A 54,098-nucleotide genomic window follows, 5' to 3' on the forward strand; every position below is an offset into this window, starting at 1 on the left:
ACGAAGAACGCACGAACAGGAACAGACTAAACAAACGAAACAGTCCCGTGTGGTACATACACAGACACGGAAGACAATCACCCACAAACAAACGGTGAACAGCCTACCTTAATATGGTTCTCAATCAGAGGAAACGTAAAACACCTGCCCCTGATTGAGAACCATATCAGGCAAATACAATTAACCCAACATAGAAACACATAACATAGAATGCCCACCCAGCTCACGTCCTGACCACTTAAACACATACTAAACAAAGGAAATAAGGTCAGGAACGTGACAGTACCCCCCCTCAAGATGCGGACTCCGGCCGCAAAACCTGAACCTATAGGGGAGGGTTTGGGTGGGCATCTGTCCACGGTGGCGGCTCTGGCTCTGGACGTTGTCCCCACCCCACCATAGTCAATCCCCGCTTCCGTAGCCTCCTCCCAATGGCCACCCTCCAAATTAACCCACCTGGATTAAGGAACAGCACCGGACTAAGGGGCAACACCGGGATGAGGGGCAGCACCGGACTGAGGGGCAGCACCGGACTGAGGGGCAGCACCGGACTGAGGGGCAGCTCCGGACTGAGGGGCAGCTCCGGACTGAGGGGCAGCTCCGGACTGAGGGGCAGCTCCGGGCTGGCTGACGGCACTGGCTGGTCATGGCTGGCTGACGGCACTGGCTGGTCATGGCTGGCTGACGGCTCTGGCTGGTCATGGCTGGCTGACGGCTCTGGCTGGTCATGGCTGGATGACGGCTCTGGCTGGTCATGGCTGGATGACGGCTCTGGCTGGTCATGGCTGGATGACGGCTCTGGCTGGTCATGGCTGGATGACGGCTCTGGCTGGTCATGGCTGGATGACGGCTCTGGCTGGTCATGGCTGGCTGACGGCTCTGGCTGGTCATGGCTGGCGGGCGGCTCTGGCTGGTCATGGCTGGCTGACGGCTCTGGCTGGTCATGGCTGGCGGGCGGCTCTGGCTGGTCATGGCTGGCGGGCGGCTCTGGCTGGTCATGGCTGACGGGCGGCTCTGGGCAGACGGGCAGTGCAGGCGGCTCTGGGCAGACGGGCAGTGCAGGCGGCACCGGGCAGACGGCAGACTCTGGCCGGCTGAGGCGCACAGTAGGCCTGGTGCGTGGTGCCGGAACTGGAGGTACCGGGCTAAGGACACGCACCTTAAGGCTAGTGCGGGGAGCAGCAACAGGGTGCACAGGACTCTGGAGACGCACAGGAGGCTTGGTGCGTGGTGCCGGAACTGGTGGTACTGGGCTGGAGACACGCACCATAGGGCTAGTGCGTGGAGGAGGAACAGGGCTCTGGAGACGCACAGGAAGCCTGGTGCGTGGTGTAGGCACTGGTGGTACTGGGCTGGGGCGGGGAGGTGGCGACGGATATACCGGACCGTGCAGGCGTACTGGCTCCCTTGAGCACCGAGCCTGCCCAACCTTACCTGGTTGTATGCTCCCCGTAGCCCGACCAGTGCGGGGAGGTGGAATAACCCGCACTGGGCTGTGTTGGCGAACCGGGGACACCATGCGTAAGGCTGGTGCCATGTATGCCGGCCCGAGGAGACGCACTGGAGACCAGACGCGTTGAGCCGGCTTTATGGCACCTGGCTCAATGCCCAATCTAGCCCTGCCAGTGCGGGGAGGTGGAATAACCCGCACCGGGCTATGAACACGTACAGGAGACACCGTGCGCTCTACCGCATAACACGGTGTCTGCCCGTACTCTCGCTCTCCACGGTAAGATCGGGAAGTTGGCGCAGGTCTCCTACCTGACTTCGCCACACTACCCTTTATCCCCCCCCCCCCAAGACATTTTTGGGCTTGACTTACAGGCTTCCTACCGCGTCGTCGTGCTGCCTCCATTCGCCGGTATCCCTCCTCACACTGCGCCAGAGAATCCCAGGCGGGCTCCGGCCTTCTCCCTGGGTCGATCGCCCACCTGTCGATCTCCTCCCACGTAGTGTAGACCCGATTTTGCTCCTGCTTCCGTGCTGCCTCCTCATACCGCCGCCTCTCGGCTTTAGCTGCCTCCAGCTCTTCACGAGGGCGGCGATATTCTCCAGGTTGTGCCCATGGTCCTTTACCGTCCAGTATTTCCTCCCATGTCCAGAAATCCTGCGATCGCTGCTGCTGCTTTTTCCCACGCTGCTTGATCCTTGGTTGGTGGGTGATTCTGTAACGATTGTTCTCCTCCTCGTCTGAGGAGGAGCATGGATCGGACCAAAACGCAGCGAGGTATGAAGACATAATGACTGTGGGAAGAGGGCCCTGGAAACTGAACTGCTACCTTTTAGAAGATGATAGAGTAGTTAGTCAGTACAGGGAGCAGTTCAGCCAGTGGCAGATGCTACAGGACTTCTTTGACACACGAGCACAGTGGTGGGAAATGGTGAAGGGTAGGACGAGGACCTTCTTTAGAGAGATAGGAAAGAAGAAAAGTAAAGAAAAAGATAGAACCATGGTGGGACTGCAGAGGCGACTGGAAAGGTATTTTAATCTAGGTCAACAGGGCTTTGATTTTAACCATGAAATTAAAGTAAAAAAGGAAATGGCATTTTAGCAGAACAGAAAAGTAAGGGGGTTATTTTAAGAAGTAAGGACAGGGAATTAGAAGAAGGGGAGAAGTGCACAAGGTACTTGTAACGATTGTTCTCCTAGTCTGAGGAGGAGCATGGATCGGACCAAAACACAGCGAGGTATGAAGACATAATGATTTTAATAATAATGACGAAGACGAAAATACACTTGAACAAACTACAAAACAATAAACGACGTCAACAGACCTGGACATGAGAACTTACATAACACGAAGAACGCACGAACAGGAACAGACTAAACAAACGAAACAGTCCCGTGTGGTACATACACAGACACGGAAGACAATCACCCACAAACAAACGGTGTGAACAGCCTACCTTAATATGGTTCTCAATCAGAGGAAACGTAAAACACCTGCCCCTGATTGAGAACCATATCAGGCAAATACAATTAACCCAACATAGAAACACATAACATAGAATGCCCACCCAGCTCACGTCCTGACCACTTAAACACATACTAAACAAAGGAAATAAGGTCAGGAACGTGACAGTACTTTTTAAAAGAAAATAGTAAGGGTAGGACAATGACCGGTTTAAAAAACATAGATATTGTTTTAAAAACATATACAGAAGGAATAAAATAAGTTGTCGATGATTTTTATGGGGAACTGTTTGGAGTAAAAGATGTGTGTGAGGAAACCATGGGGGATGTTTTAACATATATTGACAGGACCTTACCCAACACAGACGACCTAACAAAAGACCTGACGATGACAGAAATTGACAAAGGACTGAGACATTTTAAGAGGTGTAAGTCACTGGGGGAAAACTCCCTTGGGAGGTATCGTGACACTTTTATATAAGAAAAACGACAAGATGGACCTTAGAAACAGGAGACCGATTACCCTTTTATTTTTTGATTGTAAACTTTTTACTAAGGTTTTAACACTCAGAATGTCTTCTGTTTTAGGGGAAGTGATCCACCCGGACCAAACCTGTGCCATTCCCGGAAGGAAGATCACAGACAGCCTGGCACTGATGAGAGATGCCATCTGTTATGCAAGAGACAGAAACATGTGGCTTGTAGTCCTAAATTTAGATTTCGAAAAAGCTTTTGATCGGGTCTCGCACCAGTACCTCTTCAAGGTACTGCAAAAATGGGCTTCCAGGACAGGTTCTTAGCTTGGGTGAGACTGCTGTATGGGGATATCACCAGCAAAATTCTTGTAAATGGGCATTTGTCAAAAGCAGTGGGAGTACACTGTGGCGTCCATCAGGGCTGTCCGTTATCTCCTCTTCTGTTTATGGCCTGCATCAAACCACTAGTACAGGTCTTGCAAAGGGACCAACGGATCAGTGGGGTGGGTATCCCGGGGAGTGGGGGGATGACCACCTAGTGCATTTTTTACATGGACGACGTCAACATTTTATGCACCGACCTTTTATCTGTCGACAGGACCCTGAACAGGACTGACTGGTACGGACGAGACAAGACAGAAGCCCAATTTTTCGGACCATGGGCAGACCCAGACTTGACCAGACTACCAATGACAGTTAAAATGACTGACATAACTGGGGGTAAAGTTTGACCAGAAGGGAGGAGGAAGCGGCAACTGGAGTGGGATCCTGGGGACTGTACGACAGAGACTGGGTTTTTGTGAACTTCGACAGCTGACTTATGAGGGCAAGGGTTTAATCATTAAAGCTGTGATTTTACCTGTGCTTTTATTAATCAGTTCCGTTTTTATACCCCCACAAACAACTCTTTTAGTTCTGGAGCAGATGCTTTTTTACTTCCTGTGGGGAAGCAAGTGGGAGAGGCTGAGGAGGGAGGTGGTCAAGAGGCCCAGGTCCAAGGGGGGGAAGGCTTGCCTGACCTCTACTTGTTCCTGGGCAGCCGCTACACAGCGCTACATCTCACTCTTGCCACCTCCCCGATCAACAACAAGACCCAGGACCTTGCGCGGTTCTGGCTGGGATCTTACCTCAGGACTTCGAGGCTGATCCCAGTCGACCTGCGAGACCTAGTCTCTTTCCTGCTCTCCACACACTACTTCCAGCTCTAGAAGTTTTTAAGACATTTTAAACTGGAAAAAGAGGCAGTTACGGTTTTAACTAAACACCGCTCTCTTCTCTCTCTTGTGCAGGAGCAGGAACCAGTGTGTCCAGTGCGCAGGCTTGCTATAGGTGAGCCCACAATGGTTTGGCGCAACGTGGCCCATCCTGCTCTGCTGAATCGGCACCGGGACCTGTCCTAGATGGCCGCCCACGAGATCCTCCCGGTCAGGGCCGTTATGCACTCCCGGGGCATGGCGAGGACATCCGCGTGCCCCCGACCAGGCTGCGGCCAAGATGAGTCGGTGAGGCACTTGATCTGGGAGTGCAGAGCCACCAGGAACCTGTGGAAGGAGGCAGGCCACCTGATCTCTCCGTGTCTGCCAGCAGGGGAGGACCTAACGCCCCAGCTCGTGCTGTATGGGGTGGGCCGAAGGCCTATTCCACCAAAGGCCTTCACTAAGCTCTGGCCCACCCTCACATGTCTGAAGGATGCACTGTGGTCCTCCCACAACCTGCTGGTAGCAGAACGAGTAGAGACCACCCCCCAGGCATTGGACATGGTAGCCATGGAAGCCCTGGGGTGGTACGGAAGAAGGGGGGCCTCGACCCCAGGTAAAACGTCCCCCACTACACCCAAGGTCCCGGCGGCCACGGCTTGAAAGCACTGCGGCGCCTAGGGGAGGGATCCCCTCTGGGCCCCGAAGGACAGGACTGTTATTGATTCAGAAGAGCAGGAGGAGGAGTCACCCCATTCCTGTACATTCCTGTACAAAGTCACTTTGTCTTCGGACAGCTTTTTAACAAAGTGACTTTTTAACATGTTTTCATGTCTTAAAAATGTTTTACTTTTGTTAAATCATCTGTACACATTTTAAATGGCTTTTACAGATTGGATGTTTACAAGAAAAAGTATGTTTATTCATAGTTGTTTCTACTGTTTTTAAATAAGCAACATGTACTTTTTAACTAATTTAAATGTAATATTCAAATGCTGTTTTTATGCTTTTATGCTGTTTTTATGTGTATAAATGTACAAATATAAATGAGCTGTTTTTAAAGGAAATGTAATAATAAAACTTTTCCAAAATAAAAAAAATGAAGGAAGTTAGATGTAGTCGGCAGAGCCAATGCTAAGTAGCGTTAGCGCAATGACTGGAAGTCTATGGGTATCTACTAGCATGCTAGCAGATACTCATAGACCTCCAGTCATTGCGTAGATACCCATAGACTTCCAGTTATTGCGCTAACACTAGTTAGCATTGGCTCGTGAAACTACCTCTAACTTCCTTCATACTGGACACAGAGACATAAAAATGGTATCCACGAGTTCATCTGACTCTAGGGAAGTAGTTTAAGGGGCCTCATTGTCAAAATCCTAAAGTAACCCATTAAATAAATGCATGTGACATGAGAAACTTAAGGTGTCTCTGTTAATAATATATATATACACTACCGTTCAAAAGTTTGGGGTCACTTAGAAATGTCATTGTTTTTGAAAGAAAAGCAAATTTTTTGTCCATTAAAATAATATCAAATTGATCAGAAATACAGTGTAGACATTGATAATGTTGTAAATCACTATTGTAGCTGGAAACGGCAGATTTTTGATGGAATATCTACATAAGCGTACAGAGGCCCATTATCAGCAACCATCACTCCTATGTTCCAATGGCATGTTGTGTTAGCTAATCCAAGTTTATAATTTTAATTATGTTAGCAGAGCTGAAAACTGTTGTGCTGATTTACAGAAGCAATAAAACTGCCCTTTAGACTAGTTGAGTATCTGGAGCATCAGCATTTGTGGGTTCGATTACAGGCTCAAAATGGCCAGAAACAAACGACTTTCTTCTGAAACTCGTCAGTCTATTCTTGTTTTGAGAAATGAAGGCTATTCCATGCGAGAAATTGCCAAGAAACTGAAGATTGCGTACAACGCTGTGTACTACTCCCTTCACAGAACAGCGCAAACTGGCACTAACCAGAATAGAAAGAGGAGTGGGAGGCCCCGGTGCACAACTGAGCAATAAGGCAAGTATGTTAGTGTCTAGTTTGAGAAACAGACACCTCACAAGTCTTCAACTGGCAGCTTCATTAAATAGTACCCGCAAAACACCAGTCTCAACGTCAACAATGAATCAGTGACCCCGGGATGCTGGCCTTCTAGGCAGAGTTGTAAAGAAAAAGCCATGTCTCAGACTGGCCAATAAAAAGAAAAGATTGGCAAAAGAACCCAGACACTGGACAGAGGAACTCTGCCTAGAAGGCCAGCATCCCGGAGTCGCCTCCTCACTGTTAACGTTGAGACTGGTGTTTTGCGGGTACTATTTAATGAAGCTGTCAGTTGAGGACTTGTGAGGCATCTCGCAACACACCTCCAGTCTGTGTAAGGGCTATTTGACCAAGAAGGAAAGTGATGGAGTGCTTCATCAGATGACCTGGCCACCACAATCAACCGACCTCAACCCAATTGAGATGGTTTGGGATGAGTTGGACCGCAGCGTGAAGGAAAAGCAAGTGCTCAGCATATGTGGGAACTCTTTCAAGCTTGTTGGAAAAGCATTCCAGATGAAGCTGGGAGTGTGCAAAGCTGTCATCAAGGCAAAGGGTGGCTACTTTGAAGAATCTAAAATATTTGTTTAACACGTTTTTGGTTACTACATGATTCCATAAATGTTTTTTCATAGTTTTGATGTCTTCACTATTATTCTACAATGTAGAAAATTGTAAAAATAAAGAAAACCCTTGAATGAGTAGGTGTGTCTAAACTTTTGACTGGTACCGTATATATATACTACATGGTCAGAAGTATTTGGATACCTGCTCGTCAAACATCTCATTCCAAAATCATGTGCATTAATATGGAGTTGGTCCCCTCTTTGCTGCTATAACAGCCTACACTATTTTGGGAACGCTTTCCACTAGATGTTGGAACATTGCTGAGGGGACTTGCTTCCATTCAGCCACAAGAGCATTAGTGAGGTCGGGCAGTCGGCCTTCCAATTCAGTCGGCCTGCCAGTCAAGTCCTTCCACACCGATCACAACAAACCATTGTTGTATGGATCATTGTCATGAAGAAACAGGAAGCGTTAAGATTTCCCTTCACTGGAACTAAGCCCGAACCATGAAAAACAGCCCCAGACCATTATTCCTCCTCCACCAAACTTTACAGTTGGCACTATGCATTCGAGCAGGTGGCGTTCTCCTTGAATCTGCCAAACCCAGATTCGTTTGTCTGACTGTCAGATAGTGATGCGTGGTTCATCACGCCAGAGAACGTGTTTTCACTGCTCTAGAGTCCAATGGCGACAAACTTTACACCACTCAAGCCGACGCTTGGCATTGTGCATAGTGATCTTAGGCTTGTGTGCGGCTGTTCGGCCATGGAAACCCATTTCCCGAAGCTTCTGACGAACAGTTATTGTGCTGATATTGCTTCCAGTGGCAGTTTGTTGCAACTGAGGACAGACGAATTTTACGCGCTACGCGCTTCAATGCTCATCAGTTCCGTTCTGTGAGCTTGTGTGGCCTACCACTTCCCAGCTGAGCCGTTGTTGCTCCTAGCTGTTTCCACTTCACAATAACAGCACTTACAGTTGATCAGGGCAGCTCTAGCAGGGCAGAAATGTGACGAACAGACTTGTTGGAAAGGTGGCATCCTATGACAGTGTCATGTTGAAAGTCACTGAGCTCTTCATTACGGGCCATTCTAGTGCCAATGTTTGTCTATGGAGATTGCATGGCTGTGTGCTCAATTTTATACACCTGTCAGCAATGGGTGTGGCTGAAATAGTCGAATCCACTAATTTGAAGGGGTGTCCACATACTTTTGTAAATATATTCTATATACCCATTGATTCTTGAAGAACATAGTGGAGCTTAGTTCAACTGTTGTAACCCATGAGAACCCAAAATATATGCTTATTTTACTCCAATGTTTGCAAACAAAGTAAATGGAAACAAACAATATCGTCTTAAAACATGTTTACAACTATGCATTATAGCTCTTTCTATTAATTTGAGAGTTGAAACATGTCCCATCCCTCAGCTTTTTTCGCCAAAACAGTGGTGGGGAACACACTGTTATTGTTTCAACTGCTCATTTTTTATTTTTTTTACCTTTATTTAACTAGGCAAGTCAGTTAAGAACACATTCTTATTTACAATGACGGCCTAGGAACAGTGGGTTAACTGCCTTGTTCAGGGTCAGAACAACAGATTTTTACCTTGTCAGCTCGAGGATTCAATCTAGGAACCTTTCAGTTACTGGTCCAACGCTCTAATCTAACCACCCGATTGCTGCTTTAAGGAGGCCAAATGACAGTACAAGGACAGACTGGAGCAACAATTCTCCACTAGAGATTGCTCATCTGTCTGGAGAGGGCTTCAAAAGTTCACCAATTACAAACACAAAGCCCCCATATAGCAGGCGACTCCCTACTGCCGAAAAAACTGAACCAGTTCTATTGCAGTTTCGAATCACAAAAGACCCTCAACATTCAGGTCACTACCCCCCCCCTCCTCCAATCTACTAGCAACCCTGCACACCTCTCCTTCCCCCATTTCTCTCCAGGCTCCTTTCTACTGTGCCATCCCAGACAACGTATAGAGACAGAAACAGACAGAGGAATTTACACAAAGTTTATATACATTATAACCAAAAATTATAAGTGAACATAGAGAGCTGTGTAAATTCCTCTCTGTTTCTGTCTCTATATGTTGTATACTGCTAGCAGCACCATATCACCAATAAAAATTCTGGGTATGTGTAAATGTATTAACCGAATAAAGGTGATTCTGATCTGGAATAAGAACATAGTCATACTGATTTTGAGTGATTTTAATGCTTCCTTCTTTCCAACTTTTCTTTATTTTTGTCTGCGTTGTCATTTTGAAAGACGTGGCTCTCTCTGACTTTATTATTGGTTCCTGTATATGTAGTCCATAGTATTTTAGCTCAAAGGTACTTTGAGACAAAACATGTTAGAAACGCCAACAATTCCCATCATCCTCAGCGGCCATAACGCAGACCAGGAAGAACCAAGGATGTGACGTTATTTCTTACATGGTACACAGTGGTTGTATTTTACAATATCATAGCTGGGATTTTGGCTATAATTCTAACCGTATATTCGAAACAAAAACGAAGGTAAGATACTATTTTAGCGTGTGTAGTTAGCTACAAAGACAGCTTGTTCGCGAGTCGAGGTTAGCTAATGCTAGCTATAATTGAAAATATTGACAGGTCGTTTGCTATTAATATTTCATCGCGGGCCAAAATGCGATAAATACATCTATAAGGCAATTGAAGCGTTGATCTTAATTTGGTTTGACAAGTTAGATTTTATGTTGTTTAACAAGTGTGAAAGCATCTTTGTTTGTTTTATTATTGAATTGTAATGTGAGCTGACATACTAGCTAATACGTTGGGCGCGTTCGACATTGCAGCCGACTTTAAGTCAGGTCGAGACTGACTCTGATCTACACATCACCTTGCATCCTAAATAACTACTCAATATTATTTGTAGATCAGTCATTCAGTCACTATTTACCCATCATACATCACGGTTTTGATGCTCTCGAACACGGCCAATATGTAGAATTAGCTAGTTAGCAAGCAAGGCGGCGCTCTCTGCTCATTTGAGGGATTTTATGTTTCCATACACGGGTTTACATTTTTCTAGCGATTAGGGAGTGACCGTTATTTATAATAAGGGTTGCATGGAGAAAATCGGACCTCTCAGAAATTAAAATGGATGGCCCTCCCTATATTTTACCTAAACCCTCCCTGGATGCTTGAAAGTGACCTTCCCCTATATACCCAAAATAATAATTAAAACAAATGGGATAGCAGAAAACATGTTCACCATCAGGTCTTGGACAGACCAGATCCTTAGATATGCATCTTTAGAAACTGTTGCTGTAAGCATTACATGGATTTTGATGGTACACAGGGCTGCGGGCCAGCAGGTTGTGGGTTCGCAGACCACAGTATGGGTGGAAACATACCCTTCATAGTAAAAGCATTGCATGAATCTATCATCGTATTTGCAGGTCCGAGAAAAAATGTCCTATTGTAGATTAGAACAGTGTTGCGGCGTCATTACAGCCTGGGGTTCGATCCCAGACTGTGTCATGACTGGGAGTCCCATAGGGCGGCGCACAATTGGCCCAGCGTCGTCCAGGTTAGGGGAGGGTTTGGCCGGGGGGGGACTTTACTTGGTTCACTGAGCTCTAGGGACTTCTTGTGGCGGGCCTGGCGCCTGCAGGCTGACTTCGGTCGTCAGTTGAACAATGTTTCCTCCGACACATTGATGGAGCTGGCTTCCTGGTTAAGCAAACAGTTATTAAGAAGCGCGGTTTGGCGGGTCACGTTTCGGAGGACCCATGACTCGACCTTCGCCTCTCCCGAGCCCGTTGGGGTTGCAGCGAGGAGATAAGATCGTAATCACGAAAAGGGGGTAAAAATAAAAATCTGAGACATCATTAGGATCTGAGCCTGGTACTTTCAAAAGTTAGGTCTACCAACGCAGAAAAATGTAAGCTTTATCTGCAGGCTACTCTTCTTCTGTTGCTTAACGAGGTCACAAGTGTTTCGCTAAAAGCTGGCTGGGTTTAAACATTTTCTAATGTACAGAAATTGAATAGCTTAATCAATTGATAGTGACTGAATTAGATTACTCCCCAAGCAAATTAAAAATTGACTTTTCTGTTAAATAAGGTTGTAGTTCAGCCTCTCAATGTTAAAGAAATGAAAAAAATGACATCACCATATGCATCGGAGTCACTTCTTTCCCGGGTATTTTACAGCTTGTTTCTAGCATAAAGCATCGCGGACCAAAGCGCTGTTATGGATTACTTTATTAAAACGGATCCGTTTTATTTTCTTCTAAATCTTAAGCTAACAAGGGGTAGGCCTATGCCTTTTGCCATTTTGCATACTTTCTCAAGTCGAGTCTTGGTTTTAACTTAATAGCCCTGATATGGAGGTAGGGCATTTAAAGAGTGCATGGTGGTTGGAGGAACTGACCGACAAATCTATGGATATAGCAGCCTTTAGTCTAATATAGTCTGTCAAACAGGTAGGCCTACCTCATAATAGAAAGATGTAGTCTCCAACACAAAGCTCTTTTGTTGTTAGCAAAGTCTAATTAAAATTAAGACAGTTTAAATTAGAGGTCGACCGATTATGATTTTTCAATATTGCACTTTTACTTTCTTCTCCAACACTTTATTTTTTATCTTTATGTTTCATTATTTATTTGAGACTAAATTGATTTTATTTATGTATTATATTAAGTTAAAATAAGTGTTCATTCAGCATTGTTGTAATTGTCATTATTACAAATGTATATATATAAAAAAAATTGCAGATTAATCGGTATCTGCTTCTTTTTTTTTGGTCCTCTAATAATCTGTATCGGCATTGAAAAATCATAATCAGTCGACCTCTACTCTCAGACCATGAGAAACAATATTTTCTGGTCTGATGAAACCAAGATTGAACTCTTTGGCCTGAATGCAAAGCATCACGTTTGGAGGAAACATGGCTCCATCTCTACGTACAAGCATGGTGGTGGCAGCATCATGCTGTGGGGATGTTTTTCAGCGATAGGGACTGGGAGACTAGTCAGGACCGAGGGAAAGATGAGAATGGCCTTATTTCTATTACAGCATATTAGATGACTCTCATTCATTTTCCAATCACCCAGTTCAATATTACAGCGATGGGTTTAGGCTACTATATATCACATTTTCCCAATATCAAATCAAAATGTATTGGTCACATACATGGTTAGCAGATGTTAATGTGAGTGTAGCAAAATGCTTGTGCTTCTAGTTCCGACATTGCAGTAATATCTAAAAAGTAATCTAACAATTCCCCAATAACTACCTAATACACACAAATCTAAAGGGGTGAATGAGAATATGTACATTATAAGTATATGGATGAGCGATGGCCGAGCGGCATAGGCAAGGTGCAATAGATGGTATTAAATACAGTTGACGTCGGAAGTTTACATACACCTTAGCTAAATACATTTAAACTAATGTTTTCACAATTCCTGACTTTTAATCCTAGTAAAAATTCCCTGTCGTAGGTCAGTTAGGATCACCACTTTATTTTAAGAATGTGAAATGTCAGAATAATAGTAGAGTGATTTATTTCAGCTTTTATTTCTTTCATCACATTCCCAGTGGGTCAGAAGTTTACATACACTCAATTAGTATTTGGTAGCATTGCCTTTAAATTGTTTAACTTGGGTCAAACTTTAAAGGTAGCTTCCCACAATAAGTTGGGTGAATTTTGGCCCATTCCTCCTGACAGAGCTGGTGTAACTGAGTCAGGTTTGTAGGCCTCCTTGCTCGCACATGCTTTTTCAGTTCTGCCCACAAATTTTCTATGGGATTGAGGTCAGGGCTTTGTGATGGCCACTCCGATACCTTGACTTTGTTGTCCTTAAGCCATTTTGCCACAACTTTGGAAGTATGCTTGGGGTCATTGTCCATTTGGAAGACCCATTTGCGACCAAGCTTTAACTTCCTGACTGATGTCTTGAGATGTTGCTTCAATATATCCACAATATCTTCCTCCCTCATGATGCCATCTATTTTGTGAAGTGCACCAGTCCCTCCTGCAGCAAAGAACCCCCACAACATGATGCTGCCACCCCTGTGCTTCACGGTTGGGATGGTGTTCGGCTTACAAGCCTCCCACTTTTTCCTCCAAAAATAACAATGGTCATTATGGCCAAACAGTTCTATTTTTGTTTCATCAGACCAGAGGACATTTCTCAAAAAAGTACGATCTTTGTCCCCATGTGCAGTTGCAAACCGTAGTCTGTCTTTTTAATGGTGGTTTTGGAGCAGTGGCTTCTTCCTTGCTGAGCGGCCTTTAATGTTATGTCGATACAGGATTAGTTTTTACTGTGGATATAGATACTTTTGTACCTGTTTCCTCCAGCATCTTCACAAGGTCCTAATTTGCACTTTTCGCACCAAAGTACGTTCATCTCTAGGAGACTGAACATGTCTCCTTCTCCTGCTGTTTCCTGAAGTCCACGATCATCTCCTTTGTTTTGTTGACGTTGAGTGAGAGTTTGTTTTCCTGACACCACACTCCGAGTGCCCTCACCTCGTCCCTGTAGGCTGTGTTGTTGTTGTTGGTAATCATGCCCACTACTGTTGTGTTGTCTGCAAACTTGATGATTGAGTTGGAGGCGTGCATGGCCATGCAGTCGTGGGTGAACAGGGACTACAGGAGAGGGCTGAGCACTCACCCATGTGGGGCCCCAGTGTTGAGGGTCAGCGAACTGGAGATGTTGTTTCCTACCTTCACCACCTGGGGGCGGCCCCTCAAAGTCCAGGACCCAATTGCACAGGGTAGGGTTGAGACCCAGGGCCTCCAGCTTGATGATGAGCTTGTCAATGTTAGCGAGCCGCGACGGTGGCACTATTATCCTCAAAGCGGGCAATGAAGGTGTTTAGTTTGTCTGGAATTGTGACGTCGGTGTCCATGACGTGGCTGTTTTTGTAGTCCGTGATTTCCTGTAGCCCTTGCCACATACGTCTCGTGTCTGAGTCGTTGAATTGCGACTCCACCTTGTCCCTGTACCGGCATTTCTCTTGTTTGATTGCCTTGCGGAGGGAATAACTACACTGTTTATATGCAGCCGTATTTCCAGACCTCTTTCCGTGGTTAAATGCGGTGGATCGCGCTTTCAGTTTTGCACGAATGCCGCCATCCATCCACGGTTTCTGGTTAGGGTAGGTTTAAATAGTCACAATGGGTACAACATATCCAATGCACTTCTTTATAAACTCACTCAGAGTCAGCGTATAGGTCTATGTTGCTCTCTGAGGCTGACCGAAACATATTCCAGTCCGCGTGATCAAAACAATCTTGAAGCGTGGCTTCCGATTGTTCAGACCAGCATTGAATGGTTCTCGTCACTGGTACATTCTGTTTGAGTTTCTGCCTATAAGACGGTACGAGCAAGATGACGTCGTGGTCGGATTTGCCGAAGGAAGGGTGGGGGAGGGCTTTGTATGCATTGCAGAAGTTAGAGTAGCAGTGGTCGAGTATTACCCCTGCGCGTCGTGCAATTAATATGCTGATAGAATTTAGGTAGCCTTGTTCTCAAATTTGCTTTGTTAAAATCCCCAGCTACGATAAATGCAGCCTCCGGATATATAGTTTCCAGTTTACATAGAGTCAATCAATCAATCAAATGTATGTATAAAGCCCGTTTTACATCAGCTGATGTCACAAAGTGCTGTACAGAAACCCAGCCTAAAACCCCAAACAGCAAGCAATGCAGGTGTAGAAGCACGGTGGCTAGGAAAATCTCCCTAGAAAGGCCAGAACCTAGGAAGAAACCTAGAGAGGAACCAGGCTATGAGGGGTGGCCAGTCCTCTTCTGGCTGTGCCGGGCGGAGATTATAACAGATGGCCAAGATGTTCAAATGTTCATAGATGACCAGCAGGGTCAAATAATAATCATCACAGTGGTTGTTGAGGGTGCTACAGGTCAGCACCTCAGGAGTAAATGTCAGTTGCCGATCATTCAGAGTATCTCTACCGCTCCTGCTGTCTCTAGAGAGTTGAAAACAGCAGGTCTGGGACAGGTAGCACGTCCGGTGAACAGGTCAGGGTTCCATAGCTGCAGGCAGAACAGCTGAAACTGGACCAAATCGGAAAGATTGGTAGGAGCAAGCCCATGTAATGCTTTGTAGGTTAGCAGTAAAACCTTGAATTCAGCCCTTGCCTTAACAGGAAGCCAGTGTAGAGAGGCTAGCACTGGAGTAATTAGAGTCCAGTGAAGTTCCGTGGGGGGTGTCTTGGTGTTTGAGGGGGAATGTACACAGCTGTGACAATATATAGCCATCATAAGGTTGCTAAAACCCAGCCTATGAATGAAAGTTTACAACGTAGGTGCACACAGGTCGAGAGACAAATTTGAGGCGACAGACAGTGACATTAAATACTGCCTTGCAAACTTGCCTGCATCTAGCTGATATAGGGTGTAATCATTAGTCCAACCGTTGCAAACGAGAGTTTCTATTGGACACATTCAGGTATGTTTATCCCCGTTTGCTTCAGTTTAATATTTTTTTGAAAGTGAACTGAGTTCACTTTCATAGCAACCACGTAGTATTCATTTTATGCGCTCTCCTCCTCTCACCTTGTCCCTTCGCTTGTGGACTTCAATGCACAACACATCAGCTGTATGTGACCAGGCGAAAAAACCTTTCCAAGCCAAACCTCTACACACAGCCTACATCGTTGTCACCATATTAGCTAAAGTAACGTCATAGACAGCATAGCTAATGAAACTAACATGTTAGTAAACCTGCTGCAATCATGCAGTAACATTAGTGTACAGTCAGTAAGCAGTTATACCGGCGGGCCCCGGTGGCAATAAATTAGTCATACCAAAAGCTTACCTTGACTTGGAAGAGTTCCAGTGTTGTGTTGGATAGTCATAGCCAACTAGCTAATATAGCATTGCTCTGTTTGAGCAGGGTGTTGCAGTAGGCTAAACTAGCTAGCTGTATTTGCTAGCTAAGTGAAACTGAAAGTGAAAAAAATGACAATCTCTCTATATTTCTCTCTTGCTTCTCCTTCATTGAGGAATAAATACTATTACTAAGAAAACTATTGTCTTTCTCACTCTGAGTCAACTACTCACCACATTTTATACACTGCAGTGCTAGCTGTAGCATATGCTTTCAGTACTAGATTATTTCTCTAAAACTTTGATTGGGTGGACAACATGTCAGTTCATGCTGCAAGAGCTCTGATAGGTTGGAGGAGGTCCTCCGGAAGTTGTCATAATTACTGTGTATGTCTATGGGAGGGGTGAGAACCATGAGCCTCCTATGTTTTGTATTGAGGTCAATGTACCCAGAGTAGGACGGAAGCTAGCTGTCCTCCGGCTACACCGTGGTGCTACCCTACAGAGTGCTGTTGAGTTTACTGTAGACCTTCTTTGCAAAATAGTGTGTTTCAACCAATTGTTTGGTGATGCGATTATATTCAGTATAGTTTTATCTGAAATAATTACTTTTTAAACGTTTTACCATCTTTACAATTTCCTCCTCTGAGGAGCCGCCACTGTCGCACAGTGCTCCCAAAATAATACTCCTGCTCGCACAGCAAAATATTTGGTCGCATATGCAACCACATTGGTCGCGCTTTAGAGGCCTATGCTCCATTCAGTTTAGGAGTCTCAAAACCCCAAACCCTGCTCTCCTCAGAACGCTGCAATCAATACCTGTGCTTCTTCCAAAGCAAAATTGAAAACCTCAACACCATCCTGTCCTCTCCAGCCCCTTAGTTGATCTACGCTTCCTGAGTCAAGGTTCTCCACCTCCACCACAGTCACTACTGCTGATGTAACCAAGCTGGTTAGGACAATGAGGCCAGGAGGCCCACCACTTATTCACTTGACACTATTGCCCACCTCCCTGGTCAAGACCTGCTTACCTGCTCTGGAGCCTTCCCTCACAGAAATCATCAAGTCCCTTATCACTGGATGTGTCCCTCCTCAGCTCAAACTCGCCTCAGTCAAACCAGTACTTAAAAAGGCTGGAGCTTTATTTTTTTCTTAAGATCCCCATTTTATTTGGATCTGACCCTGACAACATCCAGAACTACAGGCCTATCTCCAACCAGCCCTTCCTGAGTACGCTCCTCGACACCATCTGGCCACTCACAACCTATTTGAGCCCTTCCAGTCGGCTTTAAGAGCTCACCTCCCCCATCTTCCAAGCAAAACAATTTAGTGGCCCCCCTCTTGACAACAGAGAGAAGTTTTAGAGTTCATTTCCTGCAATTCTACACATTTTGCCTTGGGGCGGAGAGAAGATTTCGCAATTTTATAACTCCGTTCATGCAATTCTACTCATTTTGCCATAGGGTGGAGAGAAATGTTTGCTAAGAAAATCAATGGGGGCCCCCCGGTTGGTAATTCCACCTTGATTACTACAAGTTTAATTATCTGGCCGCTAGCCTAACTTACCAATCTAAAACATGTTAGCCCACATGGGCTAGTTGAGTTACTGTCAGTGACTGACAAGAGAGAAAATCTGTACCCAAGAATCTGTCTGTCCTCATTCTACCCTCTTGCCCCACACACACCTTCACTCCTCCAGGTCTATCTCCCTTCAGCAGCCCCACAGCAGACTAAAAACTATGGGTGACACGGCTGTGGAACAGACTTATAGTCACTGTCAGGGCTGCAGAGTCTCTGGCCTCTGCATTTAAGGCTCAGCTCAAGACTGAGCTGTTCAGAAAAGCTTTCAAGGACCTCTGTTAATTCTGTTCTACTGTCCACTGGACCTGACAACACCTGTATATAGCTTTGATTGACGTCTGCTTACTATGTCCTGTGTTTTGGATTGTTTTTATTATTAGAATTTTATTTTTGATTAATTTCTTCAGAGCCTTGGGTGTAAGAAAAGCCAGCGTTCTCTCCAAAGGAATGTTAGAGAGGCGCTGCGCCACCTTGTGGACTGGTAACATATGTTATCATATAAGGCAATTGTTTGCTCTAGATTGCAGGAAATGGTGGTTACAGTTCCCCCCCGGCTGTACGCAGCAGCACCATCTCATTAAAAGAATCCGCGGAAGAACCCTGAAAGCAAATTTTAAATTAATTATTATTTTATTAGGTAGTGAATATGGCATTTCTCTTTCACAGCCTCTAGTCTATATAACTTCTAGGGATTGATTCTAAAACTTTGTCTCTTTTCAGTGACTGTTTTGCCGTTGAGAGAGCGGTAAGAGAGGCAGGATGAGTGGGGCTGCGCTGGGCATTGAGATAGTGGTGGTGTTCTTCCTGGCTCTGTTCCTGCTGCATCGTTATGCAGACTTCCGTAAGCAGCAGAGGATGGTGCTGTTTGGCACCTTGCTGGCCTGGTACCTGTGTTTCCTCATCGTCTTCATTCTTCCTCTGGACATCAGCACGGTTAGTACTATTACTGAACACATTCACCACACACTGAAGCCCCATCTTATCCATTCCCTTTGACAAAAAAATTGGATCAAAATGGTGACCATTAACTTTGTGGTGTCTGTGTGTTTGCATACCTCTCTGATGTCTTCCTGTGTGTTTGACCTTTCAGACAATCTACAAGCAGTGTAAGATTGATCATGAAGAACATCCCGCCGTACTCCCTGTGACCCCACTGCTATCCAATCAAACAGCAGGAAACTCAACTATGGCCACTGCCACTAAAAGGTTAGAGTGCCTAGGGTGTCATCAAATGTTCATGTGTAATAGGATTTGGTTCAGCATTCAGGGTAATGACATGATAGGTCAGGATTTGGTTGAACAAAACGCCAGCATACCCTGGTTAAGACCAGGGACGAGGGGCCCAGCCAAAAAGCAGTAACCACTGCTGTAATTTCAAACATGACACTGTGTTTCAGCTGTCTTCTCAAACCAGAGAGGTTTTGCAGAGGCTCGTCTAAATCAGATTACAAGGCAGGTTTTGTATATCTGTTGTCACACACACTTATTTGCAACAGCTAGACGTAATCTAATTTCACTTATAAGTCCAGCCTCTTCCTACCATGAAAAGTTGAGTACTTCGGGTCCTTTTTAGTTTTGCTCATTGTTATGTAAAGTGTTTTTTTCCCAGTCTGACATGTTACCCTAATAGTTTATACAAGGCAAACATTGGAGTTCCATGGTTTTAAATATGAAGATCAATGTTCGTGTACTTTGCTCCAGTTTCAATGTTTTGATTCATCTTAAATAGGTCACCAGCACACTAGCACAGTATACACTGAGTGTACAAAAACATTATATAATTAACTCCGGGCGTACTCAGTGTATAATCAGTATAGCGTAAGCGTTATTTCCCCAAGTTTGCTTACATATTAACACTTTGTGTTTCCCTTGACAGTGTTCTCAAGGTGTGTTACAAGCCATGGAGCTACATTCCAGATGGAATCATGCCTGTGTTCTGGAGAGTTGTTTACTGGACCTCTCAGTGTCTCACCTGGTGAGGTTTAGAGCAGAATTTGCATGGTGTTGTATGTACTGGAAACACTAGACTGACAAGGACTTGGGACAGGAATTGTCTGCCCGAGTTAATATAGTTTGACTGACCAGTCTTTCTTCACTAAGCCAATCACCCACATCTGTCCCTATAGAGATGTTCTCTTACTTCACATATTCTAGTACACCTACCTTACTCCAGATGTTTATGTTCTTGTAGGCTGCTGCTGCCCTTCATGCAGTCCTATGCACGCTCAGGGGGCTTTTCCATCACTGGGAAAATAAAGACTGCACTGATAGAGAACGCCATTTATTACGGAACATACCTGCTCATCTTCGGCTCGCTGCTTATCTACGTGGCCGTTCACCCTCAGTGGCACCTCTCCTGGTGAGTGCACAGCAACATGGACAAATTAGTGGTTTGGAAAGTGTAGCTGTTGACTACAAAAACAACGTTTAACATTCCGTATTTCACCTCATTTGTATTCTACACAACTCCGTGCAAACATGGAAGGGTAATTAGGAGGAACCATGTTTGTCTTCGTCTCGCGTAAATCTGGTTTGGTATGTCTCCCTGCTTCTCTCAGGTATGAGCTGCAGACAATAGGCATCACTGCAGCCAACACCTGGGGTCTGTTCCTGCTGGTGCTGTTGCTGGGTTACGGCCTGGTGGAGATTCCGCGCTCCTATTGGAACGCCTCGCGGCGGGGACACCTGCTCATCAAGACCTACTTCAAGGCAGCCAAGCTGATGACGGAGAAGGCTGATGCACAGGAGAACCTAGAGGATGTCATGGAGGTAGGGAAAACTTCCTGCTCTCACTATGAAATGGAAACTTTAGTGTGCTCTGTTTCTTAGAAACTGAGTTAAATTGTGTTTAACACTAGAAAAGCCTGGCCTCGTTAGACCCCCCCCCCTTCGGGCCACATTCTAACAGTCTAATAAGACATTTTATATACAGTATGCTATCTCAAAAAATATCATTTGGTTGTGTTTATAACATTATAATACGAAAGAACATTTATTATCAAAGAACACAATAGCATTTTCAACTGTAGACCTTACAACGGTAAAACCACAAAAACGCCACAATTTGTGTTAAAAACCATTTAAATAAACATCGTCACAAATATCATTAATTCATTACAGGCAGGTCTTAAGGAACATTTTGATTTTTTTTTTTTAAACATTGAAGAAGAACAGAATAGCATTTTGAATTTAAATATATTACTGTGAGTTTTGCGAGTTTACGTGGGGAGCGCATAGAATCTTGGTAATTCTGTCAAAAAGTTATATATTTTTTTTATAGAGCTCAAGGGTTGTTTTGGCAATGATAGGTGATTTGGGAACTGCAGAATATGCTCTTTTTGATACTATGTAGACATTTGAAAAAGTCACTTTTTGGCGCTCTGTTTACCTGCCTGTGTCAATTCCAAGCCCCGCTGTGAATCAATCAATCAAATGTATTTATATAGCCCTTTTTACATCAGCCGATGTCACAAAGTGCTGTACAGAAACCCAGCCTAAAACCCCAAACAGCAAGCAATGCAGGTGTAGAAGCACGGTGGCTAGGAAAAACTCTCTAGAAAGGCAGGAACCTAGGAAGAAACCTGGAGAGGAACCAGGCTCTGAGGGGTGGCCAGTCCTCTTCTGGCTGTGCCGGGTGGAGATTATAACAGAACATGGCCATGATGTTCAAATGTTCATAGATGACCAGCAGGGTCAAATAATAATAATAATCACAGTGGTTGTAGAGCAGGGGTGTCAAAGTCAAATGGACGGAGGGCCAAATAAAAAATTTAGCTACAAGCCGAGGGCCGGACTGTTCGAATGTTCATTGAAAAATTTTTAAATGACGCATATAGTCTAGTGAACCTAATTGAACCTACTGAAAACCTAACAAATATATTCCAATATGATCAGATAAATAAAGCAATATTTTCTTATGGCTCTGTCAGTAATCTTTAATTTTCAACAGACACAAAAGACAAATTTCCTTTATATAAAAATCCCCATAACATGAACATTAAATGAAAGAAACCGGTATTCAAGGCACCATCAGTAGCCTATATTTTCTATTTTAGCAAAAGTGGGCTAAATTTACTTCAAAGAAAAAAACAATAATAGCAATTTTCTATCATCCACTCAACTGAAATATTTTTAAAATATAATTGGATTGAAATACAATAAAATAAAGTGCAAAAATCTATTAATCAAAAACAACACTTTGTTTAAGGAGAAGTAACATGCAGTGAAAACAAATATTAAACTTTAACTTTTAAACTTGAACTGAGTAAAAACTCTAAATATGTGATTGCACAGTAATGTTCACTTGTTTGAGGTTGAGGGTGATACTTGGTGGTGTCCCATCTTTTCCACAAGTTCATCAATGTTCGGGGTAAGGCTCTGAGCTGAGGAAATCCTCAGAATTGAGTGGAGGTGTTCAGCAGTAAGTCGACTTCTGTGTGATGTTTTGTTCAGGTTCATCAAAGAAAACAGTTGTTCACACAGGTATGTGCTGCCAAACATAGACAACGTTTGAGCAGCCTGGATGCGCAGCTGGGGCATTGTGTCGGGGAGGAAACGGGCGAACTCCGCAGCACCCACTGCCGCATATTTTGCCCTCAGTGCATCATTGCATTGGAGGTCAATCAACTCCATTTGGAGGTTTGGTGGTGAGCTTTCCACGTCAACAGCAAATGGGTTACCGAGCAGTTCCAACCTGCTTTTTTGTGCTTCAAAGTCAGCAAATCGGCGTCGAAAGTCAGCGGCAAGCATACCTATTTTATCAGCCAACTGTGCGCTCGGGAACGCACTGGTAGAGAGCTTCTCTTTCATGGTCTGGCAGCTGGGAAAGTGGCTCAAATTTTCTTTCCGCATCTGCGTCTCCCACAGAGTCAGTTTGGTTTTAAATGCCTTCACTGTACTGTACATATCAGAGATGACATGATCCCGACCCTGCAGCTGCAAGTTCATTGCATTCAGATGACTCGTAATGTCACACAGAAAAGCCATTTCACACAGAAACATTTCGTCTCGGAGTTGTGTTGTGTCTTTCCCTTTGCTGTCCAAGAACAGACAAATCTCCTCACGAAGCTCGAAACATCTTTGAAGCACCTTTCCCTGGCTTAGCCATCGCACCTCTGTGTGATAAGGCAAATCACCATGCTCCGTTTCTAACTCCGTCAGAAATGCCTTGAACTGGCGGTGATTCAAACCTTTGGCTCTGATAAAGTTAACTGTGCGCGTGATGATGCTCATTACATGCTCCATTTTCAAGGCTTTACCGCACAACGCTTCCTGGTGTATGATACAATGATAAGCTGTCAGCTCACCTGTCGCGTTTTCCTCTTGCATCTTTTCCCGTATCTTCGCCACCAGTCCGCTCCTGTGTCCACACATCGCAGGTGCTCCGTCGGTTGTCAAACCCACGAGTTTTTCCCAAGGCAGCTCCATCTCATTTACACAGCAGCCTACTGCTCGGTGCGTCACCGTTGCATTGTGGGAAATGTAGTATTGGTGCGTGTAAAAGATCTGCGGGCTGCCGGCTTGCTGCGGTCTGCGGGCCGGTTCTAATAATAAATCAAGATCATCCCAGGGGCCGTAAAAAACCTTCTCGCGGGCCGGATGTGGCCCGCGGGCCTTGACTCTGACATATATGTTGTAGAGGGTGCAAAAGGTCAGCACCTCAGGAGTAAATGTCAGTTGGCTTTTCATAGCTGATCATTCAGAGTTAGAGACAGCAGGTGCGGTAGAGAGAGAGTCGAAAACAGCAGGTTCGGGACAAGGTAGCACATCCGGTGAACAGGTCAGGGTTTCATAGCCGCAGGCAGAACAGTTGAAATATATTGCAACAGATTCTTCATATACAATTCATAATATTCTCACCCATCAGTCTATTGTCAATTTAATCTCCTCTTTAGGCTAACTCTCTTATTCTATGTGTGAATTTATTTTTCAGGTGTAGTTAGGTGTAGTTTCGATGGGCCATCAGCTACGCAGGCTGACTGCCAGTGAATGACTTGCGGTGAATAAGGGGCAGGGGGGAAAAATGTCATGTCCTCTTGAAATGGCTTATAACTCAATATGTTTGATTTTATAGACTTATTTAGGAAAGTCAAGGACAGGTGGGGACATGGCACGACTTAAAAAATGGCAGAGTAATTAAAAAAGTGCATTTTGTTTTGAGTCAACATGACGCTCTCGGCTCCCCTAGAGTTAATTGATGTCCTTTTTTTTTTTTTTGTCCACATTTGTTGTGCGTCTTATTTAGGAAGTGCGAAAGGTCCAAGAATCCATCAAGTACAACCACCCACTGAGGAAGTACATCGATACTGTTCTTAGAAAGGTAAGATTAAAGGAGCTTCACGAGGAAAGAAACAATTTGCACGTTCTTAGTGAAGAATAGATGGAGCCCCACCACAATCTCTGCTCCGTGTGCTTAAAGTGAGGATTAAACAAGTGAGGAATGTGACGTGGCCTGAGAGAGACGGGCGCCTTTTGTTAATCCTAACACGAGTTTTCTCCCTTAGTGCCCTGTGGACTACCAGGAGAAGATGGGCAGAAACATGGATGACTATGAGGACTTTGATGACAAACAGAACACCTATCCCAGTGAGAAGAGCCTGGTGAAGCTTCACAAACAAGTAAAATGAAGAAATATATTAGAAGGCTTTTCACTTAAGTATTTAATTGTGTTTACTTTATTTTACTGATATATCCAGTAGCTATATTAGATTCAATTGTGGTTAAATCAGACTAATGTGGTTATTTTGTGAATGGTCAGGTAATTTACGCAGTGCAGAGGCACAACAGGACCCGTGTCCAGTGGCTGATCCTCCTGCAGCAGGCTATGCACCTGGAGGATGTGGCAAAGAATGAGACCAGCTCAGCCCACCAGTTTGTCCGCAGCTTCCCCTCCACAGAACCAACTAGCTGGCTCAGCCGATACTTTTACACTCCTACCGTAGGTGGGTCACATCAAATCAAATCAAGTCACATACACGTGTTTAGCAGATGTTATTGCGGATGTAGCGAAATGCTTGTGTTTCTAGCTGTAACAGTGCAGTAATATCTAACAAGTAATATCCAACAATTTCATAACAACACACTCAAATCTGAAGTAAAGGAATGGAACCAAGAATATACAAATATTTGGGCGAGCAATGTCAGAGCAGCTCCGACCAAGATACAGCAGGAAAGGAACATGAACAGGAAAGATCACAGCATACACATATGAGATGAGCAATGCAAAATATGTAAACATCATCAGAGTGATTAGTGTTCTACTATTAAGGCGGCCAGCGATTTTAAAGTCTATGTATATAGAGCAGCAGCCTCCAATGTGCCAGCGATGGCTATTCAACAGTCCGATGGCCCCTGTCCCTCAGTCTCTCGGTCCTAGCTTCAATGCACCTTTACTGACCCCGCCCTCCGGACGACAGCAGGGTGAACAGGCAGTGGCCCGGGTAGCTGCCGTCCCCGATGATCCCCTTGGCCATCCTGTGACATCGGCGCTGCAGGTGTCCTGGAGAGCAGGCAGCCCGCCCCCGGTGATGCGCTGGGCAGACAGCACCAACCTCTGGAGAGCCCCGCGGACGGTGCAGCCACCGTATCAGGCGGCGACACAGCCCGACAGGACGCCTGGTGTGCATCTGCAAAAGTTTGTGAGGGTTTTAGGCGCCAAGCCAAATCCCCTCAGCCACCTGAGGTTGAAGAGGCGCTGCTGCGCACCCTTAACCACACTGTCCACACGGGTGGACCACCTCAGTGTCAATGATGTTTACGCCGAGGAACTTGAAGCCCTCCACCTTCTCCACTGCGGTCCCGTCGATGCGGACAGGGGGGCACCCCCTCCGCTGCTTCCTGAAGTCCACGATCAGCACCTTTGTTTTGTTGACGTTGGGTGAGAGGCCATCTTGCCGGCACCACACCCCCAGGTATCCCACTTCCCCCCTGCAGGCCGCCCGGCACTGTTGGCAATCAGGCCCACCACTGCCGTGTCGGCCGCAAACTTGATGACCGAGCGGCCACGCAATCATGGGATTACAGGAGGGGGCCGAGCACGCATCCCCGCTGGGCCCCAGTGCAGAGGACAAAAGAAGTGGAGGTGCCCTTCACCACCTGGAGGTGGCCCGTCAGGAAGGCCAGGACCCAGTTGCACAAGGTGGGGTTCTGACCCAGGGCCTCAAGCTTAATGATGAGCTTGGAGGGTATTATGGTGTTGAATGCTGAGCTATAGTCAATGAACAGCATTCTTACATAGGTATTCCTCTTGCCCAGATGGGATTGGGCAGTGCAGTGTGATGGCGATTGTATCGTCTGTGGATCTATTGAGGCGATAAGCAAATTGAAGTGGGTCTAGGGTGGCAGGTAAGGTAGAGGTGATATGATCCTTGACTAGTCTCTCAAAGCACTTCATGATAACAGAAGTGAGTGCTACAGGGCCATTTAGTTCAGTTACCTTTTGCTTTCTTGGGAACAGGAACAGTGGTGGACATCTTGAAGCATGTGGGGACAGCAGACTGGGATAGGGAGAGATTGAATATGTCCTGGATCAACTTTACAACTGACTGATTGTTCACTCACCTACAGTATGCTCTTCGCAGTGTTGGGTGCAGGGCTGTCTAGTCTTCCATTCCGCTTCTCATTTGGGATGTTTCTGAACGTCTAAGATCCTTGTGTGTTTGTATGTTGTTCTTCTCCAGAGTGGTACTGGGAGTGCCTGCTGAGACATTGGTTCTACCGGCTGCTGGCTGTGGTGCTGTCTCTGTTTTCTGTGGCCGTGGTGTGGTCTGAGTGCACCTTCTTCAGCACCCGACCCGTCCTCTCACTCTTCGCTGTCTTCATCCAGCTCGCTGAGAGAGACTACAACTACTTGTACATTGAGGTGAGATGCCAACGGAAAGCAGTTCCTGGTGTACTACTGTACTAATTGGTGTATCTGATAATATCAACATCCTGTTGTGTATTCATAATTCAGTTGGAGCTTGTCGGTCTCTCACATGGTTATTGTTTTGTCCACTAGATGGCGTGCTTCATCACCATCTTCTTCCTGTGCACCTGTGTTTACTCCACTGTGTTCCGGATCAGAGTGTTCAACTACTACTATCTGGCCTCACACCACCAGACTGACGCCTACAGCCTGCAGTTCAGTGGCATGTAAGTGACTAGATGGTAGAGAGCAGTGAGAGGATGAATTTGGGTCTGATTGGATAGCTAAGTATCAAAGAGGGAGAACATCTCTGGAAATCATAGACAGTATAAGGTAGAAATGGACGAAATTGACATTCAGAAAGTGGTGTGTGTTTCTGGTTTTGGTGCATGTGTGCACAGAGCTATACTGTATGAGGACAGCTACACTGGAAATGACCATATCATCCCTTACTTTTCACCTGGTATATGTTTATGTAACATGATTTAATGTTAAATGTCTAATGTAGTCTTGTTGCTCTTTAGGCTGTTCTGCCGTCTGACCCCTCCTCTGTGTCTGAACTTCCTGGGTCTGATCCACATGGACTCTGCCATCTCCCACCAACTGAAGGAGCAGACGGCCTACACCTCTGTAAGACACAGCACGTCCTTCTGACAGTGATCCAACGTATTCCTTGACGTGTTCTTTTCCTCATGTTGATGATATGTCACTCCTCTGCAGATCATGGGTTCTATGAGGGTCCTATCGTTCATAGCTAATGGCTTCTACATCTATTACCCCATGCTCATATTACTGCTCTGCATCGCTACCTACTTCAGGTGAGTCCAGTCTGCTGTTTAGATTTTGGAATTCAATCGCATTTGTAGATCAATAATATTAGGATACATGATGATATCAACTTACTGTTCTACAAGGAGTACTCCTCCAATGACCCAAAAGGACTATCAGCGCACATACATACTGTGCAAGAACAAGTATTGATTTATGATAGACCATCACTGTTTCTGTATGAACCCTTTAGCCTGGGCACCCGCTGTCTGAACCTCCTGGGCTTTCAGCAGTTTGTGGGAGACAATGAAATGACCTCTGACCTGATCGATGAGGGCAAGGAGCTCATTCGGCGAGGTTTGGCACCACTTGAATTGAAATCTTTTGACGGGGGAAAAAAGCTTTGGTTTTCTGTTTGTGTGTGGTTGTCGACTAAAACAACGGTACTTAGTGATTTCTCTGTTTCTAACAGAGAAAAGAAAGCTCCAAAGGATTGAGGATGGAGAGAACCGACGAAGGGTGAGTGCCTAGTTTTCATTTCCCATGCCCCTTTATTGTGTGCGTTGGTAGTTATTTTTTGCAAAGAAACAGATCCAGATGATAACGTCAGGCCTGTGTTGTAGGAGTGGAAAGAGCGCTATGGTAACACGCGGGAAGACACCGCCAGGAACAGGATTAGAAATGAAGCAGCAGAAATGACAGAGACCAACTACTCCGATACTGTCCCTAACACTAGACGTGAGTGAATGGTCGCAAAGCCTGCTTACATTACGTTGTACTTGTTTTTCTACCGTTTGGCTAGATTTTACTCATTGCTTTGTTAAACAATTAATCACTGGTTTGTTTCCTAATGTAGTCATGGCTCATCATAATGCCACTAAGGATATCAACACCACATCTTCTTTATAAATCCCTTCTAACATGTATCGGAATTGAGCTGCGGAAGGCAGTGAAATGGTTTTGATTGTTGTCTTTTCTCCAACAGAGGCCAAGTACTCTCGGACTGGCAGAGGAACAGAGAGAGACTCTATAGAACTTCTCCAGGACGCAGAGCCTTTGGACTTCAATGCAGAGACACTTTCAGACGACCCTCTTGAAGCAGGCTCCACCAGGTAATACGTCCTCCAGTGCCCACTCTTATCTAATTAAGTGTGTTAGTATAATTTTCTGCTCTGCTGTGGTCGATACCTGTAAGCAAATAACACAGACGTGTGTGTGTGTGTGTGTTGTTAAACATATACAGTATGCTCACTGTGCCTCTCCATGTTGCAGACATGTACCAGGCAGGTACCTGTCCATGTCCTCGTCACGGAGCAGAATCTTTGATGACGTTTGAGAGAAGTAGAGAGGGGAAGTCGAAGGAACAGGAAAGCTAGAAACACACATTAATGTTCATCCTCCACTTTTCAGGGAAGACCATACGAAGGAGAGCCGCTCTCTCAACCTCTGTGAATGTAGCACATGACCTCTATCTCACACTACACTGTTGGCCTGATGTATCTGCTACCCCTCGTTTCCAATAGCTTGTCGCCTGTCAGAACACTCCAGTGGCTGTTAATATACACTTCCCCATTAGGCAGATAGCTGTCCTCCCCAGTGCCAGCCAGTGTGCATCATGTCATGAATGCATGAACCTGTACCCTATTTGGGCTTATCATTGTTAATCCGTTTTGTTATTTCATTTGTTACTTATGTGCATGAATTTCAATTAAAGGTCATCTGTTCATTTGATACCCACTGGAATGTGTCTTCCCTCAAATCTGGTTGACGGGTTGAGCGAATTGTTAATTTTTTTGAGAAGATAAGTAATTACCACTAATGAAGGATATTCTGGAGGCGGGAGACATTATATACACTACTGTTCAAAAGTTTGGGGTCACTTAGAAATGTCCTTGTTTTTTGAAAGAAAAGCAAAAAATATTGTCCATTTTAAAATAACATAAAATTGATTAGAAATACAGTGTAGACATTGTTAATGTTGTAAATGACTATTGTAGTTGGAAACGACATATTTTTTATGGAATTTCTTCATAGGCGTACAGAGGCCCATTATCAGCAACCATCACTCCTGTGTTCCAATGGCACGTTGTGTTAGCTAATCCAAGTTTATCATTTTAAAAGGCTAATTGAACATTAGAAAACCCTTTTGCAATTATGTTAGCACATGGAATAGCCTTCATTTCTCAGAACAAGAATAGACTGACGAGTTTCAGAAGAAAGAGCTTTTTTTCTGGCCATTTTGAGCCTGTAATTGAACTCACAAATGCTGCTGCTCCAGATACTCAACTAGTCTAAAGAAGGCCAGTTTTATTGCTTCTTTAAATCAGGACAGTTTTCAGCTGTGCTAACATAATTGCAAAAGGGTTTTCTAATGTTCAATTAGCCATTTAAAATTATAAACTTGGATTAGCTAACACAACGTGCCATTGGAACACAGGAGTGATGGTTGCTGATAATGGGCCTCTGTACGCCTATGTAGATATTCCATAAAAAATCTGCCCGTTTCCAGCTACAATAGTCATTTATAACATTAACAATGTCTACACTTTATTTCTGATCAATTTGATGTTATTTTAATGGACAAAAAATGTCCTTGTTTTTTAAAGAAAAGCACATTTCTAAGTAACGCCAAACTTTTGAACGGTAGTGTGTGTGTGTGTGTGTATATATATTTTTTATGCGTTTGTATTTATCTCCGAAAAGTTCCTAACTACCTACTTATTTAACTGTGCCAGAAAAATAGAAATAGTGGAACAAATGATCAATGTTTCAATTAATTAGTCTTGTGTTGTCACTTGTCAGTCTTGTAGAATTCTATGATTTATGGTTCTGGTTTATGGAAGGATGGACAGTTGCTTGGGACTGTTTCTGAAGCTGCTACCATAGAAACGAAGTGTACAGTAGACAGTCCTCTATTTCTTGTATAATCTATGTGATCAGGCCCACACTGAGCTAACACACATGGTGTTTATACTGCCCATAGAGCTGAATACTAACTTGAGATGTGTGTTCTTAATTCACATTTTTTGTGCAAGGGAATTGATGTCAGATTTGTGTAAATCGGAACTCAAGTGTGAATTCAGCACATAACGCTAGAGATGTTGTTGCAATTGATGGAGGTCAACTGATACAGCTGTTATGTATACTCTCTTTTCTATTCCTAATGTCAGAATGACCTTAAACTTTCGTGTTTGAGAATTTATTTGTTTAAATTCTGTTGAAAGGCCTGTTTTAAAAAAATTCTTTGCAATATTGTGTCATTAACCATTGACCGCTTGACATTTAGTAAACTATTTAGAATTTAGGTGTTAAAGAATCTACTGAAGTCTTTTTGGGGTATCATTGTGCCATTTATTGTTTTATTTGTGTTTATTCGGCTGCATTACGAAAATGGCAAATGCACATTTTCCCAATTATGATTCAATTTTTTGGTTTTAATTACTTGGCTCAATCAACAACAAAAAAGTGACCTTCAAATGTCTTACATTTTAAATATTTATTCTTACATTGATCAAGAGGTCTTGCTGGCAGGTACAGCAAAGCAACAGGCCATTTACATCTCTGAAATACTGTACATTCCCAAACATCTTTCAAGGCAGGGTCCCAAAAGTAGGACTGCACAATGTGTCAACATGGAATAACTACTGTATGCGCTTAGTTGGATTGAGTAATTCAGATGTAACACACACACACACACACACTCAATAGCATGCAAGTTAAATGCATGATATTCATATTTGAAGGAGATGGACAATTATCCTAAAATCATGTTCAATTATAATTGAATGTAATCTGCTGTAAATAATATTTTAGATTTAACCAGAAAAGTCTCCATGTCTTTGTTAATGATGCACTGTTGTATATTTTGTTAGATTTTTTTTGTTTTGTTTTATATTGTTCTTTTAATATAGCAGACAGAAAAGGTCAACACATGTACAACATGCTATTTATTGTAAATGAATTGAACTACATCTGTTTAGATGCCCATTTAACTTAATCTCCTTAATCTCTGTAAAAAGTAAGAAATGAATTAAAGTTCCTAATGAATTATACTGTAGTGTTAGTGAGATGGGTAACCTCACACTGATGATTTTGGTGAAGACGTTTTTGCTTTGTATCTTGAAATATATTATGTACAGGTATATTTCATTTTCTTTGCACATGTACTCTGATGCTGGAATGTTATAATTTATTAAACCCTGGTGTTGGTCCTCTGTGGGGTTTTTTATGTAGTATTTAGACTAAAGTGTTGTGGAACTAAATAAAACATCTTAAAATGATGTATTCCTATCATATTGTATTTTATTGGAGAGGACTGACAATTTACAGACAGGACAAGGGGCACCTATGGTGCACTTGAGTAACCTTTCTTTTCAACAATAAAAAGGTTATTATGATCTTCGTAAGCAGTGGTGGGAAAAGTACTCAATTGCCATACTTGAGTAAAAGTAAAGATACTTTAATAGAAAATGACTCAAGTAAAAGTGAAACTCACCCATTTAAAATTCTACTTGGGTAAAAGTTGAGTGTTTTTGAGTCTGCCAGATTAGAAGCAGTAGGGATGACAATGCGTAATATTGAGGATTAATGTATTGTAGGCTACTTACTGTGATGTGGTTGTCCCACCTAGCTATCTTAATGTGAATGTACTAACTGTAAGTCTCTGGATAAGAGCATCTGCTAAATGACTCAAATGTAAATGTAAAATATTGATAGGTGTGTGAATTGGACCATATTGCTCTCCTTGCTGAGCATTTGAAATGTAACTAAACTCAGCAAAAAAATAAACATCCTCTCACTGTCAACTGCGTTTATTTCCAGCAAACTTGTGTAAATATTTGTATGAACATAACAAGATTCAACAACTGAGACATAAACTGAACAAGTTCCACAGACATGTGACTAACAGAAAAAGAATAATGTGTCCCTGAACAAAGGGAGGGTTAAAATCAAAAGTAACAGTCAGTATCTGGTGTGGCCACCAGCTGCATTAAGTACTGCAGTGCATCTCCTCCTCATGGACTGCACCAGATTTGCCAGGTCTTGCTGTGAGATGTTACCCCACTCTTCCACCAAGGCACCTGCAAGTTCCCGGACATTTCTGGGGGGAATGGCCCTAGCCCTCACCCTCCGATCCAACAGGTCCCAGACGTGCTCAATGGGATTGAGATCCGGGCTCTTCACTGGCCATGGCAGAACACTGCCATTCCTATCTTGCAGGAAATCACACACAGAATGAGCAGTATGGCTGGTGGCATTGTCATGCTGGAGGGTCATGTCAGGATGAGCCTACAGGAAGGGTACCACATGAGGGAGGAGGATGTCTTCCCTGTAACACACAGCGTTGAGATTGCCTGCAATGACGACAAGCTCAGTCCGATGATGCTGTTACACACCGCCCCAGACCATGACGGACCCTCCACCTCCAAATCGATCCCACTCCAGAGTACAGGCCTCGGTGTAACGCTCATTCCTTCGACGATAAATGCGAATCTGACCATCACCCCTGGTGAGTGAAGAGCACTTTTTGCCAGTCCTGTCTGGTCCAGCGACGGTGGGTTTGTGCCCGTTGTTGCCTGTGATGTCTGGTGAGGGCCTGCCTTACAACAGGCCCACAAGCCCTCAGTCCAGCCTCTCTCAGCCTATTGCGGACAGTCTGAGCACTGATGGAGGGATTGTGCGTTCCTGGTGTAACTCGGGCAGTTGTTGTTGCCATCCTGTACCTGTCCCACAGGTGTGATGTTCGGATGTACCGATCCTGTGCAGGTGTTGTTACATGTGGTCTGCCACTGCGAGGACGATCAGCTGTCCGTCCTGTCCCCCTGTAGTGCTGTCTTAGGCGTCGCACAGTACGGACATTAAAATGTATTGCCCTGGCCACATCTGCAGTCCTCATGCCTCCTTGCAGCATGCAAGGCACGTTCACGCAGATGAACAGGGACCCTGGGCATCTTTCTTTTGGTGTTTTTCAGAGTCAGTAGAAAGGCCTCTTTAGTGTCCTAAGTTTTCATAACTGTGACCTTAATTGCCTACCATCTGTAAGCTGTTAGACCGTTCCACAGGTGCATGTTCATTAACTGTTTATGGTTCATTGAACAAGCTTGGGAAACCGTGTTTAAACCCTTTACAATGAAGATCTGTGAAGTTATTTGGATTTTTACTAATTATCTTTGAAAGAAAGGGTCCTGAAAAAGGGACGTTTCTTGTTTTGCTGAGTTTAGTTTGGCCTACCCTTTCGAAAATGTATGGGAGTAAAAAGTACATATTTTCTTAAGGAATGTAGTGAAGTAAAAGTTGTCAAAAAATATAAATAGTAAAGTACAGATACCCCCAAGAACTATTTAAGTAGTACTTAAAAGTATTTGTATGTAGATACTTTACACCACTTTCCGTAAGCTGACTTGTGCTCAAGGGCCAAAGGGGGCAGGCAAGAGGATAAGGCAAGCCCACATTTCTATGGGAACGCGTAGGGGTGTGGACTGGGAAGAGGGGCCGCTGCTGATGTTGTTTACAGTTACAGGTTGCAATATCAATATTAACTTGCACGGTAAGTTGCTCGCATCTACAGATAAAGTAGCAAACAAATTCTAAATAACTTGTATTTAGGAAGCTAAATATCTAAATGTGTACCATTAGACTTTATTGCAAACACGGACATAATGCAAACGACTTGCTAGGCTAGTTTGACCGTTCAGCTAGCAAGCGCCAGGTGACAACTTGAATCTACCTGTTCGTTTCCCCACTACGCCCTTTTTGTCACATAGCTATCACATAGCTTTACGTTTCATTTATCATTGTCACCGTCTCTCAAATACTGTACTAGACATCATTGAAAATTGAATGTTTTCTGTATCAAATCGAAATGTATGCTTGGAAATCAGTTATGCAAATGCATTTCCTGGCAGCAGGTTTCATGGCGGGGACGTCACGACATGATCGGGAGATGGCAGTGAACGCCAAAAAACAGCTGTCTGTGTGCACAGACCCTGTGGAAAGCTTGAGGTTGCAGTGTCTTGCAAGAGGCTCTTCTGGCATCAAGGGTCTGGGCAGGTGAGAGAAAGGACAGTATACTTTTATGTGATGGGCAGAGTAAATGGTTCTATATCAACTGTTGCCCAGGAGGTCATCAACATCAAATAATTTATTTTATTTTATTTGACCTTTATTTAACTAGGCAAGTCATTTAAGAACAAATTCTTATTTTCAATGACGGCCTAGGAACAGTGGGTTTGTTTGATGCAGTAGTGATTTAACAGGCCAACTGTATCAAATATGTCACTAGTCAATCCTGTAACGTAGTCTGAATTAGTCTAAGGACCTCTCTTGGTTGGTTTATAAAATGCAAGGATTGTTTCAGTAATGTGAACTCCACGAAATACTGTCTGATTTTCTTCAACCAAGTATTTATCTTTTTTCTTCTGCAATTGTTTAATTATCTGTCAGAACATTCAAGATAATGGATGATGACAATAACCGTACGTTAGATATGAAGGAGTTTATGAAGGGCCTTAATGACTATGGTGTCCTCATCGAGAAAGAGGAAGCCATGGCAATGTTTCAGCGTTTTGACCGGGACAACAGTGGATTCATCGACTTTGATGAATTTCTCCTCACTCTCAGGGTAAATATCAGTGGTAGGGGTAAGCCTCTGAAGTACATGATAACTGTTGAAATGTGATCACACTTACAGTATGCCATTTGTAAACGTTGTGCATTATTTCTGCTTGCAGCCTCCGATGTCCACTGCCAGGAAGGAGGTGATCATGCAGGCCTTTAGGAAGCTGGATAAGACTAATGACGGGGTGATCACTATTGAAGATCTAAGGGGAGTTTACAATGTCAAGTACCACCCCAAATATCAAAACGGGGAATGGACAGAGGAGCAAGTATTCCGCAAATTCCTGGACAGCTTCGACTCTCCTTACGACAAGGACGGACAGGTAATACTGATAACAATGTTGGGTAGAGGTAATAAGGGTCTTACCATCATCCACCTCAACTATAGTGTACACCTATACTGCTCAACTAAGAAATATATAAGCAAATGGAGAGCGTTACACCCCACTAAACTTCTGCGTAGAGAAATATATAAGCAAAAGGAGAGCGTTACACCCCACTAAACTACTGCATAGAGAAATATAAACAAAAGGAGAGCGTTACACCCCACTAATCTACTGCATAGAGAAATATAAGCAAAGGGAGAGCGTTACACCCCACTAGACTTCTGCGTAGAGAAATATAAGCAAAAGGAGAGCGTTACACCCCACTAAACTTCTGCATAGAGAAATATATAAGCAAAAGGAGAGCGTTACACCCCACTAATCTACTGCATAGAGAAATATAAGCAAAGGGAGAGCGTTACACCCCACTAGACTTCTGCGTAGAGAAATATAAGCAAAAGGAGAGCGTTACACCCCACTAAACTTCTGCATAGAGAAATATATAAGCAAAAGGAGAGCGTTACACCCCACTAATCTACTGCATAGAGAAATATAAGCAAAAGGAGAGCGTTACACCCCACTAATCTACTGCATAGAGAAATATAAGCAAAAGGAGAGCGTTACACCCCACTAGACTTCTGCGTAGAGAAATATATAAGCAAAAGGAGAGCGTTACACCCCACTAGACTTCTGCGTAGAGAAATATAAGCAAAAGGAGAGCGTTACACCCCACTAATCTACTGCATAGAGAAATATAAGCAAAAGGAGAGTGTTACACCCCACTAATCTACTGCATAGAGAAATATAAGCAAAAGGAGAGCGTTACACCCCACTAAACTACTGCATAGAGAAATATATAGGCAAAAGGAGAGCGTTACACCCCACTAAACTACTGCATAGAGAAATATATAGGAAAAAGGAGAGCGTTACACCCCACTAAACTACTGCATAGAGAAATATAAGCTAAAGGAGAGCGTTACACCCCACTAAACTACTGCATAGAGAAATATAAGCAAAGGGAGAGCGTTACACCCCACTAAACTTCTGCGTAGAGAAAGATATAAGCAAAAGGAGAGCGTTACACCCCACTAATCTACTGCATAGAGAAATATATAAGCAAAAGGAGAGCGTTACACCCCACTAAACTACTGCATAGAGAAATATAAGCAAATGGAGAGCGTTACACCCCACTAAACTTCTGCGTAGAGAAATATATAAGCAAAAGGAGAGCGTTACACCCCACTAGACTACTGCATAGAGAAATATAAGCAAAAGGAGAGCGTTACACCCCACTAAACTACTGCATAGAGAAATATAAGCAAATGGAGAGCGTTACACCCCACTAAACTACTGCATAGAGAAATATAAGCAAATGGAGAGCGTTACACCCCACTAAACTTCTGCGTAGAGAAATATATAAGCAAAAGGAGAGCGTTACACCCCACTAAACTTCTGCGTAGAGAAATATATAAGCAAAAGGAGAGCGTTACACCCCACTAGACTACTGCATAGAGAAATATAAGCAAAAGGAGAGCGTTACACCCCACTAAACTACTGCATAGAGAAATATAAGCAAAGGGAGAGCGTTACACCCCACTAAACTTCTGCGTAGAGAAATATATAAGCAAAAGGAGAGCGTTACACCCCACTAATCTACTGCATAGAGAAATATATAAGCAAATGGAGAGCGTTACACCCCACTAAACTACTGCATAGAGAAATATAAGCAAATGGAGAGCGTTACACCCCACTAAACTACTGCATAGAGAAATATAAGCAAATGGGGAGCGTTACACCCCACTAAACTACTGCATAGAGAAATATAAGCAAAGGGAGAGCGTTACACCCCACTAAACTTCTGCGTAGAGAAATATAAGCAAAAGGAGAGCGTTACACCCCACTAAACTACTGCATAGAGAAATATAAGCAAAGGGAGAGCGTTACACCCCACTAAACTTCTGCGTAGAGAAATATATAAGCAAAAGGAGAGCGTTACACCCCACTAATCTACTGCATAGAGAAATATATAAGCAAATGGAGAGCGTTACACCCCACTAAACTACTGCATAGAGAAATATAAGCAAATGGAGAGCGTTACACCCGACTAAACTTCTGCGTAGAGAAATATATAAGCAAAAGGAGAGCGTTACACCCCACTAGACTACTGAATAGAGAAATATAAGCAAAAGGAGAGCGTTACACCCCACTAAACTACTGCATAGAGAAATATAAGCAAATGGAGAGCGTTACACCCCACTAAACTACTGCATAGAGAAATATAAGCAAAAGGAGAGCGTTACACCCCACTAAACTTCTGCATAGAGAAATATATAAGCAAAAGGAGAGCGTTACACCCCACTAATCTACTGCATAGAGAAATATAAGCAAAAGGAGAGGGTTACACCCCACTAATCTACTGCATAGAGAAATATAAGCAAAAGGAGAGCGTTACACCCCACTAGACTTCTGCGTAGAGAAATATATAAGCAAAAGGAGAGCGTTACACCCCACTAGACTTCTGCGTAGAGAAATATAAGCAAAAGGAGAGCGTTACACCCCACTAATCTACTGCATAGAGAAATATAAGCAAAAGGAGAGCGTTACACCCCACTAATCTACTGCATAGAGAAATATAAGCAAAAGGAGAGCGTTACACCCCACTAAACTACTGCATAGAGAAATATATAGGCAAAAGGAGAGCGTTACACCCCACTAAACTACTGCATAGAGAAATATATAGGCAAAAGGAGAGCGTTACACCCCACTAAACTACTGCATAGAGAAATATAAGCTAAAGGAGAGCGTTACACCCCACTAAACTACTGCATAGAGAAATATAAGCAAAGGGAGAGCGTTACACCCCACTAAACTTCTGCGTAGAGAAATATATAAGCAAAAGGAGAGCGTTACACCCCACTAATCTACTGCATAGAGAAATATATAAGCAAAAGGAGAGCGTTACACCCCACTAAACTACTGCATAGAGAAATATAAGCAAATGGAGAGCGTTACACCCCACTAAACTTCTGCGTAGAGAAATATATAAGCAAAAGGAGAGCGTTACACCCCACTAAACTTCTGCGTAGAGAAATATATAAGCAAAAGGAGAGCGTTACACCCCACTAGACTACTGCATAGAGAAATATAAGCAAAAGGAGAGCGTTACACCCCACTAAACTACTGCATAGAGAAATATAAGCAAATGGAGAGCGTTACACCCCACTAAACTTCTGCGTAGAGAAATATATAAGCAAAAGGAGAGCGTTACACCCCACTAGACTACTGCATAGAGAAATATATAAGCAAAAGGAGAGCGTTACACCCCACTAAACTACTGCATAGAGAAATATAAGCAAATGGAGAGCGTTACACCCCACTAAACTACTGCATAGAGAAATATAAGCAAAGGGAGAGCGTTACACCCCACTAAACTTCTGCGTAGAGAAATATAAGCAAAAGGAGAGCGTTACACCCCACTAAACTACTGCATAGAGAAATATAAGCAAAGGGAGAGCGTTACACCCCACTAAACTTCTGCGTAGAGAAATATATAAGCAAAAGGAGAGCGTTACACCCCACTAAACTACTGCATAGAGAAATATAAGCAAATGGAGAGCGTTACACCCCACTAAACTTCTGCGTAGAGAAATATATAAGCAAAAGGAGAGCGTTACACCCCACTAAACTACTGCATAGAGAAATATAAGCAAATGGAGAGCGTTACACCCCACTAAACTTCTGCGTAGAGAAATATATAAGCAAAAGGAGAGCGTTACACCCCACTAAACTACTGCATAGAGAAAGACCATGGTGTCTCCTTTCGCTTATATTTCTCTATGCAGTAGTTTAGTATAATATGTACATGGGGCCGTGCATTATCATGCCGAAACATGAGGTGATGGCAGCGGATGAATGGCACTATAATGGGCCTCAGGATCTTGTCACAATATCTTTGTGCATCGAAATTTCCATCGATAAAATGCAAATTAATTGTTGTCCGTAGCTTATGCCTGGCCATACCAAATCCCCACCACCACCATGGGGCACTCTGTTCACAACGTTGACATCAGCAAAACACTCGCCCACACAATGCCATGCCACGCCATCTGCCCATTACAGTTGAAACTGGGATTCATACGTGAAGAGCACACTTCTCCAGCGTGCCAGTGGCCATCGAAGGTGAGCATTTGCCCGCTGAAGTCGGTTACGGTTACCCTGGTGAGGATGGCGAGCATGCAGATGAGCTTCCCTGAGACGATTTCTGACAGCAGAAATTCTTTGGTTGTGCAAACCCACAGTTTTATCAGCTGTCTGGATGGCTGGTCTCAGGCGATCCTGCAGGTGAAGAAGCCGGATTTGGAGGTCCTGAGCTGGCGTGGTTACACGTGGTTGTGAGGCCAGTTGGACATAATGCCAAATTCTCTAAAACCACGTTGGAGGCGGCTTATGGTAGAGAAATTAACATGGCAACAGCTCTGGTGGACATTTGTGATGTCAGCATGCCAATTGCATGCTCCCTCAAAACGTAAGACTTCTATGACATTTTGTTGTGTGACAAAACTGCACATTTTAGTGTCCTTTTATTGTCCCTAGCAGAAGGTGCACCTGTGTAATGATCATGCTGTTTAGTCAGCTTCTTGATATGCCAGTGGATGGATTATCTTGGCAAAGGAGAGACTCTCACTTACAGGAATGTAAACACATTTGTGCACATAAACAAAAAAATCAGCTCATGAAACATGGGACCAACACTTTACATGTTGCGTTATATTTTTGTTCAGTGTATAATGCACCTTTAGTGGCCTGATTAAATAAGCATTTGGACGTTAGATGAAAATGTCTGAATGTATTGATCAAATCAAATGTTATTTATCACATGCACGGAATACAACAGGTGTAGGTAGACCTTACAGTGAAATGCTTACAAAAAAAGGGTGGGGGGCAATGCAAAAGGGTGACACCCTCAGCTCTCACACAACCTTGCCTTTCCCTTTCAACTCTTTTGTGTTCCAGTTCTCCTTATCAGTGCAATGTGGGTTTTCTGTCTCTATCTGACACTGATGGTATAGGCTGGTTCAGTAAGCTCTGTCTGTCACTTCCTCCCCTTCTGCAGGTCACCAAGGAGGAGTTTCTCAACTACTACTGCGGAGTCAGCGCCTCCATCGACAGTGATGTCTATTTCATTCTAATGATGAAAAATGCATGGAAATTATGAGTTTTAAGTTGATACATTTATGATAATGATTTTTAATGGACAGTTCTTCAAGGTGCTTTCTTAAACTAATATTTTGTTATGGAAATCATGTTGACAAACTAATATTTATAATTTCCCAATGATATGCAAGTGGTTATGAATGACTTGTTCATATTTTGTGCAATGTTAAAATATGTATTTCAGTTAGTCACTCTCTCCACAAGCTAACTAACTACATCTAGCTATATATATATATGTATTGTAGAAAACTGTAGTCCACAGTCTGACACCTCGATCAGACCGACAGCATCATTACATACCGTTTTGCATAGCTACGCAACTAAACTGAACGCATGTATATACCATACCATGTTATGCATTACACAGAACGCACTGCAACTGCCTCTGCAACGCAATGCTGCAAAGCAAAAGCAGAATTCCTTTGTAAATGAATGTACTTCAACAGCGTTTTGGTACACCAGGTCTGATTGAGGCGTCAATGTTGGAATACAACTTTATAAAGACACAGGAAAACCATAGAGATCCCCTTACATTCAGATTGGTTGAACAGATACAACAAGAATGATAAATCAAAGTACAGTCATTTCAGGGGATGAGAGCAGAAGAAATTATACTTTTAATTTATTTATTATGCATACACATTTGATCTGTTTTAATAAAATGTTTTAAACACAAAATTCAACAATGGTCATTTTTATACAGGAAATGCTGTCACATTTGTCAGAGTAAAATATACAAATACCAGATACACAGAAAAAAAAGCTGTAATACGGTGAAGCTGAAGACTGTCTAATGCTATGTCTCCCATAACGTGTTCAACAAAATGATCAAGCGTTCTGCATTGAAAACGAATGCATGATAGTTCATAGTACAATACATTCAAAGTTTTAAAAAACTACGTACTGGTAACTGCAGGAAATACAATCATGTATGTGCAAAAAGAATTAATCAAACCTTATTGCCATGTTTATGTCTATAAATGTGTAGAAGGGTTCAAACCCTGAGGAATTGAATGATACATTCTAGGTTTACTTTGCAGCTGTTGTCATGGTAAAGTAAAGAGTATCTTTGTCAAGGTCATAAGAAGCAGCAGTGTGTGTTATAATAATATTAGGCCAGGATATCACGGTGGCTCCTCAGTACAATATACAAAATGGGAAGAAGTGCAAATGCAAAAATAATATATAAAGGAGGGACAGCTTTGTATTTCAAGTTAGTCAAGTCAAGTTCTCCCTTGTCTTTTGCAACTACCAACAGATTAATAACACAAGACCTAAGAAACATAATGAGGATTATTCCTGTTCTGTCTCCTATCATTTGTAAATAACATGTGCATTGAGTTCTGCTAGTCTTGTGATACTGGGAGTCAGTGGATAGTCAGTTTGAGTCACGGTGGATCAAATAGACCTCATATGAAAGCAGCCGTTAACAAAGTCGCTCAGAGCTCAGCGTAAGAATGTAATAAGAAGCTATAACCTTGAATAAGCTCTTTCTCTCTACATCTCTCACTGGATCTGATAGAAACTAGACATGGTGACATACACCTCACCTTTACCTCCTTGCTGGGTAGCAACTAGCCCCTCAGGACCAATGTTACCATCACTGTCGTCTGTCTCCACACTCTCCGTGTCACTCTTCAGGTCCAGGATACCCATGGTGGAGCCACTGCTCCCAGCCCCAAAGTCGGGGTGCTCTCCTGGGGACTTGCACCTCAACAGTATGGCCTCCGAACCTTCACTACTGGTGCTATGGCAGGACTTCGTATCCCCATCACACTCTTGAATGAGGTATTGATCTTTGACCTCAGTGAGGTGATGGGCGTCAGAGTCAGGGGGTTGGGCAGTAACGTGCTGCTCCTCGTCCAGCTCCACCAGCTGGATCTTGAGGTCACTGAACACCTCTGGGTTAAAGCTCAGAGGTTGGCCCTGCTGGGTCACAGGAAAGAGACAGGATAAACCAATATCCTTCTAACTCATTATGGACATTACTGTTCCCAATCTAGTGCATATCAGAGGACTTACACTACATAACAAAAAGTATGTGGACACCTGCTCATTGAACATCTCATTCCAAAATCATGGGCATTAGTATGAAGTTGGTCCCTCCTTTGCTGCTATAACAGCCTCCACTCTTCTGGGAAGGCTCTCCACTTGATGATGGAACATTGCAGCGGGGACCTGCTTCCATTCAGCCACAAGAGTATTATTGAGGTCGGGCACTGATGTTGGGCAATTAGGCCTGGCTCGCAGTCGGCGTTCCAATTCATTCCAAAGGTGTTCGAACGGGTTGAGGTCAGGGCTCTGTGCAGGCCAGTCAAGTTCTTCCACACCAATCTCGACAAACCATTTCTGAATGGCATTGTCATGCTGCAATAGGAAAGGCCCTTTCCCAAACTGTTGCCACAAAGTTGGAAGCACAGAATAGTCTAGAATGTTATTGTATGCTGTAGCATTAAGATTTCCCTTCACTGGAACTAAGAGGCCTAGCCTGAACCATAAAAAACAGCCCCAGACCATTATTTCTCCTCCACCAAACTTTACAGTTGGCACTATGCATTCGGGAAGGTAGCGTTCTGGCATCCGTCAAACCCAGATTCGTCCGTCAGACTGCCAGATGGTGAAGCGTGATTCATCACTCCAGAGAACGTTTCCACTGCTCCAGAGTCCAATGGCGGCAAGCTTTACACAACTCCAGCCAACGCTTGGCATTGCGAGTGGTAATCTTAGGCTTGTGTGTGGCTGATTGGCCATGGAAACCCAGAGTTTGCAACCACACATACAGACGATTTTTACGCGCTATGCGCTTTAGCACTCGGCTATCCCATTCTATGAGTTTGTGTGGCCCACTTTGCGCTTGAGCCATTCTTGCTACTAAACGTTTCCACTTCACAATAACAGCACTTACAGTTGACCGGGGCAGCTCTAGAAGGGCAGAAATTTGACGAACTGACTTGTTGGAAAGGTGACATCCCATGACGATGCCACGTTGAAAGTCAAAGTCACTGAGCTCTTCAGTATGGCCATTCTACTGCCAATGTTTGTCTATGGGGATTGCATGGCGATGTGCTGGATTTTATACACGTGTCAGCAACGGGTGTGGCTGAAATAGCCGAATCCACTCATTTGAATGGGTGTCCACATACTTTTGTATGTACAGTGCATTTGGAAAGTATTCAGACCCCTTCCCTTTTTCATATTTTGTTACGTTACAGCCTTATTCTAAAATGGATGTAATGTATTTTCCCCCTCATCAATCTACACACAATACCCCATAATGAGAAACAGAAAACAGGTTTTTAGAAATTTTGCTAATTTATTTATATACCTTATTTACATAAGTATTCAGACCCTTTGCTATAAGACTTGAAATTGAGCTCAGGCGCATCCTGTTTCCATTGATCATCCTTGAGATGTTTATATGATTGATTGAATTTACCACAGGTGGACTCCAATCGATTGGGCATGATTTGGAAAGGTACACACCTGTCTATAAGGTCCCACAGTTGACAGTGCATGTCAGAGCAAAAACCAAGCCATGAGGTCAAAGGCATTGGCCCTCAAGCTCCAAGACATGATTGTGTCGATGCACAGATCTGGGGAAGGGTACCAAAAACTTTCTGCAGCATTGAAGGTCCCCAAGAAAACAGTGGCCTCCATCATTCTTAAACGGAAGAAGTTTGGAACCACCAAGACTCTTTGTAGAGCTAGCCACCCGGCCAAACTAAGCAACCCGGAGAGAAGGGCCTTGGTCAGTGAGGTGACCAAGAACCTGATGGTCACTATTTTTTTATTTATTTTTTATTTTACCGTTATTTTACCAGGTAAGTTGACTGAGAACACGTTCTCATTTGCAGCAACGACCTGGGGAATAGTTACAGGGGAGAGGAGGGGGATGAATGAGCCAATTGTAAACTGGGGATTATTAGGTGACCATGATGGTTTGAGGGCCAGATTGGGAATTTAGCCAGGACACCGGGGTTAACACCCCTACTCTTACGATAAGTGCCATGGGATCTTTAATGACCTCAGAGAGTCAGGACACCCGTTTAACGTCCCATCCGAAAGACGGCACCCTACACAGGGCAGTGTCCCCAATCACTGCCCTGGGGCATTGGGATATTTTTTAGACCAGAGGAAAGAGTGCCTCCTACTGGCCCTCCAACACCACTTCCAGCAGCATCTGGTCTCCCATCCAGGGACTGACCAGGACCAACCCTGCTTAGCTTCAGAAGCAAGCCAGCAGTGGTATGCAGGGTGGTATGCTGCTGGCCACTATGACAGAGCTCCATCTGTGGAGATGGGAGAACCTTCCAGAAGGACAACCATCTCTGCAGCACTCCACCAATCAGGCCTTTATGGTAGAGTGGCCAGACTTAAGCCACTCCTCAGTAAAAGGCACATTGCAGCCCTCTTAGAGTTTGCCAAAAGGCACCTAAAGGACTCTGACAATGAGAAGCAAGATTCTCCGGTCTGATGGAACCAAGATTGAACTCTTTGGCCTGAATGCCAAGCGTCACGTCTGGAGGAAACCTGGCACAATTCCTACGGTGAAGCATGGTGGTGGAAGCATTATGCTGTGTGAATGTTTTTCAGCTGCAGGGAAAGGGAGCAAACTAAAGAGAGATCCTTGATGAAAACCTGTTCCAGAGCACTCAGGACCTCAGACTGTGGCGAAGATTCACCTTCCAACAGGACAACGACCCTATGCACACAGACAAGACAACGCAGGAGTGGCTTCAGGACAAGTCTCTGAATATCCTTGAGTGGCCCAGACAGAGCCCGGACGTGAACCCGATCGAACATCTCTGGAGAGACCTGAAAATAGCTTTGCAGCGATGCTCCCCATCTAACCTGACAGAGCTCGAGAGGATTAGCAGAGAAGAATGGGGGATACTCCCCAAATACAGGTGTGCCAAGCTTATAGCATCAACACTCGAGGCTGTAATCGCTGCCAGAGGTTCTTCAACAAAGTACTGAGTAAAGGGTCTGAATACTTATGTAAATGTAATATGTCAGTATGCTTTGTCATTATGGGGTATTGTGTGTAGATTGATGAGGAAACATATATTTTTAATAAGGCTGTAACGTAACAAAATGTGGAAAAAGTCAATGGGTCAGAATAGTTTTAGAATGTATAGTGTACCTTCATTGGCTCGTAGGTCTGGACGATCTGGAGAAGTGTGTGTTTGGGATGTGGAATGCTTGGCCATATGAAGGAATGTATTCTGTGAGGAAAGAGAGATATGAGAGTGGAGGACATGCACACACACACACGGAGCGGATGGCTGCCGTCTTATCGGTTCTTAACCAACCGTGCTATTTTGTTTGTTTTTTCACGTTTTGTACATAATGTTGCTGCTACCATCTCTTATGACCGAAAAGAGCTTCTGGACATCAGAACAGCGATTACTCACCTCGAATTGGACGAAGAGTTTTTCTTTAATGAGTCAGACGGGAAGGATATACTACAAACACTCTAACGGACCCTCATCCCCGTCATTCGCTCGAGAAGGAAACAAAGATTTTGCGTAAAGAGATCAGGGTGCCTTGTGAGGATCAGGCGACGATCTGCCTTTGCCATCCGTCCTGCTAGCTATTGTTAAATCGCTGGAAAATAAATGGGACGAACTGAAAGCACATATATCCTACCAACATGACATTAAAAACTGTAATATCTTATGTTTCACCGAGTCGTGGCTGAACGACGACATTAATAACATACAGCTGGCGGGTTATACATTCTATCGGCAGGATAGAACAGCAGCTTCTAGTAAGACACGGGGCTGGGGTCTATGCATATATGTAAACAACAGCTGGTGCACGATATCTAAGGAAGTCTCGAGGTTTTGCTCACCTGAGGTAGAGTATCTCATGATTAGCTGTAGACCACACGATCTACCTAGAGATTTTTCATCTGTAATTTTCGTAGCTGTCTACATACCACCAGACCGATGCTGGCACTAAAACCGCACTCAATGAGCTGTATACCGCCATAAGCAAACAGGAAAGCGCTCATCCAGAGGTGGCACTCCTAGTGGCCGGGGACTTTAATGCAGGGAAACTTAAATCAGTTTTACCTAATTTCTAGCAGCATGTTAAATGTGCAACCAGAGGGGGGGAAAACGATAGAAAAAAAACACCTTTACTCCACACACAGAGACGCGTACAAAGCTCTCCCTCGCCCTCCATTTGGTAAATCTGACCATAATTCTATCCTCCTGATTCCTGCTTACAAGCAAATATTAAAGCAGAAAACACCAGTGACTCGGTCTATAAAAAGGTGGTCAGATGAAGCAGATGCTAAACTACAGGACTGTTTTGCTAGCACAGACTGGAATATGTTCCGGGATTCTTCCGATGGCATTGAGGAGTACACCACATCAGTCACAGGCTTTATCAATAAGTGCATCGATGACGTCATCCCCACAGTGACCGTACGTACATACCCCAACCAGAAGCCATGGATTACAGGCAACATTTGCACTGAGCTAAAGGGTAGAACTGCCGCTTTCAAGGAGCGGGACTCTAACCCGGAAGCTTATATGAAATCCCGCTATGCCCTCCGACGAACCATCAAACAGGCAAAGCGTCAGTACAGGACTGATCGAATTGTACTACACCGGCTCCGATGCTCGTCGGATGTGGCAGGGCTTGCAAACTATTATAGACTACAAAGGGAAGCACAGCCGCGAGCTGCCCAGTGACACAAGCCTACCAGATGAGCTAAATAACTTCTATGCTCGCTTCGAGGCAAGTAACACTGAAACATGCATGAGAGCATCAGCTGTTCCAGACGACTGTGTGATCACGCTCTCCAAACCCGATGTGAGTAAGACTTTGAAACAGGTCAACATTTACAAGGCCGCAGGGCCAGACGGATTACCAGGATGTGTACTCCGAGCATGCGCTGACCAACTGGCAAGTGTCTTCATTGACATTTTCAACCCTGTCTGAGTCTGTAATACCAACATGTTTCAAGCAGACCACCATAGTCCCTGTGCCCAAGAACACTAAGGTAACCTGCCTAAATGACTACCGACCCGTAGCACTCATGTCTGTAGCCAGGAAAGGCTTTGAAAGGCTGGTCATGGCTCACATCAACACCATTATCCTAGAAACCCTCGACCCACTCCAATTTGCATACCGCACCAACAGATCCACAGATGATGCAATCTCTATTGCACTTCACACTGCCCTTTCACACCTGGACAAAAGGAACACCTATGTGAGAATGCTATTCATTGACTTCAGCTCAGCGTTCAACACCATAGTGCCCTCAAAGCTCATCACTAAGCTAAGGACCTTGGGACTAAACACCTCCCTCTGCAACTGGTTCCTGGACATCCTGACGTGCCGCCCCTAGCTGGTAGGGGTAGGTGACAACACATCTGCCACGCTGATCCTCAATACGGATGCCCCTCAGGGGTGCGTGCTCAGTCCCCTGTACTCCCATTTCACTAATGACTGCACGGCCTGGCACAACGCCAACACCATCATCAAGTTTGCCGATGACACAACAGTGGTAGGCCTGATCACCGACAACGATGAGACAGCCTATATGGAGGAGGTCAGAGACTTGACCGTGTGGTGCAAGGACAACAACCACTCCCTCAACGTGATCAAGACAAAGGAGATGATTGTGGACTACAGGAAAAGGAGTACCGAGCACGCCCCCATTCTCATCGACAGGGCTGTGGTGGAGCAGGTTGAGAGCTTCAAGTTTCTTGGCGTCCACATCACCAACAAACTAACATGGTCCAAGCACACCAAGACAGTCGTGAAGAGGGCACAACAAAACCTATTTTCAGGAGACTGAAAATATTTGGCATGGGTCCTCAGATCCTCAAAAGGTTTTACAGCTGCACCATCGAGAGCATCCTGACGGGTTGCATCACTGCCTGGTATGGCAACTGCTCAGCCTCCGACCGCAAGGCACTACAGGGGGTAGTGCGTACGGCCCAGTACATCACTGGGGCCAAGCTTCCTGCCATCCAGGACCTCTATACCAGGCGGTGTCAGAGGAAGGCCCTAAAAATTGTCAAAGACTCCAGCCACCTTAGTCATAGACTGTTCTCTCTGCTAACGCACGACAAGCGGCTAATCAAATGGCTACCCAGACTATTTGCACCCCCCCTTTCTGCGCTGCTGCTACTCTCTGTTATTATCTATGCATAGTCACTTTAATAACTCTACCTATATGTACATATTACCTCAATTACCTCTACACCGGTGACCCTGCACATTGACTCTGTACCGGTATCCCCTGTATAGAGCGCCGCTATTGTTATTTACTGCTGCCCTTTAATTATTTGTTATTCTTATCTCTTACTTTTTTGAAGGTATTTTCTTAAATCTTCATTGTTGGTTAAGGGCTTGTAAGTAAGTATTTCACTGTAAGGTTGTATTCGGCGCATGTGACAAATCAAATTTGATTTGATTTGACACACACGCGCACACACACACACACACACACACACACACACACACACACAAAAGATGATTTGCAGAGGAAAAGGAGACCAATTTAATACTCACTGTAATCTCCAGAAAATACTAACTGCCAAGGTGACCAGAAGCAGAGCAAAAATGGCCACAATGAGTGAGTAGGACAGCATCTGGACATCTGTCTTTGTCTCTGTAGGTGAGTGGAGAGAGAACGAGAGCAGAGACGATGCATGTGACTCCCATTTCCTCTACCCTCTATCACTTCCAACTGCACAGTCTCAATATCATACTATACTTTTTAGACACGTAAGTCTATTTTTTTTTTTACCTTTGTCTGTTCTGAAACTGAGGGGGACACTCCATTCACTCCAGCTCCCATCAAAGTACCTCCCGTTTGGCTTGGCTCGAACCTTGACGTGATACTCTGTGTTCTTATGGAGGTACTCGTCCCCCTCGATGATCAGAGGCTGATAGGTTATGCTATGAACCTATGAACAGGGTACACCGTAAAAGAAGAACAAGACAAGAAATTGTGTTCATAGAATATACTGTACTATACAGAGTAACTACAGTGTTGCTAAATAATTATGTCTGAACTAAAGGGAAATATATATCATATAGTTAAGCGTTTGCATCCAAAAATCCAAGAAAAATAGACTTTTGGCTACTGTACCAGAGTATTTTTGACACTCCAGATGCGAAATTGGAACAGTTGATTGCTGGGGTTCAGGTAATCGTTTAGGTATGGATTCCCAATGTAAATAAGAGCCCGGTTGGAGCTCCCCAGAAATGTGACATTCACCACCCAAGGACTCATGGGTTTAACTAAACCATAAAGATGAACAAGAAACAAGAGGATAAGTGTTAAGGGCAATTGATGAAGGAGACAACTAAGGACTCTCAATTGATGGAAGATGTCATGTAAAAACTGTCATTCAAACCATAGTGTCTTCACGATATTTTCAACCTCTCCCTGACCCACTATGTAATATCTACAAGTTTCAAGCAGACCACCATAGTCCCTGTGCCCAAGAACGCCAAGGTAACCTGCCTAAATGACTATTGCCCCGTAGTGCTCACATCTGTAGCCTTGAAATGCTTTGAAAGGTTGGTCACATCAACACCATCACCCCAGACACTCTGGACCCACTCCAATTCGCATATCGCCCCAACAGATCCACAGATGACTCAATTTCTATTGCATTCCACACTGCCCTTTCCCAGCTGGACAAAAGGAACACCTATGTGAGGATGCTGTTTATTGACTACAGCTCAGCGTTCAACCCCATAATTCCCTCCAAATTAAAAACCTCCCTCTGCAACTGGATCCTTGACTACCTGACGTGCCGCCCCCACGTGATGAGGGTAGGCAACAACACATCCGCCACGCTGACCCTCAACACAGGGGCCCCTCATGTTTGCTTAGTCCCCTCCTGTACTCCCTGTTCACCCATGACTGCGGTGATATGCCTGATCACCGACAACAACGAGACAGCCTATAGGGAAGAGGTCAGAAAGCTGGCAGTGTGGTGCCAGGACAACAACCACTTCCTCAATGTCAGCAAGACAAAGATGCTGATCGTGGATTACAGGAAGGGCCGAGCACGCCCCCATCCACATCGACAGGGCTGTAGTGGAGCAGGTCGAGAGCTTTAAGTTCCTCGGTGTCCACATCCCTAAGAACTTATCATGGTTCACACACACCAACACAGTCATGAAGAGGGCACGACAACGGCTCCTCCCACTCAGGAAGCTGAAAAGATTTGACATGGGCCCTCAGATCCTCCAGAAGTTATACAGCTGCACCATTGAGAGCATCTTGACTGGCTGCATCACAGCTTGGCATGGCAACTGCTTGGTATCTGACCGCGAGGCGCTACAGAGGGTAGTGCGTACGGCCCAGTACATCCCTTAGGCCGAGCTCTCTGCCATCCAAGACCTCTATAGCAGGTGGTGTCAGAGGTAGGCCTTAAAAATTGTCAGACTCCAGCCATCCAAGTCATAGACTGTTCTCTACTACCGCATGGCAAACGGCATCGATGCACCAAGTCTAGAACCAACAGGACCCTGAATAGCTTCTACCTCCAAGCCATAAGACTGCTAAGTAATTAGTTAAAAAGATAACCACTAGGCCTCCTGAGTGGCGCAGCGGTCTAAGGCACTGTATTGCAGTGCTTGAGGCGTCACTACAGACCCTGGGTTCGATCCCAGGCTGTGTCGCAGTTGGCTGCGATCGGTAGACCCATGAGGCGGCGCACAATTGGCCCACGTCGTCCGGGTTAGGGGAGGGTTTGGCCAGCCGGGATGTCCTTATCCCATCGCACTCTAGAGACTCCTTGTGGCGGGCCGGGTCCATGCACGCTGATTTCAGTCGCCAGTTGTACGGTGTTTCCTCCGACACATTGGTGCGGCTGACTTCCAGGTTAAACGAGCAGTGTGGCTTGGCGGGGTCGTGTTTTGGAGGACGCATGGCTCCCAACCTTTGTCTCTCCCGAGTCCATACGGGAGTTGCAGCTATAGGACAAGACTGTAACTACCAATTGGATATCCCGATATTGGGGTAAAAAATTAAAAAATAAAGATGACCAATAGCTACCCGGACTATTTGCATTGACGCTTTTTTCACTTACTCTTTTGACTCATCACATACGCTGCTTGTACTGTTTATTATCTATGTTGCCTAGTCACTTTATCCCTACCTACAGTACCAGTCAAAAGTTTGGACACACCTACTCATTTAATGTTTTTATTTTTATTTTTTTATTTTTTTATCTTTATTTATACCAATTTTCTACATTGTAGAATAATAGTGAACACATCAAAACTATGAAATAACAAATAAGGAATCATGTAGTAACCAAAAAAGTGTTAAACAAATCAAAATATATTTTATATTTCAGATTCTTCAAAGTAGCCACCCTTTGCTTTGATGACAGCTTTGTACACTCTTGGCATTCTCTCAACCAGCTTCATGAGGAATGCTTTTCCAACAGTCTTGAAGGAGTTTCCACATATGCTGAGCACTTGTTTGCTGCTTTTCCTTCACTCTGCGGTCCAACTCATCCCAAACCATCTCAATTGGGTTGAAGTCGGGTGATTGTGGAGGCTAGGTCATCTGATACAGCACCATCACTCTCCTTCTTGGACAAATAGCCCTCACACAGCCTGGAGGTGTGTTTTGGGTCATTGTCCTGTTGAAAAATAAATGATAGTCCCACTCAGCGCAAAACAGATGGGATTCCAGGTGATTACCTCATGAAACTGGTTGAGAGAATGCCAAGAATGATGTCTTCACTATTATTCTACAATGTAGAAAATAGTAAAAATAAAGAAAAACCCTTGATGTGTAGGTGTGTCCAACTTTTGACTGGTACTGTGTATGGACATACAGTATCTGCCTCAATTATCTCGTACCCCTGCACATCGACTCGGAACTAGTACCCGTGAGTATAGCCAAGTTATCGTTACTCATTGTGTATTTATTCCTCTTGTCATTATTTTTCTATAAAATATATATTTTTAACTCTGCATTTTTGGAAAACAACCCATAAGTAAGTATTTCACTGTTGGTCTACACCTGTTGTTTAACGAAGCATGTGACAAATAGGTGTAATTTAGGGTGAGAAGGTATGAAATTATGATAACTTACTTATTTTTGCCAAGAGGATTGTTTTCCAAAATGTGCTGCCTCCTTTTAATTGAATGGTGAGATTACACGGTGGCAGAGTGGCCAGGTTCGTAAATGTGACATTATTCCCCTTCTCTTTCAGACAGCGTTGCTCACCAATGCTGTTGCTGTAGCTGTAAACATAATATTCATAAAATCAGATTCAGGGAATAATTTCCGAGTCCAGCTGAGGATTTTACACATTTGGATATCTGTATATGCAGTAAGGGTGGAGTTCTTCTACCCATGATTTATGTCCTATGTAATGTACAAGCTCCTAACTAACATAGCTGATGTTCAGTGGTCTTCTAGAAGGTTCATTACCAAAGAATCATGGCTTTTACGTCCTCTATTTCATCATCACCGTTGTCATCATCAAAGTGGCAGGTTAGGGTGTTTGGTGATGACACACTTAGATGAGAAGTGCAGAGTATTCTGGGTTCTGGGAGGGAAAGGAAAGGAAACCATTTAAGCAATTTAGATGAGGTCAACAGCAGCGAATCCAGATACATTTTGTCAAATACATTTTGGTATGGAGTGAGAAATAACAGTCAATGATGCACCAGCACTGTATTTTTGGACACAAACGTTGCAGTGAATGTAAATAATTCTTAAAGAGAATTAAAATAACTCTTCAAGAGAAAAGGCAACTCACCGTTGTCAGCCCATTCTCTTCCACTTTGAGAGTGCACCAGAACTGGGAGAAGGAGTAGGGCGATCCACAGGCTGTATGCCATTTTTCACAAAGGTGTCACACTAACATAAGATGTAGTGGCACCACACACAGCGGTGTTAGACTTAGGGCACACACGCACAAGGAACTCAAAGTGATGTCTCAATGAACTTTCAGTATAAATATCACAGAGGAGAGCAGAAAATAGCGAGAGAGAGTGGTAGGAAGAGGGGGTGGCAGAGAGAGAGAGAGAGAGAGAGAGAGCAAGAGGGAGAGAGAGGGCGGGGGCAGAGAAAGGGTTTTTGGGTCCATATACCTTACCGGATACGTTTATGCAATTGTCAGGTTATATTCTATATTCTGTAATATCCCTGAGAGTAGTATGATACTCATCCAATTGTCGGGTTATATTCTTCTGCTATTGACGGGCTAACCCTAACTTCAAGATTTGTATTGCCATTGTTTATTCATTGTTTATTGTTTATTCTGACCCCGTGATATCACTCTCAGTGATATCACAGGGGGTCAGTATTTCAAGGTTTATCTAGCCAGGTCACATTCCTGCATGAGAATTTCAGATAGAAAACATTCTCACAGAAACAACTAAGACAGGGGGAGGTGTTGGGTGCCTATTTATTCAGTGCTCCAAGCATTACAATATGGGAAAGGTTTGCTGCTACGGAGACCTTGTATATTTACACAGACAGAAGAATATATCATTTTCTTACTTTCAAACACTTGTGTTTTCACATAGTGTAAGGACCTAGTCGTTTGAATATTATAATACTTTTCAGCTGTCTTTACTATTGTGCAACAACCTGTGCTACGTGCATTTAACAAGAAGACAGTCTTCCTCTC

At 44.0% G+C, this 54,098-nt stretch overlaps 3 protein-coding genes across 5 annotated transcripts; 2 read left to right on the plus strand and 1 right to left on the minus strand.

Moving 5' to 3' along the window:
* Positions 1-9,597: 9,597 nt before the first annotated feature.
* Positions 9,598-31,581, plus strand: LOC139543816 (G-protein coupled receptor-associated protein LMBRD2B-like). The gene is made up of 18 exons (XM_071350256.1): positions 9,598-9,737; positions 18,349-18,561; positions 18,719-18,834; positions 19,505-19,603; positions 19,820-19,987; positions 20,187-20,397; positions 23,873-23,947; positions 24,132-24,245; positions 24,386-24,569; positions 26,307-26,488; positions 26,627-26,760; positions 27,058-27,163; positions 27,254-27,351; positions 27,555-27,658; positions 27,774-27,820; positions 27,925-28,039; positions 28,287-28,413; positions 28,574-31,581. Exons 2-18 carry the CDS (start codon positions 18,388-18,390, stop codon positions 28,635-28,637), a joined length of 2,118 nt encoding a protein of 705 aa, XP_071206357.1. The 5' UTR covers positions 9,598-9,737; positions 18,349-18,387; the 3' UTR covers positions 28,638-31,581.
* A 2,114-nt stretch (positions 31,582-33,695) lies between these two features.
* On the plus strand, positions 33,696-41,133 carry LOC139543818 (calcyphosin-like protein). 2 transcript variants are annotated; one of them, XM_071350260.1, is made up of 5 exons: positions 33,696-33,848; positions 34,210-34,351; positions 34,745-34,922; positions 35,032-35,241; positions 40,355-41,133. In XM_071350260.1, exons 1-5 carry the CDS (start codon positions 33,758-33,760, stop codon positions 40,454-40,456), a joined length of 723 nt encoding a protein of 240 aa, XP_071206361.1. In that variant the 5' UTR covers positions 33,696-33,757; the 3' UTR covers positions 40,457-41,133. The 2 variants fall into 2 exon arrangements, with proteins under 2 accessions (XP_071206361.1, XP_071206360.1); XM_071350259.1 differs by having other exon boundaries at positions 33,745-33,848; positions 34,207-34,351.
* Positions 41,050-53,474, minus strand: LOC139543817 (interleukin-7 receptor subunit alpha-like). 2 transcript variants are annotated; one of them, XM_071350258.1, is made up of 8 exons: positions 53,223-53,474; positions 52,892-53,009; positions 52,550-52,701; positions 49,574-49,725; positions 49,229-49,388; positions 48,991-49,090; positions 45,599-45,680; positions 41,050-42,381 (listed from the first exon to the last, which is right to left on the minus strand). In XM_071350258.1, exons 1-8 carry the CDS (start codon positions 53,302-53,304, stop codon positions 41,962-41,964), a joined length of 1,266 nt encoding a protein of 421 aa, XP_071206359.1. In that variant the 5' UTR covers positions 53,305-53,474; the 3' UTR covers positions 41,050-41,961. The 2 variants fall into 2 exon arrangements, with proteins under 2 accessions (XP_071206359.1, XP_071206358.1); XM_071350257.1 differs by having other exon boundaries at positions 41,050-42,384.
* Positions 53,475-54,098: the final 624 nt, after the last annotated feature.

The sequence above is a fragment of the Salvelinus alpinus genome, chromosome 18 (genome assembly GCF_045679555.1).
Source record: "Salvelinus alpinus chromosome 18, SLU_Salpinus.1, whole genome shotgun sequence".
NCBI lineage: Eukaryota > Metazoa > Chordata > Actinopteri > Salmoniformes > Salmonidae > Salvelinus > Salvelinus alpinus.

Bases quoted from the DNA above. Each gene is read 5' to 3' on its own strand.
- LOC139543816 (XM_071350256.1), top strand. From the start codon at position 18,388: ATGAGTGGGGCTGCGCTGGGCATTGAGATAGTGGTGGTGTTCTTCCTG. The intron at 27,352-27,554 runs GTGAGTCCAGTC...TGAACCCTTTAG, and splicing joins TGCATCGCTACCTACTTCAG to CCTGGGCACCCGCTGTCTGA. The intron at 27,659-27,773 runs GTTTGGCACCAC...TGTTTCTAACAG, and splicing joins CAAGGAGCTCATTCGGCGAG to AGAAAAGAAAGCTCCAAAGG.
- LOC139543818 (XM_071350259.1), top strand. From the start codon at position 33,758: ATGGGAACGCGTAGGGGTGTGGACTGGGAAGAGGGGCCGCTGCTGATG. The intron at 34,352-34,744 runs GTGAGAGAAAGG...ATTATCTGTCAG, and splicing joins GGCATCAAGGGTCTGGGCAG to AACATTCAAGATAATGGATG. The intron at 35,242-40,354 runs GTAATACTGATA...CCCCTTCTGCAG, and splicing joins CTTACGACAAGGACGGACAG to GTCACCAAGGAGGAGTTTCT.
- LOC139543817 (XM_071350257.1), bottom strand. From the start codon at position 53,304: ATGGCATACAGCCTGTGGATCGCCCTACTCCTTCTCCCAGTTCTGGTG. The intron at 49,726-52,549 runs GTAAGTTATCAT...TTTATGGTTTAG, and splicing joins AATCCTCTTGGCAAAAATAA to TTAAACCCATGAGTCCTTGG. The intron at 45,681-48,990 runs GTGAGTATTAAA...CTTTCCTCACAG, and splicing joins AGTATTTTCTGGAGATTACA to AATACATTCCTTCATATGGC.